The 72,089-nt window shown below is 37.8% G+C and overlaps 2 protein-coding genes across 18 annotated transcripts; both read left to right on the top strand.

Moving 5' to 3' along the window:
- Nucleotides 1-3,866: 3,866 nt before the first annotated feature.
- LOC147637545 (phenylcoumaran benzylic ether reductase IRL1-like) lies at nucleotides 3,867-7,144 on the top strand. Of its 9 annotated transcripts, none has more exons than XM_086799326.1 (5): nucleotides 3,867-4,240; nucleotides 4,389-4,544; nucleotides 5,084-5,342; nucleotides 6,185-6,376; nucleotides 6,678-7,144. In XM_086799326.1, exons 1-5 carry the CDS (start codon nucleotides 4,004-4,006, stop codon nucleotides 6,875-6,877), a joined length of 1,044 nt encoding a protein of 347 aa, XP_086655452.1. In that variant the 5' UTR covers nucleotides 3,867-4,003; the 3' UTR covers nucleotides 6,878-7,144. The 9 variants fall into 9 exon arrangements, with proteins under 9 accessions (XP_086655452.1, XP_086655457.1, XP_086655453.1 ...); XM_086799327.1 differs by having other exon boundaries at nucleotides 3,868-4,240; nucleotides 4,389-4,529; nucleotides 5,099-5,342; nucleotides 6,170-6,376; XM_086799325.1 differs by having other exon boundaries at nucleotides 3,868-4,240; nucleotides 4,389-4,529; nucleotides 6,170-6,376.
- A 27,138-nt stretch (nucleotides 7,145-34,282) lies between these two features.
- On the top strand, nucleotides 34,283-37,604 carry LOC147637544 (phenylcoumaran benzylic ether reductase IRL1-like). 9 transcript variants are annotated; one of them, XM_086799336.1, is made up of 5 exons: nucleotides 34,283-34,656; nucleotides 34,805-34,960; nucleotides 35,544-35,802; nucleotides 36,645-36,836; nucleotides 37,138-37,604. In XM_086799336.1, the coding sequence occupies exons 1-5, from the start codon at nucleotides 34,420-34,422 to the stop codon at nucleotides 37,335-37,337; spliced, it is 1,044 nt and encodes a 347-aa protein (XP_086655462.1). In that variant the 5' UTR covers nucleotides 34,283-34,419; the 3' UTR covers nucleotides 37,338-37,604. The 9 variants fall into 9 exon arrangements, with proteins under 9 accessions (XP_086655462.1, XP_086655466.1, XP_086655463.1 ...); XM_086799337.1 differs by having other exon boundaries at nucleotides 34,284-34,656; nucleotides 34,805-34,945; nucleotides 35,559-35,802; nucleotides 36,630-36,836; XM_086799335.1 differs by having other exon boundaries at nucleotides 34,284-34,656; nucleotides 34,805-34,945; nucleotides 36,630-36,836.
- The last annotated feature ends 34,485 nt before the right edge of the window (nucleotides 37,605-72,089 follow it).

The following is a 72,089-nucleotide window of genomic DNA, read 5'->3' as shown; positions in this document are numbered from 1 at the left end:
CCATGTGTGATCCTTGGATGCCTGACCCTAACCTTAACCCTTAAGGTTAGTCCTAACCCATGCTCCACTAGAGCTTGTTTCCATGCTCCCATGCTCACAAGCCTAATGTGGGTTAGCCAACTAGTATATGCACACATAATGTGCATATAACATAATGTACATATAACACCCCTTTATGAGGAGAAGCCACTTTGTGTTTAAGCATACCCAAATGCTTCAATAGTGCTTTAAAGGCCCCCTTTATGAGGAGAAGCCATTTTGTGCTTAAGCATGCCCTCATGCTTGATAGTGCCTAGTTTAGACACTCGGGTTTGGAAAATGGGTGGGCTTATGGCAATTCAATTTGTAACAATAACTCATTATTATTCTCTATCTATGTTGCTTTAAGTTTCATCTTGTTGAAGATCATGTGATTTGTGTGAATGCACAAGTTGTATTTTCTTACATGCCTTTCATTGTGGTTATCCAATATATAATAGGTGAATGTAGACCCTATAAGTCACTTTTTGTTTTAGAAAATACAAAGTATCACTTGGACCTAGCTTTTCTAGAAGACATGCATCTACATTGTATGTTTTTCTCTCAAACCCTATTGGATATAAAACATAGGGATAATTTGACTTAGAACTAGTTGTGAAGTATGTAGGCATTCCCATATAGAAACTATACAGATGTATGTATGTATGTGCATACATACGTATCTATATATGTATATGTGAGTATGTTCTTATGTGTCCATATATGTGTGTGTATATTCACACACATATATTCTAATTGTAAGATGGTGATGAGATGGTGACTCATATGAAAATTTTGTACCATATAATCACTTTTTTGTTCATAGATTAAGGCTCTTCGGTAAAACAATCAATCAATGGTTTGACTTGCACACACATTGTATGGGTCTTATTATATAAATTGCTCATACATAGATATATATATGAATGTGTGTATCTATGTGCACATAGATTTCCATTGGTGCATTGTAAGTACCCAAAAAATACTTCCACTATGTGGAAGACTTATAGTCACAATGACAATTACTCTAGTTGTTTCAATAGTTTATCCATGGAAGGTTGATGCAAGCATCGTAAGCAATCTTTCTCTTTCTCTCCATTCCGTATATCCTTAACATGGCACATACAATTTCTCTTCATAGCCTATCCAGGTTTCAAACAGATGTCTAAACAACCTTGGATGGGCCTAGAAGCTGCACTTAGTCCAATGATCTAGGTTTCAAACAGGTGCCCAAACAACCTTGGATGGGCCTAGAAGCTACGCTTAGACCAATTATTATTATTATTATTTTTTAAAAGTCTAATATTATCCTAGTTAGGTAATGTGGTCAATTTGATCAATCTCTACCAACAATAGGTGGCCTATGACATGAACAACTTTGAGTACCATATACATATACATATATATGTATATGTATATGTATATATATACATATATATGTATATGTATATGTATACATATACATATACATATATATACATATATATATATATGTATATATATACATATGTATATATATACATATACATATACATATATATACATATATATGTATATATATACATATATATGTATATGTATATGTATGTGTATATATATATACATATATATACATACATATATATATGTATGTATGTACGTATATATATATATATATATGTGAAAATAAAAAGTATCCAATAGATATGCCTTTTGAAAAGGCAAGCATCTACCTACTTCATTCTAGTTGTATATATATGTATGTATGTACGTATATATATATATATATATATGTGAAAATAAAAAGTATCCAATAGATATGCCTTTTGAAAAGGCAAGCATCTACCTACTTCATTCTAGTTGTAAGATGGTGACTCATATGCTAATAGAAAATTATATACCCTATAAACCGCCTTTAAAAAAAAAATTAAGGCTCTTTGGTAAAACTATTAATGAATGGTTTAACTTGGAAACACATTGTAAACACACAAAGATAATTCCTATTAAATAAATAGATATATGTATGGATGTGTGCATGTGTGTGTGTGTGTGTGTGTGTGGGAATTCCTATCTCAAGGTTAGTGTTTACAATGTCTCCAAGAGCATAGATTCAATGTCCCATCTCAAGGTTGGAGCTTACAATGTCTCCAAGTACAAAGTCAATGATGCGTGTGCCCACCATTCATAATTAAGGAAATACATTTGAAGGGCAATAGTCCACCTTTGTTTCTTTGCCGAAATTTGCTGAAAAGACATCTAAAGTGCAATAGGCCACCTTTGTTTCTTTGCCGAAATTTGCTACCCTACTTTGTCTAGATTTTGCCTCAAATTTGTTAGACCATGCACTGGTTGGCCACTAGTAAATGGCAAGTTGACTTGGCATATCTTTTTGATCCATAAGATGTCTCCTTTTTAGCATACAACCCTATAGAAAAGGTGAAAAGATAGGATTTCCATTGATCCATGATAAGTACCAAACTACTTCCACCATGTGGAAGAGTTGTTAATCACTACAATGAGACATAGTTACTCTAGTTGTTTCGACACCTTGTCCACTAGCACCCCATTGATGAAAGGGTTAATGCCAAGCATCATAAACAATCTTTTTCTTTCTTTACATTCCATAGATCCTCAACATGTCATGCACCCTTAGTATTTATCTTCATTCTATAGAGCCAATGCAAGTTGAAACATGTGTGACCACCATAGTGGGTACACAAGTAAGGAGGAGGGTAAATATTAAGAGGTGAAAGATAGTTACCTCGAGGATTTTGTTAATCATTGTAATTTTCCCAACAAGTGTCCGATAGGCAAAGTTTTTTTGTAATTTACTTAAAGAACCAATCAAACCACCAATGGGAAATCCTAGTAACATCATCACCTATCCCCCATTAATCCATTTGAGAATATATTTCTTACTCCATTCATCTAAGTTTTCCCTTATATAAGATTAGGGCCTCAACTTTGTGTAGACTATTTGTAGCCATAGGAGAGTGGGCGACACTCTCTGTGTGTTCCAATGTACTTATATTAGCATCCATGAAGAATTAAGTGCATAGTGGCTCTTATGCAAAACATAGCCTCAGCCCTTTCAACATGCCCTTTTCGTGAAGTTACCTCACATTAACAATCAATGGTTTTGTAATCGCAAATATAGAATAGCCATGCTAATTGGCATCCTTGCCTGATAGGTCCAAAAGCAACTAACGAAGGTAAAGGCAGCACAAGGAGAGAGCTCACGCAGGCAGCACAAGGCGACATCAAGTAGACTTCAATCAGATAGAGGAAGAAAATGGGATTTGACAAACACAGGAAGCAGAGAGAGCAAGCAAAGCTCCAAAGAGAGCGAGCGATGTTGTTCGTTGCGTCAAGAGACTCGAAGAGAGAGATGGAGGAATCCTACACACAAGGGAGAGAGGGAGTCTAGGAGAGAGAGAGCAAAAGTGCAGAGCACTCCAGGTGCTCTTTGCGGTCTCTCCCTCTGTGAAATGTCATGCTCTTCACGCTGAATCCTTTTCTCTGCGCACGTTCTAGATATTTCAGACCCTGCAATGCCACACGTCAACACCCAAAAAAGCTACCTATTCTTCTGTTCTCCCTCTTGCCAAACCAAGGATCCAAACTTTTATTCTCCCTCTGGTAATGTGAAGAAAATTTGGGACCCATATTAAAATGACAAAGTAATAATCATAAACCAATTTGGGACCCATATTAAAATGACAAAGTAATAATCATAAACCTATATGGTTGTATGCAGTCTGGACAGTTTCTAAGTTAATATATATATAATTATTATTGATCCAAAAAAAAGAAGAAATCTAATGCTGTATCTTTTAGGGTAGGCCCTGGCGCCCTCTCTTCACTCTCTCTCTCTCTCTCTCTCTCTCTCTCTCGATCATTAATCACCGATCGGACGCTTTACCACGCTTCTTATTCAGACAGCAACACGGGTAGTTCTTCACCTCCTCCTTTCAACGTATAGCCTGTTGAGGTTTGGATCAGAATAATGGAGGTGAGCAAGATCTTAATTATTGGGGCAACGGGTCACGTTGGCCAGCACCTTGCCAAGGCCAGCCTTGCGCTTGGGCACCCCACTTTTTTGCTTGTGAGGCCGCAGCAGCAGCAGCAGCAGCCCACTTCATACCCTGATCAGCGCTTGGAGCTCATCCAGTCGTTCAAGGCTTTGGGCGCTGTCATTTTGGAAGTAAAGCTCACTGCTGACAGCGTTTTCCATATCTTCACAGTAAAAAATTGCATATAATTGTTCATATTTGTAGCTTTAAATACATCGCTGTGAGTTAGGATTAATTTAAACCAACTGAGCTGCGCAAGATTTAAGTGCAGTCCGAGGCTGCTGAGATTGGGATCATCATGATCATATATTTTTGCAGGGCTGTCTCGAGGATTACAGAAGCCTGGTAGTAGCTATGAGACACGTTGATGTGGTCATCTCAGCGGTTGGCCACAACGGGTACAGCCATTCAGGGACACAATTGGCAGATCAAGCTCGGATTATAGAAGCGATCCAAGAGGTTGGCACTATAAAGGTGAAATGGAATCATTACTTTACTTTTGTGCAAGAAGGTAGAGGGTTGAGTTTAATTAATAATAGGTTTCTAGAAAAACATTATATGTAAGTACTTTGATTATTCCATATACTCTCTTCCCTGTGATTCTTACCCTTTCTTCTCTCTGCAAACCAAAGGGAACACCTTAGATTCAAGTAATTATCACTTTCTCTCTCACCTTAGAACTTAGAAAGTATCTCTCTCTCTCTCTCTCTCTCTCTAAGTGAGTCGACGTTAAGCCTTTCTCCCTAAGGTGGGTGTGGGTGTAAAAGAGGACAATTCCACTACCTTTATGCCATCCATCGTGGGGCAAAAGTGGTTAGTGGAATTGTCCTTGGGTTGACATGGATCCACTAGGGTTCAAGTCTTCTTCGTCTCAATTGGTCTCTCTATTTCATTAAGTCGAAGTTAAGCCCCTCTCTCTCTCTCACCCCCCCATGTGTGTGTGTGTGTGTGCAAAGACAAACTTTCAAGTCTCTTTAGGAGAATTTATCTCTTCTATAATTAACCGCCCGTAGATTCCAATATTGCAGAGATTTGTGCCATCAGAATTTGGTGTGGACGTGGACAGGCCAAACCTCCATCCTTTGATGAAGGCTACTCTCATGGACAAGGTATACATTAGGCGTGCCATAGAGAAAGCCGGAATACCCTACACATATGTGTCTGCCAACAATCTCTTCGTGCCCTTCTTGGACCATAATCTTCCCAAAACATTCCAAAGTGATCCTAACTTACGAACTGCATTTACAATTTATGGCCATGGAAATACCAAAGGTATGACTTACAAACCAAATTTTACGATTTACGAACATGGGAATACAAAAGTTAGGCCTCTTCAAATTTGATAGTGCTATGATTTCATCGATACACTTGCTTTGGGAGCAGAAATCACATATGTGAAAAGTTGTGGATCTTCTAATCAATGCATTGGGTGGGGTCTTTGTGTGTGTGTGTGTGTGTGAAGGGGGGACATTGATGGGGTTGTGTGTTGTGGGAAGGGGGATGTTGATGGGGCTGAATAAAAAAATACCATTGATGAACTTGTTCCATCACCGAAGGTGTCCACACCTTTATACAAAAGTTGCACCACCCACCATAAGGGGAAACAAACAAAAAAACATTACCTAAAACTTAAGTCACACCAATTAGACATGAGTCTTTAGATATTTTATGGAATATGTAACCTTATATGGTTTCTTCCACTAATATTTGATTTTTGTATCCACATGCATACGTTTTGTTTTTCACATGTGTTCATGGTTTGAAAGAGTCAAGTAATGATGTGGCGTACTCTTGCATTGCTACTTACAAACAATTGAAATTTCAAGGGTAGCTTAAAACTCGATATATCATTTTAACCTTATCCTTGTGAATATATGTATTTTTGGAAGTAAATAATACAACTTTTAGAAATTTGGCCCTTGTTTTAATCTTACATAAAATTTTAATTCACCCATTTTGTGAAGGCTTCAAATGCTACACTAACCTTCAAACTTGAGAGCATCATCTATGTAGTTTGTTATAACAAGAATCATAACCTTTTTTGTAACTTGAGTGGACATAAAATGATGTCTCTAATTGGGTATCCATAAAATGCAAAGCTATATATGTGTCAGAGGTCGATGTTGGCACTTACACAATCAAGGCAGTAGATGATCCTCGCACTCTAAATAAAATAATGTACATCAGACCATCAGCCAACATATTGACACAGAAGGAGCTTCTAGCGCTATGGGAGCAAAATATTGGTCAAAGCGTGGATGTCAATTACATAACACAAGAAGAACTACAAACACAATTAGAAGCTGGTAATCATTGATCTTGTACTAATGAGGTTCAAGTCTTTAGTTTTACTCATGGTTTTGTGTAGCCCTTGTTCATTGATATTTGATAGTAAGATCTATGCTAGAATGATTCTTGTGGATTAAAACTACACCTTAACTTTTTATAATGCTAAGACATTATAAAAAGTATCCCAAGACTTAACTTTTTATAATGCTAAGATATTATTAAAACTACACCTTAACTTTTTATAATGCTAAGACATTAGATAGAAAGTATCCCAAGCCATATTTTATGGGCTTATTATTGAATACTTTTTTTTTGCAGCATGCTCTTATATGAAAAAAATAATTTTAGCATTTCGTGACTCTATATATATCCAAGAGGTGGAGGTTTTTGGTATTGGTACACATGGCATTGAAGCAACTCAGCTATATGGAGATCAGTTTCCTTATATAAGTGTGGAGAACTACCTCGCCAACCTAAAGATACGCTTGATGGACAAAACAAACGTTGGAGTAGTGTAGAATTAGGAAGGTAAAGGCTTCACCCACTTGTTCTATTGATGAGAGATGTAATCATAGTGTTGTGTATATGTAGGAAAGCACCCTAGAGGTGCAAGATATTGTAATAAGATAAGAATGCCACATGTATGGTGTGTGAGTGTTGACCAAAAGAGTGAAAAAGGGAGTGCCACTTGGATGATGACATCTAAAGTGGGATAAGGCTAGAAAGCCTATATCATTGTATTGTTCACTTGAGATATGCAATAGAATTGAGTGTTGAGTGTGCAATCTCTCTCTCTCTCTCTTATCGAGTTGTTAGTGTGGTATGATCCACCTTAATTATGTTGCTTAATCTATGCCTATCACCATGATCAATCCCATTTTAGGATTGTTTAACATGGTATCAGAGCTTGGGTGGGCTCTTGGTCATGGTGAATATCTATGTATACTTTTTCTTGGTTATGAGTTCATTAATTAAGCATTATTTTTAGTTTATTATTATGAAAAAATTAAGCACACTCATATTATTATTTGGATTCGCATTTGTGAGGATTTGAGAGAGATTTGGAGCTGCCATTCTCAAGTTTCAGAGGAGATTTGCAACAAGGAGGTTGCATAAAAGTTGCCCCAAAGAGAGTTGCAAATGAGAGTTTTGCAACATGAAAAGCATGCTCATCATCATGGAAGCTGAAAATGGAGATTTCAGCAAGTATGAAGGCTATAGAGTCTTTGATGTCAACAAGGAAGCTGCCAAGGAGACAATGGTGTCTCAAGATATGGTACGGTTGTTGCAAGTTCCATTTCAATTTATTGGTTGTTGCAAATGTTATTTTGGTGCTCAGGCACATGGAGAGTGTTTCAATGGGAGGTGCTATTTCTCTGCAAGATATTTAATGGAATATGCTCAAGGTAGTTGAGCATAAATTTGGGTGCTTTCATGTGGAAGAGAGCACATTTCGGTGCACAAATGGGTTTGCATTGGAAGCTTGTATAACAAGCATGGAAAAGAGAGTGGAGACTCTCTAATCAGCATTGGTGAAGGCCATAGTGGGCCTTAAGAGCCTTGGATTAGGCCAAGAATAAACTGTGAAGGTACAGTTTGGAAATTGCAGTAGAGAGAAAGTTTTTGAAAGCTCAATGATGGAGCTTTATCAAGAGGGTGCAACCAGGAATCTTGATATTAAAGCCTTATAGGAGGCTGTTGGAACCTCAATTGGAGGTGTGTGAGGGCAACATATGCAGCATAAGTAATGCTTCTAAGGAGCAGCCAGTAAGGGTACCAATAATAGAAGCTCGTAAAAGGAGGCAGAAGAGCTAGAGCAGTCATAGAAGATGGTGCAGAAGAGAAAAAAACTGGTCTACATCGAGCTCGTGTGCAAAGCACAGTATAGTTTTTTTTTTGTGAACTCAGAGAAGCTCTGCGACCATCTAAGTGGAGGTGTGATAGGCAGGAAGAAGATCGAGCAAATCCTACACAGTCATATAGACAATGTGCATGCAATATTGCAGTTGAGAGGAGGCAGCACAGTAGAGGCGACAGGCCATTGCTTAGAACAGCATCAAGGCAACGATTGAAAGCAATAGAGAGAGGCGAACATTGTCACGGTTGCAAAAGAAGCATCCAATGTTCACACAGCAGAAGAGCCGGCAGCACCTAGTAGAGAGAGACGCAGTGAGGAGGCGCAGCAATCACCAGAAGCGACTGGCAGACCTTGGTTTAGAGAAAATCAAGTGTAGAGAGAGAGATTACAGAGTGCTCTGAGATCATCGTAGGTGAGCTGCTGAGAAAGATCACCTGTGACTCCATATAATGAGGCCAAAGCCATTACTAGTAGCAGGCAAGTCTAGATTGCTACGGCAAGCATAGCCGGAGAGAGCCAAGTTTCGTGTGGGAAGTAGCTAGCACTGCTAGAGCACAGATGCGGATTGTAGAGGAGTAGCGGTCGCAGATCTCTTCACAACCACACCTTCGTGATCATAGAGATAAAGTGATAGATAGCATTCGTGTTTTCGTGGGATATGATAGGGTGCTTTTAATTTTATTTTTTAAAAAAAACCTTAATTTTGTCACCCTCATTATCTTCTAACCTCCCATTCAACTCCATATTATTGTTGTGTTAAATAATCTCCAAATTTATACCGAGATTTATCCCCCCACTACAATTAATTCACTACGGCGAACATTGCAAGTTTCACTTTGTATGCATGGCCAAGATGTGGTTTTCACGTGAAATTCACATGGGTCCTCTGCCTGGCTACGGCCAAAATGAGTTGTATATTTTTCTCTCTCCAGTGCCCTCAATTAGCGGGAAAATATCGACTTTGGTGGCAAAAGCCGTGGATGTTGATCATTATTTTTTGAGACGGGTGCCCTCCCCTTGCATAGTGCAGAACAAGGTTTGTAAAATCATCTCACCCAAATTTATGAGGGAAACCGTGCACCCGAGCCTACGTGCTCAAAACGAAAACAATTTGTAATCACCCATTGGTATGAGGGTTGCCTTGCCCGAGCTCACTGAGAAGCTCAAAATGATTGCCATGATGTGTGCATGAGCACATTAGGGGACATTTGAACATAAAAAGGGCCCTGTAAGGATCCCTAATCTTAAGAAATTTAGACTAATTTTTTTGAGGCGTAAGGAGACAAAGCTAAAAAAGAAGCCTACTTTTGAGCCTAAAAGTAGGGGATCTCTCTACTTTTCGAACTAGGATTCTCTTTCTAGCTATTCTACTTTTGAGCCTAAAAGTAGAGGATCTCTCTACTTTTTGAACTAGGATTCTCTTTCTAGCTATTCAAGCCCCTATTAGCATCATCATTCTCATTGTACGTAGGGAGTCCCAAAAATTAGCAAAAATATTTTTTTCTTTATTTCAAGGATATTTTATATTAGTTTGGTCATAATTGAAGCACGTTTGGATTGGTAATTAGCGCCCAATGCGGATTTTTCAAGTCTCTTGGTGCTTAAGAGGCAATGGAAAATCCGGGCCTTCCCCATACCATCGTATACCCAAACATGCTCTGATGGGGACCAAACTTTGCAAGCATGTGGGGGTGGGCCCCTCCCACATTCTTGCAAAGTTTGGTCATGATCGGAGCATGTTCGGGTTAGTAATTAGTGGCCAATGTGGATTTTTCAAGTCTCTTGGTGCTTAAGAGGCCATGGAAAATCCGGGACTTCCCCATACCATCGTACCCAAAAATGCTCCGATAGGAACCAAACTTTGCAAGCATGTGGGAGGGGCCCACCCCCACATGCTTGCAAAGTTTGGTCACAATCGGAGCATGTTTGAATTGGTAATTAACGCCCAGTGTGGATTTTTCAAGTCTCTTGGTGCTTAAGAGGCCATGGAAAATCCAGGTCTTCCCCATACCATCGTACCCAAACATACTCTGATGGTTGGGGACCAAAATTTGCAAGGATGTGGGGGGAACCCACCCCCACATGCTTGCAAAGTTTGGTCACAATCGGAGCATGTTTGGATTAGTAATTAGCACCCAGTGTGGATTTTTCAAGTCTCTTGAGGCTTAAGAGGCCATGGAAAATATGGGCCTTTCCTATACCATCGTACATAAACATGCTTCCATGGGGACCAAACTTTGCAAGCATGTGGGGGGGACCCACCCCCACATGCTTGCAAAGTTTAGTCACAATTGGAGCATGTTTGGATTAGTAATTAGTACCGAGTGCGGATTTTTTAAGTCTCTTGGTGCTTACGAGGCCATGGAAAATCTGGGCCTTCCCCATACCATCGTAACCAAACATGCTCCGATGGGGACCAAGATTTGCAAGCATGTGGGGGTAGACCCCTCCCACATGCTTGCAAACTTTGGTCATGATCGGAGCATGTTCGGGTTAGTAACTAGCGCCTAGTGCGGATTTTTCAAGTGTCTTGGTGCTTTAGAGGCCATGGAAAATCCGGGCCTTCCCCATACCATCGTACCCAAACATGCTCCAATGGGGACCAAACTTTTCAAGCATGTGGGGGGGCCCCACCCCCACATGCTTGCAAAGTTTGGTCATGATCGACGCCCAGTGCTGCTTGCAAAGTTTGGTGATTTTCAACAAACAATATGGTGATGGTGATTTTCAACAAACGATATGATAGCCAAAGTGTTAAAAAATCAGAAAACCATGAACATCAACTAAAATGCAATGATCCTCATCAATAATGAGAAAACTCATAATGATATAAACATCAACTAAATATATCAGAGCTAACACAGCCACTCTGGGTTTAGCCACTAACTCAAAAGATCAAGGTATTTTAAAAATGAGCTACCCCAGCTATTCTGAGATTAGTCACTCCCAAAAAATCTAAGTACAATGTAAGTGAGCTAATCTAGCTAGTCTGAGTTTAGTCACTATCAAGATAGAGATCTAGTCAGCAACAGCACTCTCTCTAGCTCTTAACTGCTCTAGAAGAATGCTCTCATGGTCATCCACTCGAAGCCGAAAATGAGGATGAGAACTGTGTTTTCGGCTCTGTACACTCGATCAAGAGTGAGCCTGGTAGCAACCACTAGATGAGAGAACTGAAATGCCTCTAACTCCCACTTCCACTACTGGAACTCAAGACTCCCGATGAAGTCGAATCTGCTGGTAGAATCGGCCTGCCACAATCATGCTATGGGCGTAAAAAGAAAACCCATGATCATCCACACTGTATCCTGGTCAAGGATGCACTTTGGCCTAGTGCAACTCATCAGATAGTAGTCTACTCCCTCGCTACTTCCCTCACCGGCAATAACAGCAAATACATCACCCTCCTATAGCAAATTTGTCAGGTCATCATAACTGACCATGAATGTAGGACCTATGTTCTCATCAGACAACACTGGATGTGAAGGATGCTCGGGGGAGAGGATTGTCTATATCCATGCATCTGCCCATCCTCTCGAGGCACAATGTGACCAATCGCCATCCATACATGCTCCACAGAAGCATGCAAACTGTCGTGTGTAAATCATGGGGGCCGCCATGCACGTGCTCCTGATGGAATGTAAGCCCAAGGTGCCAGGTATTGTGTCACAATCATGGGAGGCTCTACGGTTAATCATGCCACCATCCACATGCCAAAAAAATCTCCTGACAATCCGAGCATCACGTTTGGGATACGATGATGCTGCACTCCCACACAAATGTTGGGAGCACCACTCGACTACGTGGCCCGCATCTCTGAACCGCTCAGAATCCAGTTGCTTGCAGCTGATGATGCCTCAGGGCACGTTTCACACATGCGCCCACACGATCATTCTCTCCCTTCCCGTGTGACCAGTCTCAAAGAATGACCAAATCACTCGGATACTAGACTGCACATGCCACCTATAAATCCATTAAACAAAGTCTTAGTTATTGTTTTCTTTAAGATGTTCTAGTGAATTTAGTTTAATTGCGAATATAAGAGAACCATAAGTACTACCTGTAGAGCCAATAGAATTGTTCGTTGATGACTTGAACTGTGTGCCACAACCATCCGACCAAACCCATCGCTGGCCACATATGATCCCACAATCTCATAATAAAAAATCATCATGGAGACGAAAACAGTGTTGCACAAAATGTGCATCATGTGAACGATCATCACTGATATAGAAATGATGCTCTCGAATAATGACACGGGTCTCAGGGGTACTCGCTATCCCATCTACATGAGACTTTGAATGTCGAATAGCTAATGTGGACCATAATAGCAACCTGGTGAGGTAAGGAATACAGATGATTAGGACACAAAAAATCAAATAAGTAATATAGCTCAAACACGAAACAAATATTATGAAATATAACCATTACTTGCTCTGAGAAGTAATACTCAGATTGTATCTCCTGAAAAGGTGTGGTGTAGTTCTCTACAAAATAAATCATAGAGACGACCACACCAATAGGAAACTCTACCAGGCATGCTCGGAACTGACGATCCTGCCACTTGGCACAATGACTGTGTCGTATATAGGGGTAGATCTGCTCCCTAAATGTGGCTGTGAAGTGACAACATGGTGTATGTTTGTCCACGAGCTGCAACTTCCTGGACTGTCCACCTGGTGTGTCACATACTCATAACGTTGCCATGGCACTATCTCTTGGTCACTTGCATCAAGATCTACCATCTGTAGATGTGCAAGTGAACCACATGATGTGCAATTGCTCTCCACACAAGGCATCCTATGGAACTGGGCATCCTCCGTGTGTGCACACAAAAGAGAGTGGATGAAATCACGAGGACTACGAGGCAACTCTCTATGCCCACTAAGAGAATGGAACACATCATAAAAAAGTTTGAACTCAACGTGGTAGTGACGACAACATGTGTCACGCTGATGTGAGTACCTCACAAACCAAGGCTTACACCCCTCAAATGACCTTTGCCCAATTCTAAGCTCTGGATACGAAGCCACAAACTGAGAATACAACTCTGTTTGGGTCATTTCAAGAAAGCAAGCACCGTGCTCAATGAACACTCCTCTTGTCACTCTCTTACGCAAAGCTTTCTTGAAAACTGGCGAGCCACGACAATTCTCCTCCCAAAAACTTTCTATCAAGGCTCTAGTGGTTTCATCTAGTAGGCGATCATGCCTGGCTACACGACCACTACTCGCCCACAAAGCACCAACCTCATTGGCATCTAAACTTTGTTGTCTAATAGACCCAACTCTAAGTGCGTGTGATGCTATGGAAAGGATGCGAGATGTGGCACTCACCTTACCCTTCATTTGGGAGCTACTTATGGCTGCCACAATAGCCCGTCGAGTAGCCAAAGCGTCCGCAGAGTTCATCTTCTTGTTAACTATATAGGAATGACGAACACTTTATAGCACCGCCATGCCAGCTCTCCTCTCTCTTTAACCTCCAATGTCGAAAAGCGCCTTGCAGTTGGCCATGTTGGGCAAATCGATCAAAGCATCAACAAGCACACATGCGTGTGATGAAGGCGTGAGGTCTTTGAAATAGGAATGGAAGATTGTATGGGCACGATGATGTGCTCCTGACTTTGATAGTTCTTTCCTATCCACACGATGGGCTCCCAAAGGAGGGGGGGTGGGTTCTTGTAGAAAGAGAAGGGGACTCAGGAAGGGTAGGTTCATGTGGATTATCTAAACTAAGGGGTAGTGGGGGGGAAGAGGGCGGAGGGAGAGGAAGTGGAAGAGGAGGAGCAAGGCTTGGATCATCGCCAACAGAAGTTGTTGCTCGTCGACGTGCTCTCCACTCTCTCTTTCTCTCATGAGCTACCCTTTTCCTCTCCTCTTCTTGAACTTGGTGGACGGGGGGAAGTCTAGCCCTATCACGTTTCCGCCTCCTACGACTTTGAGAACCCATTCTCAAGGAAGCTAAGAGAGAAAACATTATGAAGGCTCAATGATGGGATAGTACTAGAGATAAGTGTGGGATAGTACTAGAGATGTGTGATTATATAGGAAAAATAGGTTATCCACTTCAAATCTCATTAGATTTCCTATCTAAGATTGATTGGATAATTAAGATAAACATAAAGATAATTAAAGATAAACTATTATCCACTTAAAAATTAATATTATTAATAATATTTATTAACAAGTCTAAATATTTATCATTACTAGATATATAAATATATCTTTATTTATCTTTTATTTTATATTTATATAACAATATTTTTTTATAATATATTTTTGTAAATTTTTTTTCAAAGGTTTATTCTACATAAAATATTTTTAAGAAATATTAAACTTAAAAATTTATTTTCTTTAAATTGAATAACATGAACTTTAAAAATAATATTATTGATGTAATTCTAAAATATAATCCTTTAAAATTAGTGAGTTTAAATTCTTTTATTTAATAAGTTATATATATTTTATTATTTAAAATTCTATATTCTATTTCTCTAAATTACTAAATTAACTTTTTCAAAAATATATTTTTGAAAAAAAGGGAAGGTGGGAAGGAGGTGCCATGTGTCACATGCGTGCATGACACGTGGCATTCTCTTGATATGTTGCACTATTATGGTGGTTGATGTGTCACCAAGTGCGAGGTGGCATGCAAAGGTGGCAAGAAGATGTGGTATTAATGATGACTAGGATGATGAGGTGGGGAGTCAACTAGGTTGACCATGTTTACATGGAGGGTGGAGGTGGCAAGCTGCTTATGTGGATCCTCTCGAAGCTGATGTGGGCATAAAGTGGCATGCATATATAAGATTTGTGCCTACCCAAGCCTCACACATGGAATGATATCTAAGGTTTGAAGTTTACCAAGCCTAGATTTCCAAACCTAACTAGGATTGGTTTTAGACTTGAAAAGGGGAGAGTGGACACAATATGGGAATTTTCACTTGGGAGGATTGAAAATGGACCTTCCCAAACTCAAATTAAGCTAAATTTTTTTAATAAATTCATGGCAACAAGCATATTGATCCCTAGAGTTTTTAGATTGAAAGATTCAATACTTGATTTTCTAGAACTAAATTACAATTGATTTAACGGGCCTCTGAGATAGTCATAACAAATTTTCCAAAGTAAATCTACAAAAATCCAACCGTTAGATTTGTAATTTTACCTTATACCCACATTATACTAATCTTTCCCAATCTAATCATCACTAGATCCATACAATTTGAGCATTTTAAATGGTAGATGTGATGGGAGGACAAAATAGTATGTTTTTTTTAATAATTTTAATACATTTTATATAATATAAAAAATAGTAGAACACATCAAAAATTACTCGATAAATCAAGTTAAGCTCTATGTTATTTTTATTTGTGATATGCAAAGTGGGAACATCATATGAGCAATAATGTAAAAGTTATAGGCAATTTACTCACATTCACTGTACCTATCTAAACCTCCGACAAGGCCTATATACAATTTTGGTTCCCAAAGAAAAGGGGATTTGCAATTATTGGATATTCGATCAGATTATAGTTTTAGGTGCCCAACTTTGCATATGATGTTTTATTAGAAGACCTTGAAGTGAAACTCCTTGGCTAACTAGGAGAGATTGGTGGCTATTCTTCTTGAAAAAATGCCTGTTTTCTGGCTAAAGCCAAGGAACACCATATTAGTGAATTTGGGAATTTCCCAATTCCCATTTTTGAAAACTTAAAAAGGGGATATGGATAACATGTTTGTAAGTTTCTCAAAACCCTATCATATGACCTATCGTTGGAAAGCACTTGAAAAATGGAATCTAAAGAGCTATAAAGCGCTCATTTTGGATTAGTGGTGTTCAAGTTATGGTTAATCCAAGCTTTTGACCACGTGTCCCAAACTTGTGGAAAATTCTCATATTCCCCAATATGGTGTTAAGGGCGCCCACTACATGAAACTAGATAACCTCATCTTGCAACCACCCACATAAGTCACTTAGTTTGCTAGCTCATAGCCAGTATGATGTATTAGCGGCGGCAAATTTTTTTAAAATTTATATACATTGAAATAACCTTTGTGGGTATTCTTTCTTGATATCATAAAACGTTAGAGATGTAAAAAATGGTAGTTTTGTAGTGTGCATTTTGCATTAATGCTGGATGATGATCTTAGCTCTATTTGAGCCGAGCCATAAGCATTACCTCGTTGTCACTTTAATTGGTTCACCATTAAAATGGATGATTGAACTGAAGAATCCTTGGCTAATCTCAGTGCTTGGTTCACCATCAATATGGATGATTGAACTGAAGAATCCATGGCTAATCTCACTGCTTGCCTGAGGGTTTATAAGCCCTGCTTCAAAAGAGGCACACCCACCCTTCTCGATGTTGCACTTGAAGCTCTAAATGCCACCAAATTCTTAGATAATTTGGTTCTAAAGAGTATCCCAGACATCTCTAGCTTGGATGGACTTCCTCACTAAGCTCACTAATGATCAGTTGATCCCCTTGTGGTGATATCTATTCTCTCTTTATATGTGTCAAACTATGGCCACCTTACAAGCTTCCATGGCTAGGTCTGTAGTCCTTTGTTCTCTTTAATATTGAAAGGATTCACAGACTATTAGGCATTGTGCATCCTCTGTACATTTGATGTAAGGAAGTAGCAAGTATCATGCCTCTATAAGGCACTGTGGCAACAACATCATGGGTCACATAGAAGACCTGAGGGGAAGCGATACCATCTCAACTACAACTCCACCTCTCCTGCACTGAAGGTATGTAATCTAAACTTAGAAAACTATATTGTAACAAATTTTTTTGATTACTTTTAATCAAACTCTAAGCTTAGAAAACTATACAGTAACAATTTTATTTTTGATTACTTTTAATAATCGGTGGTTATTTGAACAAATCAGTGTGATAAGATGAGGAAACACATTAGCATGAATAGAAGTGTTGTTAAAAAAGAGGAAAAAATAAAAGTAATATTTATGATTTCATAGGTTATATCTATATTTGTTAGATGTTGTTGGTAGGTTATTTTGGGCACAAAATAGATGGGATGCTCTTCCCAAGAGAGAGAATGATTGGGGGACTACTTAGTAGGTTGTTTTAAGTGATTGTTTCTAGGTTGTGTTGTAAATTCTCATGCTAGAAGGCAAATGTAGTTGACTCCCACACTAATGTAGATAAAGTTGCTCTCTCGCTCTGTCTCTCTCCCACACACACACACACACACACACACACACACACACACACACACACACATCTATGCACTACAATGCGATGACTCTCTCTCTACACACTTAGAGCTAGAAGGCATAAAGAAGGATATGATTGTGCAAGAGAGGAGAGAGCTTTACATTGCATAAAACCTAATCCTAACAAGAAGAAACAATAATCTTACAATAATTACTCCTCCTCCTCAAATAGATTGCTTGCTTTTATCTAGCCCTAAGAGAATCTCATACCATCTCAAGAATATTGTGTATAGGGAGACCCAAAGAAAATATTAGAATCCATTACAAGTTATTGACCTAATTAACAAGTATAGTTAGGAAAATGAAGCAAGGTAATCAAGTATTAAACATAAGTTATGATTACATTGAAAATTACTCTTGCTCAAGTATTAAGCAAAAGTTTTGATTGCATTGAAAATTACTCTTGCACAGAGCTTGAGATACATCTAAATTTATAGTTGCAATGAACAACTAACTACCACATGAAGTGTGTGGCTTCTATTCATGCCAATCGTGTGGCCTACAATGCTTCCACATCTCCTGATCTCCTTTACTTAACTTTTATTAGAATCCTTTGATTTTATTTAGTCATGATTTGTACCAAATTATTTTTGGGGTCAAAGTAATGGTGGTGACTCACATATTTTGATTTAGATATATTGATGATGTGGTAATTCAAACTACACCTCTCATCTCATCTTTATGCTAGAAACTTTTGTTGTGAGTATTTAATCACCTAAACAAACTAGAGATTCTGGAAGCATTATCATACATCAACTTCATACTAATATCATCTCATGTGTTCTTGAACATGTTAAACAATCCTAAAATGGGATTGATCATGGTGATAGATATAGATTAGGCAACATAATTAAGGTGGATCATACCACACTAAGAACTCCATAAGAGAGAGAGAGAGAGAGAAGAGAGAGAGAGAGAGAGAGATTTCACACTCAACACTCGATTCTATTGCATATCTCAAGTGAACCATACAATGATATAGGCTTTCTAGCCTTATTCCACTTTAGATTTCATCATCCAAGTGGCACTCCCTTTTCCACTCTTTTGGTCAACACTCACACACCATACATGTGGCATTCTTATCTTACCACAATATCTTGCACCTCTAGGGTGCTTTCCGACATACACACAACACCATGATTACATCTCTCAACACCCCCTCTTAATTGAGGTATTTCACAACTTACCTATCACCTATATCAATGTAGCATTGCACAACCATAATTGCTATCTCTCAACACTCCCCCTCAATGATACATTGGAGTCTCCATCAAATGAACATGTGTGCACGTCTCTACCATCTTAGACACCAAGTCCATTTCGAGCCAACTTGCTCACAGCGAAACCACTGATGAGTCCGATTTGAACATACAAGTTCAGGTGGGAACCAACCCATGTGCATGCACTTCACACGTGCATCCATTAGGGGGCATTTGAACATATTTTGGGCCTTTTGCTAATGAAAGTAATTAGAAACAACGGACTAATAGGAATAGAGGATTGTGCACATTTGGTCTCCTTTGAATATAGGGAGGGAGACTAGGGTGTAGGGAGGGAGACTAGGCTTTCAGTACTAGTAATTACACTTTTTCGTTTAAAAAAGTAGGGGGTTTAGGGTAGGTATGGTCCCACCATTTTTGTGACTCAAAAAATCCTTAAAATCTTTAAAAGTTTTGAGATCCCCCCAAACTCACTTTCCCCCCCAAAAACCCATCTCAAATTTCATTGTAGTGATTCTCATGAAAATTTGATTTTTATGTTTATGCATAAATAGTTAATTACAAAAAAGAGAAATTTCTAGTAATCCATTTTTTATGCTAAAAGAGTAATCCCCCATGACAATGGAAATCCATGTACTCCAATGAAGTAAGAGAAAAATTGTAATGCTAAAATAATGCATATTTTATTTAAAAATTAAAGAAGGATTTTAGTTAAATTTATCTTTTTGCATAGATAAATTTTAAATGATGAAAGAGGAATTATTGGAATCCAAATATTTAAATGAGGAAAGTGTAATTCCTAGTGTAAAGAAATTAATGATTTTATTTAAATTTTTAAGAGAAAATTTAGTTAAATTTATCTTTTTGTATAAATAAGATTAAATGATGAAAGAGGAATTCCCACCATATTGGAATTCAAATGTTTAAATGAGAAAAGTGGAATTTTTAGCTTAATGGAATTAATGGATATTTCTATGTAATTTTTAAGAAGAATTTTAAGTAGATTTAATTTATGGTAAAAGAGGAATTCCCATGATAATTGGATTGCACTCATTGAAATGAGAAAAAGAAGGATTTCAAGTTTATTCAAAAAAATAGGTATTGATATTTTAGTTAAAAGAAGAATTTTTATGATATTTAAGAAAAGATAGATTTGAATTAAATTTTAGTGTCAAAAGATGAATTTCCACCATAATTCTACCTAATGAATTAAGGCTGAGAAATTATGTGGCATAAAGAATATCTTTGGATATTTTAATTAGTAAAATCACTAAATTGATATTTACCCAAAATCTAGATGTTTAGTTGAAGGGAATCCTTGTAGAACTAAATTGAATGAATTTGGTTAGACTACATGAGGGACGGACAGTAAACCTAATTGTCCTTCTCTCGATTTGAATCAGACAAAAACTTTGTGACCAATTCCAGTTACTAAATCCAAAGCATAGACTACCGAAACTAATCTAGTTTTTCCTTGACCAAACTCACTAAGAATCTAGTTGGACAAATGGACAAAATGATGGGTAGATTACCCTCATGAGAGATCAAGGATCCTCATTATGAAACTGGGAATTATGGAAAAAGGGTTGTCGAAACCGATCTCAAACTGGAATTTCACTTGTATTGGAACCTTTGTTTTGACTGTTTTACACCAGAATGCCGGAGAAAGCATTTGGCTTATGTTTTTCTAAGAGGAGGTTCGTTGGAACAGCTGGCAGAGAGTCGTCAAGGGACGTTGCTCGTGGCAAAGCCTGCCGAGGTCTTGACCAGCCTCGGTACGGTTAAAATGGAGTGATTCCGATACGATGGGTGAGGACCGACGAAGCGGTCCTTGAGTGAAGCACTAGGACACCTAAGAAGGATCCTAGAGGGTTCTGACCAGGCATGCACAGGCTCGCGGTTGCTAGGACACCCATGCGTACATCGAGGAAGATTTCGGATGGACAAAAAAGAAAGATTTTTGAGAACCAAATTTTGATATTGGATCTTGTTGGTTGGCCAGCTGGTGTTCAACGGAAAGTTCAAAGGGAGGATACATTTTTGTAATATAATGGACTCGAAATTTTGGAAAATGATGATCAGAGATATTATGATTTCTATTGAAGGATTGTTTTTAAAGCCAGTCGAATGTGTTATAAATGGCAATTTCATATTGGGTGTGTACGTGGTGTGTACGTGGTATGCCTACCTTGATTTTTGCATGAATCACCAGCTAGGGGGCTTGGGAACTCTTTTCCTTGGTACTCGGGCAAAAACCCAACCAAATCTTTATAAAGGAATCCCACCAATTCAGTGGTCGACAGGTGGTTGGCTAACCCATGGGCCGGATGGGGTTAGGCTGGATCGGAGGATTCTTGAGAAATAACTAGGTTGGATCGGAGGATTCTTGAGAAATAACTAGGTTGGATCGGAGGATTCCTGAGAAACAACTAGAGACGATTAGTTACGTTATTTAGTTTTAAATCTTGAGAAGACCTTGTTCTGTGGGAGGGGATCATCGGCTGTGCCTCGTAAATGAGGAAAAAAGCGGTGATTCCATGGACCAAGTGCAAGTCCCTTCTTGATCTGACCATGTGACGTTAGGTTTGGTCAGATCAGTTTATCTAGTTCAGGCTTGCAAGTGCAAGTCCCTTCTTGATCTGACCAAGTGCAAGTCCCTTCTTGTTCTGACCATGTTACTTTAGGTTTGGTCAGATCAGTTTATCTAGTTAAGACTTGACTCGTTAGAGTAATTTCCCTGTTAGAAGATTTTTCCCAACTGGCAAAATCGCCTGTGCCTTTCGGGCCCGTCGGAGGGGCCGCCCGGGCTAGCCTCTTGTCCCGAACATCCGCGGGCGAGGCCCCGAGTGTGTGGACCACACCCCGCACGGGAGGCCGATGCCGCTTTCGCCGCCAACAGGAGCCCCGGAGCGGGCGGGGACCTCACAGCTGGTATCATAGCTTTGTTGAAAGCTAATAAGGATAAATGAATTCTTATCAGAAGTTGATAACAAAAACTCAGAAAAGGCATTTTTCATGATCTATTTTCATTCCGTAAGCTTCTTTAATGAATAATTTTTAATCAAAGAAATTATTTTTATAGATGGAAGTTCCGTACTTATCTGGTATTCCCGACCTCACCCAGTCGCAAGACATGACTGCGTTCGCCTTTGAGTATCTCATCTCTTCCACTGCAACTCGAACAAGCCAAGTCAGACTCGCTCCCCATTTCGAGGATTTATATTTTCCCGACCCAGCGACGAAGAGACGACAACATAAGTGGTTTGCAGGAGGGCAGTATGTCCACACCTCTTGCGACCGGCGTCGTGCAACGCTGAGGCAAAACCTCTCATTGGCCATGATTTTGATAAAGTTGAAAGTGGTACATGGTGTCATTCTATATCATTCAACGCCTCAGAATTTCAGACTCTCATGCCAAATCTACAGACTCCCTAGTCACTTTATTCTTAAGGAGAAGATAATAGCTCCCTTGGCAGTAAGTGAACGTTTGTATTAGGGCATGGCTATGGCCCAGTATCGTCGTCTTATGCGTCTCCCGAGGAGATTTTGATTTTTGGAACCGAGCTGCTCTATGTACATATTGAAACTTTTATATAAATAAAGAAATATTTTTTGGAGAAAATATTCCTGCCTGCTGTATAAGTGCTTGTTTATGGACGAACTGATAAAGAAAAATCTGCTATTGGACATATGTCATAGATCTGCAATAAGATCATTTGTCTTGTTTAAGAAATTATTTTTCGAACCTCTTAGGTCTTAGGATCTCGTGGACGATATCAAAAATAAGAATTTAATAATATATCATTTTTGGTAGAATCATGAGACGAGGAAACCATGGCCGTATAGCCAGACCCTCTCTCTGAAGATGATGAGCTTGACCCTGACGTTCGCAAGGCTCTTCATAGAACTCAGCCAGGACCCTTCAAAGGAGAAGGGGAGAACCTGGGCGCGAGGCTGTGGAGAAATGGGTGGAAGCCATGGAAGAATATTTTGACGTCACCGGCTACAATGAGCGAAGCAAAATGACTCTTGCCAGGCTAAAGATAGTGGAAACAGCCAGGGTGGCATGGAGGAACCATTGTGACACCAACCGTCTGGACAGAAATACTCAGTCCTGGAATGACCTTAAAACCTATTTAAGGAAGATATTTTGTCCCCTTGGAATTTTGGAAACCAAAATGAACGAATTCTTAGAGCTGAAACAGGGAAGCAAAACCATCGAGGAATATTATCAGGCCTTCTCTCTCTCTCTCTCTCTCTCTCTCTCTCTCTCTCTCAAGTGAACACATAATATGTATAATATTTGATGTGTGTGTATGTATGTATGTACATATATACATACATATGTGTGTGTGTATGTATATATGTATATATGTATGTATGTATGTATACACATACACACACACATACACATCTGTGCGTATGTATATGTATGTATGTATGTATGTATATATGTATATATGTATGTATGTATGTATACACATACATACATACATACACATACGCACACACACACATCTGTGCGTATGTATATGTATGTATGTATGTATATACATACATACATACATACATATGTACATATGTATGTATGTAAATACATACAAACACACACATATGTATGTAGATATATACATACATATATATGTGTTTGTGTGTGTGTGTGTGTGTGTGTGTGTGTGTGTGTGAGAGAGAGAGAGAGAGAGAGAGAGAGAGAGAGAGAGAGGACTATTTTTTGTGTACACGTGAGACTATTTGTGTGCTTGTTTATGTGTATGCATATATGAGATATTTAATAGTGAAGGAATTGTGCATGTGTATATTTAGCATGTGGATGTCATGCATGTGTGTGCATGAAACATTATGGTGTATGATAATTAACACTAAGAAAATGACTTGAAAGAAGGAAACAATCAAACAACCTTTTGTACATGGAGAAACTTTTGTAATATAAAAGTATCTAAGGGTACAAATTATGAGATCCCTTTAGTGATATCACATGTTCTATATTATTGATTCAAACTCAAGCTTATTTGTGAAGCACACAATGGTTACCTCAAGGACAAAGAGGCTTCATTCTAAGAATACAAAAACGATGTTGATTGTTTTTATTTGCTTTTACACGACATTCATCATCTTGCTTGATTTTTTGGTAGTCCTGACTCATACATACTTACATATATGTTTATACCCACATTCGTGAGACTTCCTACATACATACACTATTTTGTTTGCACAAGACATTCATCATCTTGCTTGATTTTTGGTAGTCATTGATGACTCATGCATACTTACATATATGTTTATACTCGCCTTCCTCACTTCCTATACATACATACACTATTGTTATTAAAAAAGTGTCACTAATGCTTAATAATTAGGAGTTTAGAGGTGTGTGTATGTGTGTGTGCACATGCACATGCGTGCATGTGCACACATACACATACATGTATGAGAGAGAGAGAGAGAGAGAGAGAGAGCATGTAATTATATCTAGATAGCAATATTCAGGAAAATAACCTAACATTTACAAAATACAAACAACTACACCTTTGTGTGTGTTGTGTGTGGGTGTGTGTGTGTGTGTGTGTGTGAGAGAGAGAGAGAGAGAGAGAGAGAGAGAGAGAGAGATCTAGAGAGTCTGTGTGTGCACACATGCTCTCTCTCTCTCTCTCTCATGCATGCATGAGTATATGCGTGCGTGTGTGTGTGTACACATGCATTAATGTGTGTGTGTGTGTGTGCATGCACATGCACACACACGTATATGCATACATGCATGAGAGAGAGAGAGAGAGAGAGAGAGAGAGAGAGAGAGAGAGAGAGAGAGAGAGAGAGAGAGAAATAAAAAGTATCCAAAAGGGAAATATCTTTCTATTTCATTCTAATTCTAAGATGGTGACAAGATGGTGTCTCAGATGAAAATTGTGGACCCTATAATCACTTTTTGTTCATAGATGAAGACTCTTTGATAAAACAATCAATCAATGGCTTGACTTGAAAACACATTGTATGGATCCTATTATATAAATAACTCATAAATAGATATATATATGCATGTGTGTATGTATGTGCACATGGATTTCTATTGGTCCATTGGAAGTACCAACAAACTACCTCCACTATATGGAAGAGTTGGTAGTTACAATGACAGTCAGGCGCTCTAGCTGTTTCAATAGTTTATCCATGGAATGTTGATGCAAGCATCGTAAAGCAATCTTTCTCTTTCTCTCCATTCCATATATCCTTAACATGTCACACACATTTTCTCTCCTATCCAGGTTTCAAACAGATGCCTAAACAACCTTGGGTGGGCCTAGGAGCTACAGTTAGTCCAATTATCTAGGTTTCAAAATAGGTGCCCAAAGCTTGGATGGGCCTAGAAGCTACACTTAGACCAATGATCCTTTTTTTGAAAGTCAAATTAATTTTATCCTAGTCAGGTGATGTGGTCAGTTTGATCAATCTCTTTCAATAATAGGTGGTCTATGACATGACCAACTTTGAGTACTATATATGCATGGGTTTAGAAGCCTCCTATGTCATATTAAGATATGACCCAACTTTGAGTAATATATATAGATGGGTGCAGTAGCCTCCTCTGACACATTGAGGTAATTAGTTTAAAATCTATCTGTAGTAAATTATTTTCCCTTGCTAGTGAATGGCATCCTCTATCTTAGAGTCTATCTAAAATGTAATCAAAATTTCCCTATCAGATTGCACATCAGATTTTGTAATTGGTTATTTTATTTTTGTAAGGCCCCCTTGTTAAAACCCTAAGATCTCTCTAGATAATTGTTTATGCATAAACATGCATAAACTTAACCACCCAACCACCCCTGAGCCCAAGGGATGCACACATAAATTATACATGAAATATATCATACCTCTACCTTGATGTCCCATACCATCAAGAGGTATAACTCCAATCCAATAGCATGTAGCTATAGTGTGAAATGGTAGATGAGTAGATATGAACCTCTACACAAGAGAGCATAACATAGCCTTGGCCTCATAAGCCTAAGCCTCCAAGCCCCTTTGAGTGTGCCCCATGCCCCTATTATATAGGAGGGCCCTCAAGTGACTCTTGACTCTCCATTTCCCATGTGTGACCCTTGGATGCCTGACCCTAACCTTAACCCTTAAGGTTAGTCCTAACCCATGCTCCACTAGAGCTTGTTCCCATGCTCCCATGCTCACAAGCCTAATGTGGGTTAGCCTCCTAGTATATGCACACATAATGTGTATATAACATAGCACACATAATGTACATATAACATACTTCCACTCTCTCAAAACATTGCACTCTTGCAATGAAAAGAAGGAGAACTGCACTGAACAATCTCAACCGATTCCCAAGTCGAATCCTCAATTTCCCTATCTTTCCACCTAATTTTAACCTCAGGGATAAGTCAACTACAAAGTTTCCTTTCCCTGAATTCATGTACCATATCAGGTTCATGTGAAACATAGGATAATTCTTCGACTTCAACGAGTTCTTGAGGAGTAACTGTGTTATCCTCACCTCCCAGTTTCCCTTTCAATCTATCGATATGAAAGACTGAATGAACTCTAACAATTGGAGGTAGTTTTAGTTCATACACAACCGTACCAATCCGATGTATAACTCAAAATGGACCACAATATCTAGGAGATAAATTCGAGCATTTTTCTATTGACAAAGTCTGATAATCTTTAGGAACATTAAAATAAACCAACGCTCCTGGTTCAAAAGACCGAGATGAGTGTCCCCTATCAGCACGTGCCCTATCTTGAGCACTCCTGATAGAATCCTGAGCTTCGGTCAGCATTTCCTGCATATCTTGCAATCCCTCGATGCATCAAGCTCGATGTCCTTAAGACCGACATCAATAATTGCCCTGGGTTGATACCCATACATAAGTTTGCACGGACTAAAAAATAATAGCCGTAAATTTAGAACTGTTATAGGCAAGTTCCATCATTGGAAGATATTTTTTCCAATATGATGATTTTCTAGAGACATATGCACGAAGCATATACACTATAATCTGATTCATACACTCTGTTTGCCCATCAGACTACTGCGGATGATCAGAGCAATTCACATTCAAAGTAACTTCCTCATTGTAAACCATTCAGAATAAAGTAGGAAAACATGGCATTATAACAACAGAAACCAGCGATTCATCAGTGCCCCGACATATCCACATCTGAATATGGAATAATCGACGTCTCGAGTTACCCATATCAACATAGAGAATCATCAACGTCTTGATGAGTTACATATGTCCATCCGTAAACCTATTAGGTTGATTGTATAAATCACCTAAAGTACGGAACTAGAGAAAGAAATGCCAACAAAGGAAGAATTCAAATTTCCTTATCCGAACACAACAAGATAAACTTGTTTGAACTCTAAAGAAAGAGATTTCAACAAGTGAAAATGCCGATGAGATTACCCTCATCAAAACATGTAGGCTATAGATAAAAGATGTTTATCTAGAGAATGCCCACACTATAACTTCTAGTGAATTTAGAAAATAAGATTGTCTTTGAATGTTGAGGTCAACATGCTAAGTGATGTAAGCAAAGCAACAATCTTGAGCCCAAATTATCCCATAAGATAATATATGTGAGGGATCACTAGCGTCCCATACCACCATGATACCACCCATACATACCTTAACAATTTGAAACTCCCTAGTATGCCGTCTAGGAAAATATGAATAAAATCCTGTATAAAAGGATTAAGATGGCCTTATCCAGACTTTCACATACTAAAACCTCTCTATATACCTGAGACTACATCAAGGAATAACTCCTTCTAAGTAGATCATTAGAAAAGAAATTGAATTATTGGTGCCTTTCTAATGATAACTACCCAAAACACAATAAAGTTAGGGTAGAAAAATAACTCGCCTAGATATATAAGCAACTAGATATCCGAGTTGGAATATATACAAGAGTACAAGAAATATACTCCAAAATTACGTGCAAAAAACAAAGGCAAATGCTACCTTCAAAGCACATGTAATTATTCAAAAGATCAAAAGATCCTTATAAAACCATGGATAAAAGCATAAAAGCTCCTTGAATCCATGAAAACCATAGTTGATCATAAAAATCAATGCATACCATCTAATGGACATAAATCATGCCAAAAGAAGCATTTAAAATTGGTGGCCAACTCATCAATCCGGAGTATATGAACGTTATGTTGTTCAAATAAAACTCCAAAGTAAGAAAGTGAAAAACATGTGTGTAGCACTCAATAAGAAAACCCTAGACATAAGTGATCTAGGCAGAACCTGATGAGTCCATATAAAACTTGGAAAACATCCAACAAAAATTCACCAAAACAAACCGATCAACTAACCCATGGTAGAGGCTTAAAAAATTAAGCACAAACCACACTTTAATAAGTGCCAAAATAAATTGTCATAGAAAAGTGTCAAAGGTGAAACACACTTTGAACGTAAATTATAGCCATCAAAAGAAATTAAGGAACATGTCCAAAAAGAATGGCTAAACAATGGTAAAAAAATCATGAATACATCGTTTAGAATTAATCCAAACATAAATATCCATTAATACAAGGTATAATCGTATTAATAATATGCGAATAGCTCGCATCTATCTAATGTCAGCATGAGAAAACGTACTTCAACATTAAATAACCCTCGAAAATATTAAATTCTCGAGAAAAAAAATTATCATAAATTTTTTCTAATTTTTCCTAATTTATAGGGCCTCAAAATATGATAATTTTGAATTCCACCAAACCTATCTTATGGCATTCCAAACCTATATTTTTTCAAAAAAAATTTAGTAATTTAATTTGCCAAAATACCATTGATATTTTAAAAATACCAATTTTTAGGATTTCTAAAAAAATATCTAGAATATTCCTAATTTTACCCGAGAATCCCATCGTTCACGAAATTTCCATTTCCGCCCGACAATTCTCAAATCCAATGAAAAATTTTAATTTTAATGGATTTTTAAAATTTTTGGGTCAAAAAATATATTTTTAAAAGAATTTGAATGGTCACGGGTGCCCGAATGGACACACCACATGCCAAACACCAACCCCACATTTTTCCAAAATTGAAAATAACCTTTGTCTAATTTTCCACTAATTTTCAAGAATTTTTAAAAATTTTTAAATTACCTCGAACGCATTTAGAATACGAACGGTCAAAAAATTTTGGAATTCCAATGGTTTTCCCAGAATACGGAAAGCCAAAAGTTTTGGAAAAATGAAAAGACAAAAAAAATCGGAATGTGAAAGGTCAAAGGTTTCCAGAATACAGAAGGTCAAAAGTTTTTCCGGAATTCGGAAAGCCAAAAGGTTTCGCAAAAACGGAAAGCCAAAGGTTTTCCGAAAGACGAAAAGCCAAGAAATTTCAAGAAGAAATTTTCAGAGATTTTTTTTCTCAAATCCCCTATTTTTCAATATTTTCTAGGCTTTTTTCAAGCTTTTTTCTGAAATATTATCAAATTCTTTTTTGAAAAAAACACTCATTTCTAAAAAAAATAAAAAAAAAATGAAAATAAGCTTTATAGCTTATTACTGTATATTGATTTTTTTAGGGGGGGCGTTTTTTTCCGCCGACTGCTGTGCGCAGCCCCCCCTCCCGTCGCCTGCGCGTAGAGATGTGAGAGAGAGAGAGAGGGACTCTCCTCCCCTCTCTCCTCCCTTTCCTCTCCATTTCCATCTTTCTCCTCCAATCTCTTCTCTCTCTCTCTCTTAATCAGAGAGATTAACTTAATCCATGATTAAGTTTTTAATTAAACTTTTTTCTAATCATAATTATCATTAATTATGATTAATGTTAAAAAAAATCATTTTAAAGAGATTTTCTCACGGAAAAAAGAAGGAAAAATCAGATTTGAGAGGCGGAGAGAGTCCCACGCACACGGGAGAGCATTTCATGCATCAACACGCTGTCCCCTACTGAATTTCAGTAGAAAATTGACAAAAATTTGATCGCATTCTCGCGGAAAAAACCCGCAAAAATGTATAAAAATATATTTCAAATCAAAAAAATGCTAAAAAAATTCCTAAAAATTTAGAAAAATTTTCTAAAATTTCTAAAAATTTAGGGAATCCATTCTAACAAAAATATCCACCATAAAATATATGTTATTTTTGTAAAAAAATCCATTAATGCTTGATTTTAACCATAAAAAATAGAGAAAAATAGCATTAACTCACGGAATTCCCCCGCAACGTCGATTCATCCATTGAATTGTAGTAACACACGTTTCAATCACCATATCAATGATCCACGTGTAATTTATAAACACAAATCAATAAAATAATATTTTATTAGTAAATATTAAAATTTACTAAAAAAAATCAACAACAATTAACTAGAGATTGCTGTGATACCATTGTTAAAACCCTAAGATCTCTCTAGATAATTGTTTATGCATAAACATGCATAAATCAGGCATAAACTCAACCACCCAACCACCCCCGAGCCCAAGGGATGCACAAATGAATTATAAATAAAATACATCATACCTCTATCTTGATGTCCCATACCATCAAGAGGTATAACTCCAATCCAATAGCATGTAGCTATAGTGTGAAATGGTAGATGAGTAGATATGAACCTCTACACAAGAGAGCATAACATAGCCTTGGCCTCATAAGCCTAAGCCTCCAAGCCCCTTTGAGTGTGCCCCATGCCCCTATTATATAGGAGGGCCCTCAAGTGACTCTTGACTCTCCATTTCCCATGTGTGATCCTTGGATGCCTGACCCTAACCTTAACCCTTAAGGTTAGTCCTAACCCATGCTCCACTAGAGCTTGTTTCCATGCTCCCATGCTCACAAGCCTAATGTGGGTTAGCCAACTAGTATATGCACACATAATGTGCATATAACATAATGTACATATAACACCCCTTTATGAGGAGAAGCCACTTTGTGTTTAAGCATACCCAAATGCTTCAATAGTGCTTTAAAGGCCCCCTTTATGAGGAGAAGCCATTTTGTGCTTAAGCATGCCCTCATGCTTGATAGTGCCTAGTTTAGACACTCGGGTTTGGAAAATGGGTGGGCTTATGGCAATTCAATTTGTAACAATAACTCATTATTATTCTCTATCTATGTTGCTTTAAGTTTCATCTTGTTGAAGATCATGTGATTTGTGTGAATGCACAAGTTGTATTTTCTTACATGCCTTTCATTGTGGTTATCCAATATATAATAGGTGAATGTAGACCCTATAAGTCACTTTTTGTTTTAGAAAATACAAAGTATCACTTGGACCTAGCTTTTCTAGAAGACATGCATCTACATTGTATGTTTTTCTCTCAAACCCTATTGGATATAAAACATAGGGATAATTTGACTTAGAACTAGTTGTGAAGTATGTAGGCATTCCCATATAGAAACTATACAGATGTATGTATGTATGTGCATACATACGTATCTATATATGTATATGTGAGTATGTTCTTATGTGTCCATATATGTGTGTGTATATTCACACACATATATTCTAATTGTAAGATGGTGATGAGATGGTGACTCATATGAAAATTTTGTACCCTATAATCACTTTTTTGTTCATAGATTAAGGCTCTTCGGTAAAACAATCAATCAATGGTTTGACTTGCACACACATTGTATGGGTCTTATTATATAAATTGCTCATACATAGATATATATATGAATGTGTGTATCTATGTGCACATAGATTTCCATTGGTGCATTGTAAGTACCCAAAAAATACTTCCACTATGTGGAAGACTTATAGTCACAATGACAATTACTCTAGTTGTTTCAATAGTTTATCCATGGAAGGTTGATGCAAGCATCGTAAGCAATCTTTCTCTTTCTCTCCATTCCGTATATCCTTAACATGGCACATACAATTTCTCTTCATAGCCTATCCAGGTTTCAAACAGATGTCTAAACAACCTTGGATGGGCCTAGAAGCTGCACTTAGTCCAATGATCTAGGTTTCAAACAGGTGCCCAAACAACCTTGGATGGGCCTAGAAGCTACGCTTAGACCAATTATTATTATTATTATTTTTTAAAAGTCTAATATTATCCTAGTTAGGTAATGTGGTCAATTTGATCAATCTCTACCAACAATAGGTGGCCTATGACATGAACAACTTTGAGTACCATATACATATACATATATATGTATATGTATATGTATATATATACATATATATGTATATGTATATGTATACATATACATATACATATATATACATATATATATATATGTATATATATACATATGTATATATATACATATACATATACATATATATACATATATATGTATATGTATATATATACATATATATGTATATGTATATGTATGTGTATATATATATACATATATATACATACATATATATATGTATGTATGTACGTATATATATATATATATATGTGAAAATAAAAAGTATCCAATAGATATGCCTTTTGAAAAGGCAAGCATCTACCTACTTCATTCTAGTTGTATATATATGTATGTATGTACGTATATATATATATATATATATGTGAAAATAAAAAGTATCCAATAGATATGCCTTTTGAAAAGGCAAGCATCTACCTACTTCATTCTAGTTGTAAGATGGTGACTCATATGCTAATAGAAAATTATATACCCTATAAACCGCCTTTAAAAAAAAAATTAAGGCTCTTTGGTAAAACTATTAATGAATGGTTTAACTTGGAAACACATTGTAAACACACAAAGATAATTCCTATTAAATAAATAGATATATGTATGGATGTGTGCATGTGTGTGTGTGTGTGTGTGTGTGGGAATTCCTATCTCAAGGTTAGTGTTTACAATGTCTCCAAGAGCATAGATTCAATGTCCCATCTCAAGGTTGGAGCTTACAATGTCTCCAAGTACAAAGTCAATGATGCGTGTGCCCACCATTCATAATTAAGGAAATACATTTGAAGGGCAATAGTCCACCTTTGTTTCTTTGCCGAAATTTGCTGAAAAGACATCTAAAGTGCAATAGGCCACCTTTGTTTCTTTGCCGAAATTTGCTACCCTACTTTGTCTAGATTTTGCCTCAAATTTGTTAGACCATGCACTGGTTGGCCACTAGTAAATGGCAAGTTGACTTGGCATATCTTTTTGATCCATAAGATGTCTCCTTTTTAGCATACAACCCTATAGAAAAGGTGAAAAGATAGGATTTCCATTGATCCATGATAAGTACCAAACTACTTCCACCATGTGGAAGAGTTGTTAATCACTACAATGAGACATAGTTACTCTAGTTGTTTCGACACCTTGTCCACTAGCACCCCATTGATGAAAGGGTTAATGCCAAGCATCATAAACAATCTTTTTCTTTCTTTACATTCCATAGATCCTCAACATGTCATGCACCCTTAGTATTTATCTTCATTCTATAGAGCCAATGCAAGTTGAAACATGTGTGACCACCATAGTGGGTACACAAGTAAGGAGGAGGGTAAATATTAAGAGGTGAAAGATAGTTACCTCGAGGATTTTGTTAATCATTGTAATTTTCCCAACAAGTGTCCGATAGGCAAAGTTTTTTTGTAATTTACTTAAAGAACCAATCAAACCACCAATGGGAAATCCTAGTAACATCATCACCTATCCCCCATTAATCCATTTGAGAATATATTTCTTACTCCATTCATCTAAGTTTTCCCTTATATAAGATTAGGGCCTCAACTTTGTGTAGACTATTTGTAGCCATAGGAGAGTGGGCGACACTCTCTGTGTGTTCCAATGTACTTATATTAGCATCCATGAAGAATTAAGTGCATAGTGGCTCTTATGCAAAACATAGCCTCAGCCCTTTCAACATGCCCTTTTCGTGAAGTTACCTCACATTAACAATCAATGGTTTTGTAATCGCAAATATAGAATAGCCATGCTAATTGGCATCCTTGCCTGATAGGTCCAAAAGCAACTAACGAAGGTAAAGGCAGCACAAGGAGAGAGCTCACGCAGGCAGCACAAGGCGACATCAAGTAGACTTCAATCAGATAGAGGAAGAAAATGGGATTTGACAAACACAGGAAGCAGAGAGAGCAAGCAAAGCTCCAAAGAGAGCGAGCGATGTTGTTCGTTGCGTCAAGAGACTCGAAGAGAGAGATGGAGGAATCCTACACACAAGGGAGAGAGGGAGTCTAGGAGAGAGAGAGCAAAAGTGCAGAGCACTCCAGGTGCTCTTTGCGGTCTCTCCCTCTGTGAAATGTCATGCTCTTCACGCTGAATCCTTTTCTCTGCGCACGTTCTAGATATTTCAGACCCTGCAATGCCACACGTCAACACCCAAAAAAGCTACCTATTCTTCTGTTCTCCCTCTTGCCAAACCAAGGATCCAAACTTTTATTCTCCCTCTGGTAATGTGAAGAAAATTTGGGACCCATATTAAAATGACAAAGTAATAATCATAAACCAATTTGGGACCCATATTAAAATGACAAAGTAATAATCATAAACCTATATGGTTGTATGCAGTCTGGACAGTTTCTAAGTTAATATATATATAATTATTATTGATCCAAAAAAAAGAAGAAATCTAATGCTGTATCTTTTAGGGTAGGCCCTGGCGCCCTCTCTTCACTCTCTCTCTCTCTCTCTCTCTCTCTCTCTCGATCATTAATCACCGATCGGACGCTTTACCACGCTTCTTATTCAGACAGCAACACGGGTAGTTCTTCACCTCCTCCTTTCAACGTATAGCCTGTTGAGGTTTGGATCAGAATAATGGAGGTGAGCAAGATCTTAATTATTGGGGCAACGGGTCACGTTGGCCAGCACCTTGCCAAGGCCAGCCTTGCGCTTGGGCACCCCACTTTTTTGCTTGTGAGGCCGCAGCAGCAGCAGCAGCAGCCCACTTCATACCCTGATCAGCGCTTGGAGCTCATCCAGTCGTTCAAGGCTTTGGGCGCTGTCATTTTGGAAGTAAAGCTCACTGCTGACAGCGTTTTCCATATCTTCACAGTAAAAAATTGCATATAATTGTTCATATTTGTAGCTTTAAATACATCGCTGTGAGTTAGGATTAATTTAAACCAACTGAGCTGCGCAAGATTTAAGTGCAGTCCGAGGCTGCTGAGATTGGGATCATCATGATCATATATTTTTGCAGGGCTGTCTCGAGGATTACAGAAGCCTGGTAGTAGCTATGAGACACGTTGATGTGGTCATCTCAGCGGTTGGCCACAACGGGTACAGCCATTCAGGGACACAATTGGCAGATCAAGCTCGGATTATAGAAGCGATCCAAGAGGTTGGCACTATAAAGGTGAAATGGAATCATTACTTTACTTTTGTGCAAGAAGGTAGAGGGTTGAGTTTAATTAATAATAGGTTTCTAGAAAAACATTATATGTAAGTACTTTGATTATTCCATATACTCTCTTCCCTGTGATTCTTACCCTTTCTTCTCTCTGCAAACCAAAGGGAACACCTTAGATTCAAGTAATTATCACTTTCTCTCTCACCTTAGAACTTAGAAAGTATCTCTCTCTCTCTCTCTCTCTCTCTAAGTGAGTCGACGTTAAGCCTTTCTCCCTAAGGTGGGTGTGGGTGTAAAAGAGGACAATTCCACTACCTTTATGCCATCCATCGTGGGGCAAAAGTGGTTAGTGGAATTGTCCTTATGCCATCCATCGTGGGGCAAAAGTGGTTAGTGGAATTGTCCTTGGGTTGACATGGATCCACTAGGGTTCAAGTCTTCTTCGTCTCAATTGGTCTCTCTATTTCATTAAGTCGAAGTTAAGCCCCTCTCTCTCTCTCACCCCCCCATGTGTGTGTGTGTGTGTGCAAAGACAAACTTTCAAGTCTCTTTAGGAGAATTTATCTCTTCTATAATTAACCGCCCGTAGATTCCAATATTGCAGAGATTTGTGCCATCAGAATTTGGTGTGGACGTGGACAGGCCAAACCTCCATCCTTTGATGAAGGCTACTCTCATGGACAAGGTATACATTAGGCGTGCCATAGAGAAAGCCGGAATACCCTACACATATGTGTCTGCCAACAATCTCTTCGTGCCCTTCTTGGACCATAATCTTCCCAAAACATTCCAAAGTGATCCTAACTTACGAACTGCATTTACAATTTATGGCCATGGAAATACCAAAGGTATGACTTACAAACCAAATTTTACGATTTACGAACATGGGAATACAAAAGTTAGGCCTCTTCAAATTTGATAGTGCTATGATTTCATCGATACACTTGCTTTGGGAGCAGAAATCACATATGTGAAAAGTTGTGGATCTTCTAATCAATGCATTGGGTGGGGTCTTTGTGTGTGTGTGTGTGTGTGAAGGGGGGACATTGATGGGGTTGTGTGTTGTGGGAAGGGGGATGTTGATGGGGCTGAATAAAAAAATACCATTGATGAACTTGTTCCATCACCGAAGGTGTCCACACCTTTATACAAAAGTTGCACCACCCACCATAAGGGGAAACAAACAAAAAAACATTACCTAAAACTTAAGTCACACCAATTAGACATGAGTCTTTAGATATTTTATGGAATATGTAACCTTATATGGTTTCTTCCACTAATATTTGATTTTTGTATCCACATGCATACGTTTTGTTTTTCACATGTGTTCATGGTTTGAAAGAGTCAAGTAATGATGTGGCGTACTCTTGCATTGCTACTTACAAACAATTGAAATTTCAAGGGTAGCTTAAAACTCGATATATCATTTTAACCTTATCCTTGTGAATATATGTATTTTTGGAAGTAAATAATACAACTTTTAGAAATTTGGCCCTTGTTTTAATCTTACATAAAATTTTAATTCACCCATTTTGTGAAGGCTTCAAATGCTACACTAACCTTCAAACTTGAGAGCATCATCTATGTAGTTTGTTATAACAAGAATCATAACCTTTTTTGTAACTTGAGTGGACATAAAATGATGTCTCTAATTGGGTATCCATAAAATGCAAAGCTATATATGTGTCAGAGGTCGATGTTGGCACTTACACAATCAAGGCAGTAGATGATCCTCGCACTCTAAATAAAATAATGTACATCAGACCATCAGCCAACATATTGACACAGAAGGAGCTTCTAGCGCTATGGGAGCAAAATATTGGTCAAAGCGTGGATGTCAATTACATAACACAAGAAGAACTACAAACACAATTAGAAGCTGGTAATCATTGATCTTGTACTAATGAGGTTCAAGTCTTTAGTTTTACTCATGGTTTTGTGTAGCCCTTGTTCATTGATATTTGATAGTAAGATCTATGCTAGAATGATTCTTGTGGATTAAAACTACACCTTAACTTTTTATAATGCTAAGACATTATAAAAAGTATCCCAAGACTTAACTTTTTATAATGCTAAGATATTATTAAAACTACACCTTAACTTTTTATAATGCTAAGACATTAGATAGAAAGTATCCCAAGCCATATTTTATGGGCTTATTATTGAATACTTTTTTTTTGCAGCATGCTCTTATATGAAAAAAATAATTTTAGCATTTCGTGACTCTATATATATCCAAGAGGTGGAGGTTTTTGGTATTGGTACACATGGCATTGAAGCAACTCAGCTATATGGAGATCAGTTTCCTTATATAAGTGTGGAGAACTACCTCGCCAACCTAAAGATACGCTTGATGGACAAAACAAACGTTGGAGTAGTGTAGAATTAGGAAGGTAAAGGCTTCACCCACTTGTTCTATTGATGAGAGATGTAATCATAGTGTTGTGTATATGTAGGAAAGCACCCTAGAGGTGCAAGATATTGTAATAAGATAAGAATGCCACATGTATGGTGTGTGAGTGTTGACCAAAAGAGTGAAAAAGGGAGTGCCACTTGGATGATGACATCTAAAGTGGGATAAGGCTAGAAAGCCTATATCATTGTATTGTTCACTTGAGATATGCAATAGAATTGAGTGTTGAGTGTGCAATCTCTCTCTCTCTCTCTTATCGAGTTGTTAGTGTGGTATGATCCACCTTAATTATGTTGCTTAATCTATGCCTATCACCATGATCAATCCCATTTTAGGATTGTTTAACATGGTATCAGAGCTTGGGTGGGCTCTTGGTCATGGTGAATATCTATGTATACTTTTTCTTGGTTATGAGTTCATTAATTAAGCATTATTTTTAGTTTATTATTATGAAAAAATTAAGCACACTCATATTATTATTTGGATTCGCATTTGTGAGGATTTGAGAGAGATTTGGAGCTGCCATTCTCAAGTTTCAGAGGAGATTTGCAACAAGGAGGTTGCATAAAAGTTGCCCCAAAGAGAGTTGCAAATGAGAGTTTTGCAACATGAAAAGCATGCTCATCATCATGGAAGCTGAAAATGGAGATTTCAGCAAGTATGAAGGCTATAGAGTCTTTGATGTCAACAAGGAAGCTGCCAAGGAGACAATGGTGTCTCAAGATATGGTACGGTTGTTGCAAGTTCCATTTCAATTTATTGGTTGTTGCAAATGTTATTTTGGTGCTCAGGCACATGGAGAGTGTTTCAATGGGAGGTGCTATTTCTCTGCAAGATATTTAATGGAATATGCTCAAGGTAGTTGAGCATAAATTTGGGTGCTTTCATGTGGAAGAGAGCACATTTCGGTGCACAAATGGGTTTGCATTGGAAGCTTGTATAACAAGCATGGAAAAGAGAGTGGAGACTCTCTAATCAGCATTGGTGAAGGCCATAGTGGGCCTTAAGAGCCTTGGATTAGGCCAAGAATAAACTGTGAAGGTACAGTTTGGAAATTGCAGTAGAGAGAAAGTTTTTGAAAGCTCAATGATGGAGCTTTATCAAGAGGGTGCAACCAGGAATCTTGATATTAAAGCCTTATAGGAGGCTGTTGGAACCTCAATTGGAGGTGTGTGAGGGCAACATATGCAGCATAAGTAATGCTTCTAAGGAGCAGCCAGTAAGGGTACCAATAATAGAAGCTCGTAAAAGGAGGCAGAAGAGCTAGAGCAGTCATAGAAGATGGTGCAGAAGAGAAAAAAACTGGTCTACATCGAGCTCGTGTGCAAAGCACAGTATAGTTTTTTTTTTGTGAACTCAGAGAAGCTCTGCGACCATCTAAGTGGAGGTGTGATAGGCAGGAAGAAGATCGAGCAAATCCTACACAGTCATATAGACAATGTGCATGCAATATTGCAGTTGAGAGGAGGCAGCACAGTAGAGGCGACAGGCCATTGCTTAGAACAGCATCAAGGCAACGATTGAAAGCAATAGAGAGAGGCGAACATTGTCACGGTTGCAAAAGAAGCATCCAATGTTCACACAGCAGAAGAGCCGGCAGCACCTAGTAGAGAGAGACGCAGTGAGGAGGCGCAGCAATCACCAGAAGCGACTGGCAGACCTTGGTTTAGAGAAAATCAAGTGTAGAGAGAGAGATTACAGAGTGCTCTGAGATCATCGTAGGTGAGCTGCTGAGAAAGATCACCTGTGACTCCATATAATGAGGCCAAAGCCATTACTAGTAGCAGGCAAGTCTAGATTGCTACGGCAAGCATAGCCGGAGAGAGCCAAGTTTCGTGTGGGAAGTAGCTAGCACTGCTAGAGCACAGATGCGGATTGTAGAGGAGTAGCGGTCGCAGATCTCTTCACAACCACACCTTCGTGATCATAGAGATAAAGTGATAGATAGCATTCGTGTTTTCGTGGGATATGATAGGGTGCTTTTAATTTTATTTTTTAAAAAAAACCTTAATTTTGTCACCCTCATTATCTTCTAACCTCCCATTCAACTCCATATTATTGTTGTGTTAAATAATCTCCAAATTTATACCGAGATTTATCCCCCCACTACAATTAATTCACTACGGCGAACATTGCAAGTTTCACTTTGTATGCATGGCCAAGATGTGGTTTTCACGTGAAATTCACATGGGTCCTCTGCCTGGCTACGGCCAAAATGAGTTGTATATTTTTCTCTCTCCAGTGCCCTCAATTAGCGGGAAAATATCGACTTTGGTGGCAAAAGCCGTGGATGTTGATCATTATTTTTTGAGACGGGTGCCCTCCCCTTGCATAGTGCAGAACAAGGTTTGTAAAATCATCTCACCCAAATTTATGAGGGAAACCGTGCACCCGAGCCTACGTGCTCAAAACGAAAACAATTTGTAATCACCCATTGGTATGAGGGTTGCCTTGCCCGAGCTCACTGAGAAGCTCAAAATGATTGCCATGATGTGTGCATGAGCACATTAGGGGACATTTGAACATAAAAAGGGCCCTGTAAGGATCCCTAATCTTAAGAAATTTAGACTAATTTTTTTGAGGCGTAAGGAGACAAAGCTAAAAAAGAAGCCTACTTTTGAGCCTAAAAGTAGGGGATCTCTCTACTTTTCGAACTAGGATTCTCTTTCTAGCTATTCTACTTTTGAGCCTAAAAGTAGAGGATCTCTCTACTTTTTGAACTAGGATTCTCTTTCTAGCTATTCAAGCCCCTATTAGCATCATCATTCTCATTGTACGTAGGGAGTCCCAAAAATTAGCAAAAATATTTTTTTCTTTATTTCAAGGATATTTTATATTAAAACTTACCTCTGATATCTAACATACGAAAAAGTTACTTTTCAATCTTATTTACTTCACTTTAATAGCTATATTTGAAATTCCTCCCACATCAAAACCGTTTCTTTCACTCATTACCACCACGTCTCCTCTTTGTCCTACCTACCAACTAACCTCTACAATGAGACTCTCTCTCTCTCTCTCTCTCTCTCTCTCGTCCAAGCTCCTCTCTCCCATTGCGAATACAGTAGCAGGATAGCCTTGAGTAATGCATTTATTTCCATTTTCCATTGCAAATACAGCAGGATATAGCCTTGAGTCATTGTTTTATCTCTGCTCCTAAACTGCTAAAACAGTCTTTTTCATTTTTTGAATGGCACTTAGAGAGACAATAAACATTTCAGAGGCAACAAGAGTGCGGAAGGTGGACTTACATGTTCACATACTGAGGGTTGATGGATATTTATATCCTTATGATCCTTCTTCACGTTTTCCTCCAACTTTTACTCATCTTCCTTCATTTATTTAGTTTGTTTGAGAGGGTGAGAATGGACTGCTTGGGTATTGCAAAAGGTTATGCATGAGTGATGCATTGAGAGTCCAATTTCTCCAATCACAAATACAAAGCTTACAAAGTACTTTGATTAGTCTGCACAACAAGCATGTTTAAGGCTGAAAATTAGATGCTACTTTTGTCTACTTTTTTATCTTTCAATTTGTCATAATCAGATGTAGTGTGAAGTGTCTTTTGAAATCTAGATGGAAGTTAGAAGTCGTGGGAGTCTTTATATATGGAGTAGTTCTTGGTGGTTAGAAGGAGAAGACGAAGATGAAGATGTTTAATGGCAGATTTTCTGTGTAGTTATGGGCGGATTTCTGAATGTAAAATGTAGTTTGTCAATCCATTAGTCAATCTACTTATCAATTTAGTTGTCAATCTGTTTGTCACCAGTGCTGTCATTTAGTTTATCAGTTTGTTTGTCAGAAAGTCTGAATTTCCCTTGAAGTTTGTGAAGGATGTGATAAGCACTAAACACTGGCGATCACGGTGGTTTCAACCACAATGGTTGATTAGGATGGAGCCTACAATAGGAGCATGCAAAGCAAGTGCTATAGATTCAGGCACTGCTCTGCAGATTCAGGAGGCGAAATCAGATTCAGGTGCTGTTTCGAAATCAGATCCAGGAGGCGAAATCTGATTCAGGTGCTGTTTCGAAATCAGATTTAGGAGGCGAAATCAGATTCAGGAGGCAAAATTTGATTCAGACATAATCAAGCTGTGCAGAAGATTGAAGAAGAATCAATTTGTCTATTTTTAAGAAAGGGTGTAATTCGAATGACAATGCTTATGAAGGGAACATGTTCATGGTCGAGTTTGCTTTCTTCTGTAAGGGGGATGAGTGCCAAGAAGATGCCGAGCAACAGTTATGGTGGCGGTTACAATGGTAGTTATGGTTCTTGGAAGTCAAATACTGAATGGTAATACATTCTGGAGAATTCACAATAACCTTCATATTCTTATTTTGTAAGATCAGTAGTAAGGCAGCAAGGTTCATAGCAAGGAGGATCATGGCGGATTTTGGCAGTATGGCAGATTTTGACAGTGCAGTTTGACAACATAGTTGACAGTTTTTCTCATTTGCAGACTGAATTTGCTTTGCAGCCAGAAGGTAACTTTTTATGGTAATTTTTTCAAGGAGAAATCATAATATTATCAATTTAAAATATTTCAATCAATTTTAAGCAGCCAATTAAATGAACTTTGCGGATCCCGGTATAGCATCCGTGGCTCTCCGTTTAGCAAATTTAATGGGTCTCGGATTGGTGTGGTGCATCTTTCTTGAGGGCTGAATATGATTGTTGTATTTTAATTATGTGAGTGTGTCATGGGGGGTAAGAAGAAGAAGAAAAAATGTGAGGTTTGCATGAGTAGGAAGCATGAGGTGGATGATTGTCCATGTGCAATTGATGAGTGCTCAAATAAAGATGCATGTAAGAAATGGTGTATGGTTAAACTATGCACAAAGTTTCATAAAATCATCCATAAAGTGCATAAAGCATCATCTTGGGAGGAAATGGAGACTGCATTTGAAAGGTTGGCGGATTTTGAGGATGATTTAGAGAATGCATATGAATGGTTAGCTGATCACAAAGGAGACAGGCGAAGGTCATGTTCAAGTAGGAAAAGCATTGGGAAGTTACAAAGAGCATGTGAGAAGTTGAGAGATGCATATGCGGATGAGTTTGAAGGGGAGTCAAGTGATGATGATGACATTTGGGTTGGCATGGAGATTGAAATCCATCAAGTGGGGATACCAAAGATGGAGGAGAAGGAGGTGCAAAAGGAGGTTGGCCAAGAGAGCCTAGAAGAGCCCCTAGATACAAAATCAGATTATGGAGTTGCAAAAACAAGAAAAAAAAAGAAAGAGGTCAAAGTTATGAAGTTACAAGACACAATCTCTTGCATAAAGAATACCCCAGTGGGAGCAAGAGAGCGAAAGAGGACAATCAATAATATACAAACACTAGCAATTGGTGGTGGTGCTCTCAAACAAAGAATCCATGCAGCAAGGTTTGTTTTCTATCCTTTATCTATTATTGTTGTAAGAAAATTTAATTTCCTAGGTGTGGTTATAAGATTCTCTAATTAAGATATTTTTGGATATTATAAGTAATCTTCATTGGTTTGTGATAGGAACTATTTGAAAGAAGTATGTGGTGATAATGGTCCTCAAGATTTTGGAGTAATATTATGTAGCTGTGTGAGGAAGTATGACATTCTTTCGAGACCCTCGCTACCAAAAAGATACGTCAAGTACTAGCAAATGAAATAATGGATGATATTACCAATCTTTTAAGCATTGAGGAGGTTCAGAATACATGCGATGAAGTGGGCATTAGCACAAAAGGATATCAGGCCCTCCATCAATTACTAAAAGATATCAGGCCCTCCAACAAGGTATCACACGGAATATTTTTTCAGTCCCCAAAAAGATAAGATTAGCAAAGAGGACATGCAATGATGATGTACAAAGCAAAATTGGAGAATACTATTGCATCAATGATACATTAACCATTGGAGATTGGGAAAAAAAGTGAGGCACAGATGGTAAGATTATGTATTACATAGTAAACATGTAGAGTTTCTGTATATTACTAAACATTCTAAAATGATAATTACATGGGGTGATACGAACATTATGCATTACATAGTAAACATGTAGAGTTTCTTTATATTACTAAACATTCTAAAATGATTATCAATAGTAGTTGCTAACTTCATCTAACATCTTTCATAGTAAACATATAGAGCTTCTTTATACTTATCATTCTAAAATGATAATCAATAGTAGTAGCTGCTAACTTCATCTTGTTTTCTTTCACATCATATATTGTATGCTCATGGTGCATACTTCATGAATGAGTATGGTTCCCTTGACATGTGGAGCACCCAAGGAATGAAAAATTTTCACTATCGAGCTAGAGGAGTATACTTTAAAAACACTAGACATGAAGGAGGAAAGACTTGTATAAATTATCTCAAAGAGATGTTTAATTGGTTTTATAGGTATACTTTTAGGCAAAAACTATCTATGGAAAGAATCATACAAATTACCTCAAAGAAATTTTTTCAAAGAGATGTTTTATTGGTTTTATAGGTATAATTTTGGATGAAAACTATCTATGGAAAGGGATCGTACAAGTGATTTAGCAAAGGCAGCAAAAAAACAAGCAAAGATTAGAGGATCACAAAAGTGGAGAGCTAGCACATGACCAGCATGCCATGTGGCATGGAGATCTTCACGAAGACGAGAAGGAAAAATTTGGAAATAGTATCATGAAATTTTGTTTACCAAAAATAAAATAGAATATGCCAACATTTTGAAGAAAATTGTAAGCATTTTTACTTAATGCCGACTCATAATTAAAACTTAATCGCATCATTTCATTACATAAATGAGATTTCATTACATAAACAAGATATATAATAAGATGTTTACAATGAGAAATCTAACTGCTCTCGAGTATACCTTCAGCCTCACAACCATCTGCTATAATTGCAAGGCAATAATCCTCCCTAAAATTACAAAGTTTTTGTATATGTAAGAGAAGGATATAATTCATGCCATTTATAAAAAATGAGGGCAACCCTTGTAGGGATGATAAAATTTGATTTCAGGTGATCTCCATACACAAATGAGGATCCCTCATCAATAATAGTGGTTGCCTTCTTGAACTCTGCCACATTAAACCCCATGCTTAAAATCTTTTCCTCTTCATGTTGGACCATGTCCATAACTTCCTCATCTTCAGATCCATTACCTGTGACAAATGCTAGTTTGGAAATCTTTTGACCTTCTCCTTTGGGCTCCTCATGATCCTTTGTGAGGTCCCTCGCCCGCCTCGGGGCTCCTGCCGCGGCGGCGGCGGAAGCAACGTCGGCCTCCCGCATGTGGGGTGGGTCCACACACTCGAGGCCTCGCCCACGGATGTCCGGGAGACGAGAGGCTAGCCCGGGCGGGGCCCCTCCGAGACTGGACCCGGAGACCGGACCCGGAAGACTCCCCTCACTCGGAAGGCACGGGCGATTCCGCCAATTGGAAAAAATCTTCTAACGGGGAAATTACTCTAACGAGTCAAGTCTTAACTAGATAAACTTATCTCACCAAACCTGAAGTCACATGGTCAGATCAAGAAGAAGGGACTTGCACTTGGTCCATGGAATCACCGCTTTTTTCCTCATTTACAAGGCACAGCCGATGATCCTCTCCCACCATAGAACAAGGTCTTTTCAGGATTTAAAACTAAATAACGTAACTAATCGTATCTAGTTGTTTCTCAGGGATCCTCCGATCCAACCGATGGGTTAGCCAACCACCCGACCACTGAATTGGTGGGACTCCTTTATAAAGATTTGGTTGGGTTTTTGCCCGGGTACCGAGGAAAAGAGTTCCCAAGCCCCCTAGTCCGGCGATTCATGCAAAAATCAAGGTAGGCATACCACGTACACACCCAATATGAAATTGCCATTTATAACAAATTCGATTGGCTTTAAAAACAATCCTTCAATAGAAATCATAATATTTCTGATCATCATTTTCCAAAATTCTGAGTCCATTGTATTACAAAAATGTATCCTTTGAACTCTTTGTTGAAGATCAACTGACCAACCAACGAGATCCAGTATCAAAATTTGGTTCTCAAAAATCTTTCTTTTTTGTCCATCCGAAATCTTTCTCGATGTACGCATGGGTGTCCTAGCAATCGCGAGCCCGTGCATTGCCTGGTCATAACCCTCTAGGATCCTCCTTAGGTGTCCTAGCACTTCACTCAGGGACCGCTTCGTCGGTCCTCACCCATCGTACCGGAAGTGCACTATTTTAACCGTACCAAGGTTGGTCAAGACCTCGGCAGGCTTTGCCGCGAGCAACGTCCCTTGATGACTCCCCGCCAGCTGTTCCAACAACGAACCTCCTCTTAGAAAAACATAAGCCAAATGCTTCCTCTAGCATTCTGGTGTAAAACAGTCCTTGAATGAAAAAACAGAGGTTCCAATGCAAGTAAAATTCCAGTTTGAGATCGGTTCCGACAACCCTTTTCCATAATTCCGAGTTTCATAATGAGGATCCTTGATCTCTCATGAGGGTAATCTACCCATCAATTTGTCCATTTGTCCAACTAGATTCTTAGTGAGTTTGGTCAAGGAAAAACTAGATTAGTTTTGATAGTCTATTCTTTGGATTTAGTAACTGGAATTGGTCACGAAGTTTTTGTCTGATTCAGATCGAGAGAAGGACAATTAGGTTTACTGTCCGTCCCTCACGTAGTCTAACCAAATTCATTCGGTTTAGTTCTACAAGGATTCCCTTCAACTAAACATCTAGATTTTGGGTAAATATCAATTTAGTGATTTTACCAATTAAAATATCCAAAGATATTCTTTATGCCACATAATTTCTCAGCCTTAATTCATTAGGTAGAATTATGGTGGAAATTCATCTTTTGACACTAAAATTTAATTCAAATCCATCTTTTCTTAAATATCATAAAAATTCTTCTTTTAACTAAAATATAAATACTTATTTTTTTGAATAAACTTGAAATCCTTCTTTTTCTCATTTCAATGAGTGTAATCCAATTATCATGGGAATTCCTCTTTTACCATAAATTAAATCTACTTAAAATTCTTCTTAAAAATTACATAAAAATATCCATTAATTCCATAAAGCTAAAAATTACACTTTTCTCATTTAAATGAATTCCAATATGGTGGAAAGTTCTCTTTCATCATTTAATCTTATTTATACAAAAAGATAAATTTAACTAATTTTTCTCTTAAAAATTTAAATAAAAATCTTCATTGATTCCTTTAGACTAGAAATTACACTTCCCTCATTTAAATATTTGGATTCCAATATAGTGGAAATTCCTCTTTCATCATTTAAAATTTATCTATGCAAAAAGATAAATTTAACTAAAATCCTTCTTTAATTTTTAAATAAAATATGCATTATTTTAGCATCACAATTTTTCTCTTACTTCATTGGAGTTCATGGATTTCCATTGTCATGGGGATTACTCTTTTAACATAAAAAATGGATTACTAGAAATTTCTCTTTTTCGTAATTAACTATTTATGCATAAACATAAAAATTAATTTTTCATGATTATAATAAGAATCATTCAATTAATCTAGGATGATTAATCCTAGAATATGGTAGGAAGTCCTCTTTTCATATTATGAATGAAAATGATTTGTGTTAATTTTACAGAAATTTCGCCATCGCTTTGCTGCTATTACTGGCAATTCTCAATAAATTTGAAAGAATAAAGTTTAGTATTATTCATGTGATTAGAATAACCACTAATTGGATCATTACCCAATTATGGATTGATTCTTAATTTTACCATAAATTTAATAGCATAAAAGTATTAAAAAGCTAATATTTTGGCCTCCAATTAGACAAGCATAGAAATTACTTTTAGATTAGAGAAATGCTTCATGAGAAGCTTCATTTAAATTGAGAATAGGTCATAGGAATGACCATTCTTTGGCGGAGAGAGAGAAATGCTTAAAAACCATTATAAATTAATCATATATGGAAATTTATGTATTTCTTCATTACAATACATTAAAGAACTTCAATAGTATTCAAAAGCCATTCAAATTAATGCTTCTCAAGCTTGAGAGGGGCTGAGAAGAGAAACATTTGGAGATTTAAGAAAAAGAAGACAATAACCCACACTTTTGTTGAGAAAAACGTGGTTGAACAAGATATGTGGAGGAGATAAACTCACAAAATACAAGAAAATATCTTGCTTATTAAGTTGCTCAAAATATAACTAGGCTTCTTGCTCCATACAATGCCTTCTAGCTCCACCTTTAAATAGGTGAGCTACTGGACCATAAGTCCATTCACACACACACCCTTCTCCTCCCCTTTTACTAGACCTTAGTCTCTTAATACCCCCCCTCAATACCAACTATGAAAGAAAATTGGAATAGGTGGTATTGGACATAGGTTGCCTTTATAACATTAGGCGTACAAGGTTAGGAATATAGGTGTGGTTACATTGAGATTTAAAACAATTTCTCAGTGGAGTTAGAGGCTGATACAAAGTTAGCCTCTGACTCTTTGTTGGGACATTTAGAAGTGATATGTCCCGTTTGTTTACACTTGTTACATTTCATTTTGTTGGGATATTTGATCCAATAATTATTTGCCAAATGACCCACAACAACCAGCCATTTGAAAATACAACCGATCGTGAGTTGTAGTTTTGAGAGACCTAAAAAATCCTTTAAAAACAATCCAAATCTAGCACCAAAAGAATCTTTGACGTGCCCATTAAAGTAGAACTTTAAAAAGAGACTTTTTTGCTTAACTTAAAACATACTTGCAAGTGATTCATTCGCTAAATTAAAAATTTACCAAATTTTTCATTATTTGATATCAGTACAAGCCTATCAACTACAAAATCTTAGAATATTTCAAACAAAAAAACATGACACAAAAGTTGCATTAGAGACTCACAACAAAGAGCTTCACTTTGAATACAAAATTATTGCTATCATTACTAGAAAGCAAAATATAACTACTTTTATCGCACAACTTCAATGTCATGATTAAATTAATCTTCATTGATTAAAAAAACAAGTCTAATTATGAGACAATTCCTATAAATGCTTCAATAGAGACAACATTTGACCAATTTTTGAACCAATCTCAAAATGCAAGCTCCTCAAAAAGATTTGTAATGCTAGTTTTGAATACAAACAAACGTTGTTCAAAACACTCTCAAAACCTAGAAATCCTTGAACACCCCCAATGAGGATTTAAATACCAAAAATTGTTTGAAACTACAAGTGTCTAAATCTATTCTAGCACAGGAAATTCCTCCTCTTCATGACTAACTTCTTCATCAGCTTGCTCGCGTCCTACAATGAGTGGTGTTGACTCCGTGTAAGAGGAATATCAATATCCATAGTATGTGGATCTTCATAAGGCTTAAGATTTAGCAAAGTGCATTTCATCTCATCAGGTCCAAAGGGAGGCTGAGGTTCTCCAGACGCATCCACCACTCTTGGGTTTACTGCCATGTTTTTCATTCCAACCTCTTGAAACTCGTCCAGCAATTCTTTCATTGCAGTGACTCGTTGTTGAATAAAACGAACTTGAACTGGATCTAGCTCAACAGCAACAACATTCCTTCCTTTTTTAAGAGCACTAATAGTGGTTGTTCCTAAGAAAAAAAGAATCAACATGGTAAAGCTCACTTAAATGAGCAATATAAAATATGTAATAAGTTAAGGTTGCATGATTACCTGTCCCCGCAAAAAGATCCATGATCCACTCTCCTTTTAAAGATAGAAGCTCAATTAAATCGATCATCAAAAGTTGTGGTTTTTGATAAGGATTCATGATCTCATTTGAATCACCAGAAAGATCCCTAAGCTTTCGACACACGCCTGGTCTATCAAAAATATTTGTTCGGTTAGATTTCGAAGCAGAATTAAAATTTTCTTTACTGTTCAGACCCGCAGGAGACCAGAAACCAATGGTAGCAAACTCGGCAGCAAAAGAAAGTCTGTCAAGCTTATAGCCTTTGATGTTAGGCTTTGTCCTACAAAAGAAAAAGTTAGCCTTTGATGTTAGGCTTTGTCCTACAAAAGAAAAAGTTAGGCTTTAACTTAAGCTTTTATAACTTGCAAAAGAATCCTTGAAATTTAACATACCATATGCATAGCTGATGGACCATTTGATTGTCAACGAATGCTTTCTCTGCAGCAGCAGAGATTTGATCACATCATGAGCATGAAAAATTACCAGTGTCCATGATTCAGCCGTTGTGACCTTTTTAAAAGCGTTGATGACTCTTTTATATGCACTTACACCATACTTTACTTCATCGTGTATTGAGTGTGGTGCCTTAAATCCATATGGAGCATTAGCAATGGCTAAAGTAAAATGTTGTGCAGTCACAAACCATTCCATGTTCTCTACTTTGCCTTCATGAACAAAATATTAAACTGGTTCTACAGACACATCATCAGAAATGAAAATATTTGCCTCTTGAATGGTCTCCAAAGTTTGTGCCTCTTCTAATCTCTTCCGCTCTGCCCTTGCGCGACTCAAATGTTGCTCAAACTCTTGAGGAATGCTCTTTATGGGAGCACGAGGTGCTCGAGACTTGTTAAAATGAAAATAAGTAAACATTAAATGTATTCTAGAATACACATTGATTGGATTACAAAAATCAAAATCAAAATTTTAAAATATTTGATCTAAATTTTTATAAAACCTTCAAAAACACTCAAATAAAAAAAAATCTATTCAAATATGTAGTTTACTTACTACATTTTTGAAAAGATAAATGAAATGCTCTAAGGAGCTTGGCTGACTAGTGATGGGATGAAACATTTGAACCTCGTTCCAATCCTTGCAATTAAGTTTTTCAATCATGATTCTTTGTATGTACAAGAAAGTCTTTTGCCTATTTCAAAAAAACACAAAATGAAAAAACAACTTTACATGAAATAAAATAAGTAGATTTAAAAAGAAGAAATAGCAACGTACTGTTCTAATTCCTTTTTGCCATTTCATCGAGTGTCAAAGAACCTCCTTTCACTAGTGCCAAGATAGGTATGATAATATTTTTCTCGCGTATTCCTTGCATTGCTTGCACATTCGTGATACGCATTTCTTCAGGAATTGGCTTCAAAGTGTCCTCATTCCCTATTCCTTTTCCCTTTTGACTTCCAGGTGGGAGCTTAACTTTTTGCCCTTTGATTTTATCTTCCTCCCAAAGCTTGAAAATGTCTTCTTGTAGATCCCATATCTCTCCATTACGAAAGGCCAACTGAAAGAAATTGTCATGACCTCGAACATTTATTTTTCCAGAGTGTCCAGCTTTGCTTAACTTCTTTGTGACAAGGCCAACTTGCTCACAAAGCTTGATTTTGAAAGCTTCATCAACTTTATGCCCTTGCTGAATATGATTGATCCACTCGTTTGTGAAAAAATCTTATTTTTTGTAAGAAAGACATGGATAGTCGCATCTCGGAATCAATGTTGTGATCAAGGGTAAGTAGCTTTGCATCATCATCACCTAACCCAGCATAGACCCATGCTAGGACTGTTTTGTATCTCTCTACATGAGGATACTCAGCACATAACTCTTTTTTAGCAATGAGAGAGTGAGTTCCCCCCAAGACAAAGTATTTGTATTGTTTGATTTTTGATCTCTCAAAACTCTCTTTGTTAACACAAGAAGACTTATCCACAAGAACAAGAAGGGGTAAAACATTTGTTGTTGGTTTCTCCTTCATCATTACTTTAAGATTACTCACATGTCCAGGGACAATGGTTCGAACTTCTAGTGGTCTCTTTTTTGAAACAGGATCTAATGGAGGACGTTCTATGTTAGACACTAGTAAAATTAAGGGTCTCTCATCAACCATATGAAACTTTTTGGCTTTATTTCTTATGGTATTAAGACCAGAAGATTCTGAAGGATCAGACTTTGGAGCTCCAGGTCCAGAAAGCAAAGTATCACTCACATCTTGAGACTTTGACCTAGAAGTCTCTTCAAGAACTTCAACATCTTCTTCTGAGTCATCTATATCTGTACCTTCATTCTCTTCATAATCAGAATCATCAGTGGAGTGGTTGGAATTGTACAAATTGTCATGATGCTCTTGAAATGCTTCAGAAAAAGACTACAAAAAAGAAAAAGAAAAAGTCATTCTAAGTAGAAGAGGATTTGAAGACTTGCTAGAGTGAACTTAAAAGTAAGAACCAAAGAGTAACTTATGCAAAAGTAAGAACACTATAACCATCTCTTTGTATACTAGAATACATGGTAAACTCATTAAACTAGACATAAAAAGTAAGCCAAACTTCCTTCTTGCTAAAATTCATTCAAACTAAACAAAACAAACTTCTTGTATACTAGGATGCATTCTAGCATATGCTAGAGCAGACAAACTTCTTGTATACTAGAATACATGCAAACTAGACTTGACGAGACCTCTAAGTGTTTCAAGATATGAGCTAGAAAGACAAGAATTAAATAGACTAAAAAACAAAGAATAGTTCTCAATGTATTCTAGAATACACAAAGATAAGAAGTTTTTTGAACTACGCGTACACTAGAATACATACAAACTAGACTAGAAAAACTTCATGTTTATTAGAATACATGCAAACTAGAGTTGACTTGACCTCAACGTATTCAAATATATGAGCTGGAAAGACATGACTCAAACAAACTTGAAAAAGAATAACAGTTCTCTACATATTCCACAATACACAAAGATAAGAAATTTTTTTAACACTAATGAAAAAAAGGTTAAGAGAAAGACATCCATACCCGTTTGTGAGTAATCATTGCATCTTTAAACTCTTGCTGGGTAGAAACAGGATTCATCTCTTCAAGCCGAAAATTAGCAAAGAAAACTCTAACTGCAAGAAACTTCCCTTTGTTGTTGTCTACCAGATGATGAATGATCCCACGAGATATACTTTCTTTGACTTCAACAATGCGACCATAAGTTAAATACTTTGTATTTTCAGAGTCTCCTTTTTCTTCCACAATAGAAAGGAAAGGTGTGTTTGGCTCAACGATTGTCTTGTGCTTACCTACCATGCCAAATTGAACTGTCCAAGCAAATCCTTCTCGTGCTTTACCTCTTGCACTACTCCAAAGAGTTGTAGCTTCCATGCTTGAAGACTTTTTCTGCTGATGTTGAGTTAAAGGTGTGCTTCCTTGAGATGATGGAGGAAGTCCATGAGTAGCTAAAACCATTGTGCTTGATGGTGGTTGATCTTGTAACTCTGGAAACTGGTGAGCTACTAAAAGTTGTCTTCTTGGCTCACTTGGACGTCTATCAGGGTTTGGAAGAGTCACAGTCACTCGAGGTGCCTGAAAGTGAGGACTAACTGGAGCAAGTTGAGATCGGGAAGGTGTCAAGACTCCTGAACGTCCTGAGCCACCCATAGGGACAGATGCAGTTGCTTGATTACTTTTCTTTTTCTTCTTAGAAGTTCGAGCATCACGTATTGGTGAGGCCATCTTAATCCTAAACAAGACAATAAAAAATCATTATCTCATTTGCTAAGATAAACAAATAGAGACAAAATCATATTTCTCATGAAAAAATATGATTTGTTAAATGAAACAACATTTAAGATTAGCAAACATGTATGTAGGACAAACAAATGAGAAAGACAAAAAGTGAAAGAGAACAAATAGACATAGAGAGAAAGAGAGAGAGAGAGAGAGTGTTAACCTCCATGCAAGGACGGACCTAGATGTGTAAGCAAACATGAGATAGGAATGTAAGAGAGAGAGCTCCTCAGCACGCTAGAGAAAAAGAGGGAGAGAGAGATGTATTCTAGAATATAACACGTTGTTTTCCTCCAAAGATGTGTTTATAATTGAATTTCAACAAATGACTTTCTAGATCCGTGTATTCCAGAATACAACTCACAAGAAGCTTCTAAACACAATACACAGATACAAAAGAGAGGAGAAAGCACTAAGAGATGAATAGATCAAACCCAAAACAATTAGGACCCTTTTTATCATCAAAGTACTTACAGAACCTCTTTCTTGAACACAATTTGAGAAAAATTTACCCCCAAAATCTATCTTCTGCTACGTTGCTCTGATGGAGATTCTGACCGATCCGTTGGCTTCAAAAGGGGAGTAAAACATCAGGACACCTGGCTGAAATACTCACGGGTCGCTCCTCCTCCGTTTTTTATGTTAAAACTACAGTTTGCTGTTTTTTGGTTGCGCGTGTGCGCGATGCGAACTCGAGAGCTTTTGCTTTATCCCAAAATCTATCTTCTGCTACGTTGCTCTGATGGAGATTTCGACCGTTTCGTTGGCTTCAAAAGGGGGGTAAAATTCAGGACGCCTGGCTGAAATACTCCCGAGCTGCTCCTCCTCTGTTTTTTATGTTAAAACTACAGTTTACTGTTTTTTAGTCGCGCGCGCGCGACGCGAACTCGAGAGCTTTTGCTTTCTTTGCATGTCTTCTAAAATTAGATAAAAAGCAAATCTTTTTTGCATGAAGGTCTATTCTAATGGTTTACATTGAGTTTGGGTTACAGTAGAACACAGCTTGCCGAAGCCGTGTATTCTGGAATACAACTCAAGTGAAGAGAGAATTTGTATTCCAGAATACAACTTGATGAAGCTGTGTATTCTGGAATACAACTCAAGTGTAAAAAAAGTTGTATTCTAGAATACAACTTATTGAAGCTCTGTATTCTAGAATACAACTCAAGTGTAGAGAGAAGTTGTATTCCAGTATATAGCTTGCTGAAGCTGTGTATTCTGGAAGACAAGTCAAGTGCAGAAAGAAGTTGTATTCTAGAATATAGCTTGTTGAAACTGTGTATTCTGGAATACAATCTCAAGTATAGAGAAGTTTTATTCTAGAATATAGCTTGTTGAAACTGTGTTTTCTGGAATACAATCTCAAGTATAGAGAAGTTGTATTCTAGAATATAACTTGTTGAAATTGTGTATTCTGGAATACAATCTCAAGTATAGAGAAAAAATATATTTTTGAATACAGCTTGTAAAAGCTTTATATTCTGGAATACAACTCAAGTGTTGAGAGAAGTTGTATTCCAAAATACAACTTGTACAAGCAATGGATTCTGGAATACAACCTCAAAGTGCATAAGTGTTAAATTTTTAAAAATGTGACTTCAAGCTTTGTATTCTAGAATACAAACTACTTAATACACAAGAAACATGGCAACTAATCGATTTTTGTGTTGTATTCCAGAATACAACACAAGAATTAGCTTTTTAAAAAATGAAGTCATTATAATTTTTAAAAATTATTGATTAAATCTTTATCTTATAAAATATTATTTTTTCAATCTCTTTTTTTCTTAATTTACGTATGAAATCTTATTTTTGCTATTTTTGTGTATTTAAAAGACAAACAATTCTTTCAAAAAAATATCTTTTTAAAAAAAGTCTATTTTTGAAATCACTTACCTCCTTAGATAATGTTTTTGTTTTTCTTCCTAGCCATAATTTCCTCGTAGCAAACTTTGAACCAAATGACAATGAAAGAAAAATTCAAAATTGTAACAAATAACAAAGTAATCAAGAAAATGCATACCTTACAGAATTAAACTCAAGAAAAATGCTCCAAATTGAAAAAAAACGCTCTTGTGGCTCTCTTAGTAGCGGCAGACCCTTGGAATGTGTCTCTAAAAAGGACTTCCTCTCATCTTTTAAGTCCCATTTTTTATAATAATTAATAATTTTTAATATTTAAATTAATATTATTATTTTTGAATTTAAGCATTAAAAGTAAGTTATTTGGATTTGAGATTACACTCCACTTTGTAGCTTAGACCATTGTTTTTTAGAGAAACTTAGAGGTTTGAAGTTCCTAGTCATGGCAGGGCAACAAAATTCTCTCTCAAGCTCGTTTTGCTCTTTTCAAGTGCATGTATCCGTACTCACTCCTAAAATTCTGAGCCAATCTATCAGTGATGATGATGTTACAAGCCCACTATTTGCTAATTTATCAAATTCTAATACCGATGTTCCAGTTTCTCCATCATTAGTTCAGCCTATTCGTGTGGAGACAACCACTCCCTTGAGAAGAAAAGATAAGTTTTTGCATCACAATGCATTGAGAGAGGCATGTAGGGTGTATTGTTGTAAAAAAAACTACTTGAGGACACTTGGATTCAGAAAAGTTAAGCAGGAACGTGAAAACTTCTTTGCTAAACGTGCTCAACAGAATACAGCATTACATGGTTTTTTATTAAGGTCTGGAGAGAAGATAAAATATACAGTTTTCGGCATGATTGTGTGTAGTGTTTTCTTCAAGTGTTTTGTTTAAGCAATCAACGGATGCAAAAGATCTTAAAGCGGTTGCAACGGGTGGAAGAAGATTCACAGTACTCATTTAGTACACGTGAGACTCCTCAGCTGTGTTTTCTCAAGAGCTGGATGGAACGATTTGTCACTTACAATGGTGAGCACATGCCAAATTCAAAATTCACCCATTTGCCTGATAATTTTACAAAAGGAGAAGTTTACAACCTCTACGTGGAAACTTTGAAAGGAAGGAACATGTCATCTCTTTCATTAACTTCATTTCTTAGAGTTTGGAGACAATATTTTGCTGATGTGAAAATTCCCAAGAAAACTAGAATGGGGGTTTGTCAAATTTGTGCAGAGCTCAAAGCCAAAAGAGATGTTGCAAAGACATTTGAAGAAAAAGGTATGTTTGACTTGTGTTTTTTGTACGTTTTAATTTATGAATGAGAATTCCAAGTGGTATAATTTAAACTAGCTTTACATTGTTTTGAGTTTTCAGGTCCTATTCTACAAGCACTTAAAGCTCATCGAGAACAACAAAGTACAGAGCGTCAAAAGCTAGCAAAGCATCGAAAGAAGTGCCTTCTTGAGCAGAAAGAAATGTATTTGGGATTAGTCATAGATGGAATGGATCAAAAGAAGACATTGATACCCCATTTTATGCGTGCTCCAAAGAATTTGAAGGAAGAGAATTTCATACAACTACACGTTGTTGGAGCCCTCATCTTTAACGGCATCATGACGTCGAAAGTTTTTATAAACTTTCCAGATTTACACAACGACCCTAACTTGACCATCACCATAATTCAAAAAATAGTAAGTGAATGGCAAGGAGAATTACCTAGCACACTTTATGTGCAGCTAGATAATACGGCAAGGGAAAACAAAAATCAAATAGTGCTTGCTTATTTGAGTATGTTGGTGCAGCAGAGAGTTTTCAAAAAGGTCAAACTTGGATTTTTGTTGGTGGGTCACACTCATGATCAAATTGATCAGATGTTTAGTAGGTTTTCAGTCAAACTTGCTACAAACTTGCTAAGAAAAGTGCATTTGACCTTCTAGAGGTGTGCACAATTCTTAAAGAAGCTTATGATCCTGCACCAGACATTCATGTTTTGAAAGGCACCTATGATTTTAGAGAGTTTGCAACATCAACAGGTGGAGATTTAGCAAGCCCTGCATTCGCTCTCAGCTTAATGACCATAGTTTCCAACATCAATTCAAAATAAAAGAAAAAGAAGCTGAAACACGTTTGTGGTGTAAGAAGTACTCTAACTCATAGGCATGGCATCCTCAGGATGGTTTGAAGTTTTTACTCAGTGTCCCAGAACGACAAATTCTTCAGGCAGCAAAAATGCTTTTGGCATCAAGCATTGAAGCAGCAAAAGCTCAAAAAGAAAAACGAGCCATCAATTATCAGCAATGTTTGATAGAAATTAAAGAGACCATACAATCAGCACATGTGTATTTTCCAGCTTGCTCACTTGGATGGTGGAATATATTTTTTCATGAGCAAGAAATCTTGATTGAGGAAGTTCAAAGCAATTCAAGATCACTGATAAATCTGGAGCCCTTTCTTTGGAGAGTACAAGAACTTGAAGACCGTGATGATAATATTCAAATGCCAAATCAACAAACAAAATTGCCTGAAGAATTGCAAACATTGGTGCATGGGGAGACTCGCGAAGCGTATGTTGGTGCTAGAAGGACTAGTCAACGACGGCTGCTGCAAGAGAAGGAAATGTGGGAAGGAAATATTGAGGAGCTCACTGTAGGTGCAATGATTGCAGTGTTAGCAATAGATGATGAAAGCGGATGTCCTTTTTGGTTGGCAAAGGTACTTAAAGTCCTTGAGGAAAATGGAAAAGTAAGCTCAATTGAGGTCCACTGGTACAAGGTCAATGGAGATGATGCATTATTAGGAAAATATTATCCAGAGATGATTCGAGTAAATAAAAAGGGAAAGAAAGCAAATCTTAGTCAACGTCGCGTGGATACCCTAAGCATGGAGGATGTGGAAGTTCTTGTTTATGGTTTTACCTTGAAAAAGTCGGGTCATCTACGAGAACAAACCAAAAAAATTCTTCTGGAGAAAGTCAAAGATTTAACACGAGAGGCATAAGACCTCTCATTGTAACCAATTTTGTGGACATTATTATTTTATTACAAATTGAGTATTTTTTTCTCAAAAAATGTGTGATTTTATGAGCAACTCTATCATCTTTCAAAGTATTGAAGTGTAAAACTTACACTTTTTAACAGTTTTTTTGAGCTTTTTAGGAGCTCGTTGTCGTGCCATGGCACGTCTATGGTGTGAAACCATGCATGTGAGGCCATTAAATGCAAATCCAGATATGCATGGGATTAAGTGCCATAGTGTACATGATATTCCGAGGGCTAGCAGAAGTCCCTGTGCCTGTGTACATATGGAATGCGTGGCGTGTGGAGAGTTTTACCCGGGGATGCCTTGGCAGATATACAGGGTGGACGGTTTTGCTGTGAGCATGTACAGGCTTGTCTGGAATGTGGGTTACTGAGGTGGTATCAGCTGTTTGGCAGCTCTGAGTGTGTGCGCGTCCCAAGAAATGAGTGGGATTTCGCAGGTTGTACTTGAAGGTGTGGAAGCATGAAGGGCAATTGAATATTGATGTGACTAAGGTTGCCTTTAAATTGGTGTGAAAAGGAAGGAATAAGGGTGGCCATCTCTTAGGCTTTTTAAATAAAAAAATAATGATTAATGTGCCAATAAAACAATAGCCACATGGCTACTTGTTTGGATGCCAACGCTGCTTCGCCAGCACGTGAAGAGAAGGTTGGCGAAGAAGTCCAGTCGGCAGGCCGGGTGAAAAGAGGTTCGTGTGTGAAGTTAGGAGCTGGGGGGGTCTGGTCATTCGGGGGGGAGCCGCCTAGCAGAGTGAGCTCTAGGCGTGTGCAGGAAAAGAAAAGCCAGCCGCCTTGTGTGTGGACCGCCTTGTGGAGACGCTGCAGCTGCTGCTGCAAACGTAAAGAATGTGTTGCCGCCTCGTGTATAAAGGGCTGGCGGGTATTGTTGTTGCAGAGGCTGGCGAAGAGAAAGGACCAGCTGAAGGCGGCTCAGGTGCGTGGATATAGCGGGAGCAGACGGAAGGCAAGGGATGCCTGGTGAGAAGCGCAGGCGCTAAGGGTGAGCGTGGAGCGTAGCCGTGTGTGGGAGAAAGGGTCGCCTGCAGTCGTTGATGCAAGCAAAGAGGGAGCGGTCTCTGGTGTGCAAGGTGGTGAGTGAGGTGCCGGCTGTAGAGAAGGAGCTACGGTGGGGCGAGAAGAGACAGTAGAGAGGTGTTGTGGGTTTTGCCGCTTCGAAGGTGGTGGTGATGACTGAGGTGCCGGCTGTAGAGAAGGAGCTGCGGGGGGGAGAGGAGAGCGAACGAGGAGCTTCTGCGTGAGTGCAAGCCGCCTAGAAGATGTTACAGTGGCTGGGTTGGGGAGTATTTTAGCAGAGAGTCGAGGAGCTTCACCAAGCGAAGGGAGAGAGTGCAGCTGGGTGCTAGCGAAGGAGGAGAGGCTGCCACCTAGCAGTTGGTGTAGACAGCTCTGCTGACGACAGACAGAGGCTGGCGAGACGGGCTGAGGAAGTTGCCTTGGTGAAGAGCTTGGTGAACTGGGGAGGTTGAAGAGAAGGTGGATGGTAATAGCTGAGGCAAGAACAAGCGGGTGGCGCAACGCAGAGAAGAGCTTCGCCAGGATACAGTGCAGGAGGAGGCGTTGCCTTGCTTTGGGCCTTGGTCGTCTACAATTGCTGGTGGTTGCTGGCGACAGAGAGAACACGAGTTTGTGAGCTGCTGCTGCAGAGAAACGCTTGCAGAGGTCTTAATGTCATAATGTTATTTGTTTTCTTGGGTTTTGGAAATCATGTGATGATGTATATATGCCATATGCCATCTTTTGCTTTGTGAGTTGTTGGAATCTGAAAGCAGGTTTTCATGAGATCAAGAGCCATCTTGAAATGGTGATGTTGGCAATATATGAAATATGTGATGTGAATGGTCACATGTATGTGGAAATCTTTTGAAGATTGTGTTGTGCCTACATGTGTTATGTATGAGGCACTTGGATAAAGGGTCAGGAGATCTATGCTTGGAGCTGGTCATGCTCTTGACACATAACTTATGTGCAATCATCAAGTTGAATTTGGGAATGTTTTGAAGTGAATTGGAACATGTACATGTCAACCAAAATGGAGATGTCATATGCCCCTTGAAGAGATATATATTCTGTTTCCTTGCTGGGATTTGAAACGACTCTCACAGCCAGAAGTCTCGCACTTGCCCAGCGATACCGCCCACATCACGAAGACAGCTTTGGTGAACCCGACGTGAAACTGCTGGGGTGAGAGTTAGTGGTGAAATACACAGTGCAAGCTATGGCTGAGAATCCTGAGGGACAAGGGGTTCGTTTTGACCCTGGGGTTATGCAAATGTTTCAGATGTTTACTATGTATATGCAACAGCAGCAAGCAGCTGAGAGGGGGCAAATTTCCACGACTAAAGCACTGCGGTCAATCGTGAAAAAGGTGGATCAATTTGATGGTAAAGACATCACAAAGTACCTGCGTAATTACACAAAGGAAATGGAGCTAAACAGGGTGACTGAGGAGGATATGGTTCGAAGCTTTGAGCTGGTATGTGTTCCCGAAATAAGAGAGCGCATAAGAGGAATACAGGCAGCACATGGTGGCAGAAATTGGGAGGAGTTCAAGCTTGCTTTGAAGGATGATTATTTCATGGAGGATTCCGAGCGGGTGACCAAGCGAACCTTCTTGGAGTGGGTTACAAAACCCAAAATTGGAATTTCTACCCACAGAGTTGCTAAGAGAGTTTGAGAAGCGCTATGCCCAGCTGTCAAGGATAGAGCGCACAACCTTAGACAGGGAAAAAACAGAGCTCTTCTTACAAGCAGCTGGGAAGGATCTCCAAGAAAAACTAGAAATTCTCCTTGAGGATAAGGATACAGAGCAGGGGCTAAAGAATGATTGGAATGATGTCGAGGATGCGGTCACCATGCTAGCAAAGCGGCAGCAAAGGAGGGATAAAATGGTGATGAGCTCGGCAACTCCTATAACTGTTTCCCAGAGAATCTACCAAAACCTGCTGCTGCAATCCCAAAGGTAGAAGGGCCGACGGATGAGCTTATTAAGGGCATACAAGACCTAAAATTGAAGATGTCCAGGATTGAGGAAAAAGGGCTACCATTAGGACAGGCTTCTATGCAAAGGCCTCAAAGCAAGGAAGGGTTTACATTCAGATGTATATGGTGTGATGACCCAGAACATGCGAAGAAAGACTGTGCCAATTATAAGGAAGCTCTCAGAAACCAACTTGTATTTTTCAAAGATGGAAAAATCCACCTTACAGAGACTGGTCTTCCGTTAAGCACAAACTTTGGGAAAGGAGGGATGAAAAAGCTGGTTGAGGATATGACTGCCAGCCATGCCATCTCTATGGTGGTTGAGGCAGCAACCTATGGGTTAAAGGCCAGCCAATCAAAGTAGGAATCTGAGAAGGATGAAGACTATAAGAATGAAGATTTTTGGCCATCAACAATGGAGCTAATTGCGTCAGAGAAGGTGTCTAAGCAGGCTTTGCATGAGGCAGGAGACTGTATACATCTTGAGACTGGCTAGGAAGAACCTGTGGATTCTCAATCTGTTCATGCCTACATTGCAAAATGCCAGAATAATGAAGCACAGGTAGACAAAAAGCGTAAGAGGGAAAATGACGAAGGAGATGCCATGGATGATGGTTATGATGCTTCTATGAATGCTTTGCCATGTTTGTTTGATAGTGTTCAAGGTGTTGATGATATGCATGTTGCTAATGATGTTATGGAGGATAGTGCATATGTGACCGGAAGTCATACGAATGTTGTTTCAGAGGATGTTTGCTTTGCAGATGGTGGTTTTTGTTTGGAGTTTCTCTTTCAAGACAAGGAGGTTTTGTTAGAGGATCAGTTTAGTGAAGTTAATGTTTATGTGGATGAGTCTATTGCTCAAGATAGTGAGGATCTTGGGATGGCTCAGCTGTTTGATGATGATGAGTTTCTATTTGCAAACATTGGTAACCAACAATCTATGAATGAGGCTTCTTGCACTCTTGATGATGTTAGAGATGTGTTTTGTTTACATGACAAAGATGATGCTTTTGATGTTTATGCTATTGATGGACCGGGACATTTTGATGTAGCATCACACCTTGATTTTCTTGCACCAGTTTGCATAGATGCATGTGAAGCATGTAAAGGCTTTGACAGCATATTGGTGGTGAAGATAGATGAGGGGGTAATATGCAAAAGAGCACAATGTGATGAATGGCTTGCTATGATGCCATTATGTGTATTTGAACCAAGTATATGTTATAAGTCAATGGAGCAGGCTCATGTGGAATGCAAATGGGTATTTGATCGTGGTATATGGATTGTTGGCAACCATGACAAATGTATTTGGGGATTGAATGCAGAACAATGGTGGATAATCAGGAAGGCTTTGTTTTTTTTACTTGTTTGATATTTATGGATACCAAAGCTTGGTTTGAAACACTTTAAAGTGTTCCAAACATGAGGGTTGGCCAGATAACAGGTTCTTTTTGTTGATTAATGTATGAAGATGACATTCAGATATATGTGGATCTTGATGATGACTTGGCACATACCGGAGGATGTGCAGGTTTAGAGGGGGTGGATGTCGTGCCATGGCACGTCTATGGTGTGAAACCATGCATGTGAGGCCATTAAATGCAAATCTAGATGCATGGGATTAAGTGCCAGAGTGTACATGATATTCTGAGGGCTAGCAGAAGTCCCTGTGCTGCCTGTGTACATATGGAATACGTGGCGTGTGGAGAGTTTTGCCCGGGGATGCCTTGGCAGATGTACAGAGTGGACGGTTTTGCTGTGAGCATGTACAGGCTTGTCTGGAATGTGGGTTACTGAGGTGGTATTAGCTGTTTGGCAGCTCTGAATGTGTGCGCGTCCCAAGAAATGAGTGGGATTTTGCAGGTTGTACTTGAAGGTGTGGAAGCATGAAGGGCAATTGAATATTGATGTGACTAAGGTTGCCTTTAAATTGGTGTGAAAAGGAAGGAATAAGGGTGGCCATCTCTTAGGCTTTTTAAATAAAAAAATAATGATGAATGTGCCAATAAAACAATAGCCACATGGCTACTTGTTTGGATGCCAGCGCTGCTTTGCCAGCACGTGAAGAGAAGGTTGGCGAAGAAGTCCAGTCGGCGGGCCGGGTGAAAAGAGGTTTGTGTGTGAAGTTAGGAGCTGGGGGGTCTGGTCATTCGGGGGGGAGCCGCCTAGCAGAGGGAGCTCTAGGCATGTGCAGGAAAAGAAAAGCCAGCCGCCTTGTGTCTGGACCGCCTTGTGGAGGCGCTGCAGCTGCTGCAAACGTAAAGGTGTTGCCGCCTCGTGTATAAAGGGCTGGCGGGTATTGTTGCTGCAGAGGCTGGCAAAGAGAAAGGACCAGCTTTCAGTCGCTGGGTTGGGGAGTATTTTAGCAGAGAGTCGAGGAGCTTCACCAAGCGAAGGGAGAGAGTGCAGCTGGGTGCTAGCGAAGGAGGAGAGGCTGTCGCCAGCAGGTTGGTGTAGACAGCTGCTGACGACAGACAGAGGCTGGCGACGACGGGCTGAGGAAGTTGCCTTGGTGAAGAGCTTGGTGAACTGGGGAGGTCGAAGAGAAGGTGGATGGTAATAGCTGAGGCAAGAACAAGCGGGTGGCGCAACACAGAGAAGAGCTTCACCAAGATACAGTGCAAGAGGAGGCGTTGCCTTGCTTTGGGCCTTGGTCGTCTACAATTGCTGGTGGCTGCTGGCGAGGACAGAGAGAACACGAGTTTGTGGGCTGCTGCAGAGAAACGCTTGCAGAGGTCTTAATGTCATAATGTTATTTGTTTTCTTGGGTTTTGGAAATCATGTGATGATGTATATATGCCATATGCCATCTTTTGCTTTGTGAGTTGTTGGAATCTGAAAGCAGGTTTTCATGAGATCAAGAGTCATCTTGAAATGGTGATGTTGGCAATATATGAAATATGTGATGTGAATGGTCACATGTATGTGGAAATCTTTTGAAGATTGTGTTGTGCCTACATGTGTTATGTATGAGGCACTTGGATAAAGGGTCAGGAGATCTATGCTTGGAGCTGGTCATGCTCTTGACACATAACTTATGTGCAATCATCAAGTTGAATTTGGGAATGTTTTGAAGTGAATTGGAACATGTACATGTCAACCAAAATGGAGATGTCATATGCCCCTTGAAGAGATATATATTCTGTTTCCTTGCTGGGATTTGAAATGACTCTCACAGCCAGAAGTCTCGCACTTGCCCAGTGATACCGCCCACGTCACGACATCGTGCTCTTTTTAGTTAAAAAAATAGTGTTTTTTGAGATATTTTAGCATTTTCAAAAATGGGTTGTATTTTTGATGGTTTAGTTGTACTTTTAAATGGCTGGATGTTCCACCTTTTTGCAATGTACACATCTTACTTTGATCACTTGATGTGACAAAGCTTGTTCGATATTCGATGAAGTTGTTGCATTTGAAGATTCAGCTCCTCCCTTTGGCCTCTTTTCTTCATCAAGACAAGATTGAATGACTCCTTCAAGGGTGGGATTAGGTATGTTCTTCAGGGTGGTGACTAAGGTTGGGTACACCTTCTTGACTGCTTTTAGCAAAACAGCCACTGCATCATCTTCATCCATTCTCGCATTCACTGATGCAAGTTGAGCCATAAGGCCCTTCAAGTGAGAGATAAAGGCTCCAATGCCATCTCCCTCTTTGAGTTCCAAGCTGAAAAATTCAATTTTAAGTGAGATCTTGGAATTCTTACCACGAGCTCCATAGAGCTTATCAAGCTCATCCCATTTCTCCTTTACAGTTTCTCCTTTACAGTCGGAAGCTGGTCCACATGGTGAATGAGAGCCTCATCAAGATGGAGCATGATTATGGCTTGTGCCCTCTCATTAGCTTCAATATCTTCAGCTTTAGTTTGATCAATAACCTTAGTGCCGGAGATGAATGGACATCATCTTGTACTTGACAAGGACTTGCCAAGTGTGGAAGCCCTCTCCTGAGAACTTCTTAATTTGGGTGTTGTCCTTTGACATTGGGTATTGAAGGAGATTACTAGAGAGTAATGGGCTGATGTATGAAGAAGAAAAAAACCAGAAATTTGTGATGTTTTGGCTTAAGTAGAAAGAGAAAGGCTTATGAGAGTGCAACAACCCTTCATCAAGCCAAGGATGTTGCATAAAAAAGGAGATTAAGATGGTGAAGCTTATGGTTTAGCACTTAGGGTTTGTGCCCAACCACTAATTATGATAGAGAGAGCTTCATTAGTGTCAAGGAACACTTTTTTTGGTGATTAAGATCACCATTAGTATTTAGCAACACTATTAGTGCTTAAGAGCATATTTTTAGCATCTAATGATACTTGTGTTGGTGATTAGATTCACCATTAGTGTTCAAGAACACACTTCCTGTTTAGAAACACTCTTAAGTAGCTCCCCTTTGCTAGATTAGTAGCATTATTAGTGTTAATCAACACTATTAGTGTTTATGAACACTAGTATCACAAGCTTGAGCAAGCTTCCATGGAGAAAAAAACTGCAACCCTGGTCTTTTGCCTCCCACGAGCGTTTTATGCGTCCATTGCAGCTAAGATTCTGGCTGTAAAGTCGTGAGGCCTATGGCTTCAAAAGCCCTAAGCTAATGTAGCTTACACTCTGCAGCACAGACGGCGTATGTGTGTACGACATCCAGACTTGATGAAAAATGCGCCTGCCTGCTAATAGCGCAATGTCGGGTTGTACAACGCGAATGTCGTGCCTTGGGCTAGGGATGATATCTCTAGAAGAAATCAGAGGCTGAAACGCCTTCTATAGTCCTCCCCCATCCTCCACCCACTGGCGACTGGTGCAGAATAGCTATGGAGGTTGAGAAGATAAAGCTTCAAAATGGAGAACTTCCACCACACAACCATGCTCAAGATATCATATTGAGAAAAACGTGGTTGAACAAGATATGTGGAGGAGATAAACTAACAAAACGTGGTTGAATAAGATATCATATTGAGAAAAACATGGTTGAACAAGATATGTGGAGGAGATAAACTCACAAAATACAAGAAAATATCTTGCTTATTAAGTTGCTCAAAATACAACTAGGCTTCTTGCTCCATATAATGCCTTCTAGCTCCACCTTTAAATAGGTGAGCTAGTGGACCATAAGTCCATTCACACACACACCCTTCTCCTCCCCTTTTACTAGACCTTAGTCTCTTAATAACTTTACCTCCTAAATTACTTGATTCTTTGATCACAGTAGAGGCCCCCAACCAATCAATTGGTTTGGTATGTTATTGGAGTCTCCAAGGAAGATTAAAGAGAGAGAGAAGTTCCAATCTCTTCAATTTGTAGAGGGTTTTTAGAGGATAATAGAAAATAAGCTTAACTTAGAGTAATACCAGCATAGTTTAGTTCATAGATGAGAATACAAAGGAATGAGGGTCTATTTATAGGTGAGGGAGGCCACTAACTGAGTCCAACTAAGTTCTAGAATTTTCCAGCTTCAGTTTGGCTGAATTTGGACAAGTTTTAGACCAGTTTGGCTCCCTTTTTGATTTGGTTTGATTTAGGAGAGAGGAGATATAAAAATATCCTATTATTTTTTAGTTTAAAACTCATCCACACATATGAAATAGGCACCTCCTTGAAGGGCCCCCTTTTCCTTACCCATGTGTCAAAAATGAATGATTACTCCAAAATATCTCATTTTTTGATTAATACTTCATAATTTTAACTAATAAACCTAGTACTTAGTCAACTCTTCATCTTATGTGGGCATTTACCCATTTTTGGGTATTTTCTTTTATTCTTTGGATTTATCTTTTCCCAATACTTGGATTAATCTTATTGGTCCATAGGAACCTTAACTGGACCATAATAAAAAAAATTTCGAAAATCTTGACCCTTAGGCTAAGGTCTTCTAAATCAATTTTTATTAATTCCAATTGCACCTTGGAAAATCTATTTTGATATCTTGCTTATTAAGTTGCTCAAAATACAACTAGGCTTCTTGCTCCATATAATGCCTTCTAGCTCCACCTTTAAATAGGTGAGCTAGTGGACCATAAGTCCATTCACACACACACCCTTCTCCTCCCCTTTTACTAGACCTTAGTCTCTTAATAACTTTACCTCCTAAATTACTTGATTCTTTGATCACAGTAGAGGCCCCCAACCAATCAATTGGTTTGGTATGTTATTGGAGTCTCCAAGGAAGATTAAAGAGAGAGAGAAGTTCCAATCTCTTCAATTTGTAGAGGGTTTTTAAAGGATAATAGAAAATAAGCTTAACTTAGAGTAATACCAGCATAGTTTAGTTCATAGATGAGAATACAAAGGAATGAGGGTCTATTTATAGGTGAGGGAGGCCACTAACTGAGTCCAACTAAGTTCTAGAATTTTCCAGTTTCAGTTTGGCTGAATTTGGACAAGTTTTAGACCAGTTTGGCTCCCTTTTTGATTTGGTTTGATTTAGGAGAGAGGAGATATAAAAATATCCTATTATTTTTTAGTTTAAAACTCATCCACACATATGAAATAGGCACCTCCTTGAAGGGCCCCCTTTTCCTTACCCATGTGTCAAAAATGAATGATTACTCCAAAATATCTCATTTTTTGATTAATACTTCATAATTTTTAACTAATAAACCTAGTACTTAGTCAACTCTTCATCTTATGTGGGCATTTATCCATTTTTGGGTATTTTCTTTTATTCTTTGGATTTATCTTTTCCCAATACTTGGATTAATCTTATTGGTCCATAGGAACCTTAACTGGACCATAATAAATTTTTTTTTGAAAATCTTGACCCTTAGGCTAAGGTCTTCTAAATCAATTTTTATTAATTCCAATTGCACTTGGAAAATCTATTTTGATATCTTGCTTATTAAGTTGCTCAAAATACAACTAGGCTTCTTGCTCCATATAATGCCTTCTAGCTCCACCTTTAAATAGGTGAGCTAGTGGACCATAAGTCCATTCACACACACACCCTTCTCCTCCCCTTTTACTAGACCTTAGTCTCTTAATAACTTTACCTCCTAAATTACTTGATTCTTTGATCACAGTAGAGGCCCCCAACCAATCAATTGGTTTGGTATGTTATTGGAGTCTCCAAGGAAGATTAAAGAGAGAGAGAAGTTCCAATCTCTTCAATTTGTAGAGGGTTTTTAAAGGATAATAGAAAATAAGCTTAACTTAGAGTAATACCAGCATAGTTTAGTTCATAGATGAGAATACAAAGGAATGAGGGTCTATTTATAGGTGAGGGAGGCCACTAACTGAGTCCAACTAAGTTCTAGAATTTTCCAGCTTCAGTTTGGCTGAATTTGGACAAGTTTTAGACCAGTTTGGCTCCCTTTTTGATTTGGTTTGATTTAGGAGAGAGGAGATATAAAAATATCCTATTATTTTTTAGTTTAAAACTCATCCACACATATGAAATAGGCACCTCCTTGAAGGGCCCCCTTTTCCTTACCCATGTGTCAAAAATGAATGATTACTCCAAAATATCTCATTTTTTAATTAATACTTCATAATTTTTAACTAATAAACCTAGTACTTAGTCAACTCTTCATCTTATGTGGGCATTTACCCATTTTTGGGTATTTTCTTTTATTCTTTGGATTTATCTTTTCCCAATACTTGGATTAATCTTATTGGTCCATAGGAACCTTAACTGGACCATAATAAAAAAATTTCGAAAATCTTGACCCTTAGGCTAAGGTCTTCTAAATCAATTTTTATTAATTCCAATTGCACCTTGGAAAATCTATTTTGATTTTCTGTTTCAGGGAAACATTTTTTTGATATTTGTAGAATTTATTTATCCAAAAATATCCCAATATTGATTTACCACTCTCTAGAAATTTTTATTTCACTAGGCCAAAACAAGGAAAAATAATATTTTCTTGGATTAATGATAGTAAAGAATTACATAAATTTTCATTTATGCTTAATTCTAATGGTTTTTATGTAATTTCTCTCTCTCACTCAAGAAATGGTCATACTCATGACCCATTCTCAATCCAAATGAAGCTTTTCATAAAGCTTTTTCTTAATCCAAGATTAATCTATGCTTGAGGTCAAATTAATGGCTTTTTCTATGCTTTTAGTTTATGTATTTCATGAATATTGATGATTCAACCCATTATTGGGTTAATGATCTAATTAGGAATCATTCTAATCAATTTCTTAATGATAAGCTTTATCCTTCAAAATAAATTGAGATTTATCAGTCATAGTAGCGGAGCTATGGCAAAATTTTTATAAAAATTACACATAAAATAATTTTATTCAAAGCATGAAAAGAGAACTTCCTACCATATTCTAGGAATTATCATCCTAGATTAATTGAAAGAATTTTATTGTAATCATGGAGAAATTGATTTTTTATGTTATGCATAATTGATGATTATTTTATTATAAAAGTGTTACTTTTATCATATTTGGATTTCATGCATAGAGGTATGCATAAAAGAATTATTATTTTAATATAAAAGTATTTCTTTTATCATATTTGTATTTCATGCATAGAGGTATGCATAAAAGTTGATTATTTTAATATAAAAGTATTTCTTTTATCATATTTGTATTTCATGCATAGAGATATGCATAAAAGTTGATTATTTTAATATTAAAGTGTTTCTTTTATCATATTTGGATTTCATGCATAGAGGTATGCATAAAAATTGATTATTTTATTATAAAAGTGTTACTTTTATCATATTTGGATTTCATGCATAGAGGTATGCATAAAAATTGATTATTTTATTATAAAAGTGTGACTTTTATCATATTTGGATTTCATGCATAGAGGTATGCATAAACGTTGATTATTTTATTATAAAAGTGTGACTTTTATCATAATTGAATTTCATGCATAGAGGTATGCATAAAAGTTGATTATTTTATTATAAAAGTGTGACTTTTATCATATTTGGATTTCATGCATAGAGGTATGCATAAAAGTTGATTATTTTATTATAAAAGTGTGACTTTTATCATATTTGGATTTCATGCATAGAGGTATGCATAAAAGAATTATTATTTTAATATAAAAGTGTTTCTTTTATCATATTTGTATTTCATGCATAGAGATATGCATAAAAGTTGATTATTTTAATATAAAAGTGTTTCTTTTATCATATTTGTATTTGATGCATAGAGGTATGCATAAAAGTTGATTATTTTAATATAAAAGTGTTTCTTTTATCATATTTGGATTTTATGCATAGAGGTATGCATAAAAATTGATTATTTTATTATAAAAGTGTTACTTTTATCATATTTGGATTTCATGCATAGAGGTATGCATAAAAATTAATTATTTTATTATAAAAGTGTGACTTTTATCATATTTGGATTTCATGCATAGAGGTATGCATAAAAGTTGATTATTTTATTATAAAAGTGTGACTTTTATCATATTTGGATTTCATGCATAGAGGTATGCATAAAAGTTGATTATTTTATTATAAAAGTGTGACTTTTATCATATTTGGATTGCATGCATAGAGGTATGCATAAAAGTTGATTATTTTATTATAAAAGTGTGACTTTTATCATATTTGGATTGCATGCATAGAGGTATGCATAAAAGTTGATTATTTTATTATAAAAGTGTGACTTTTATCATATTTGGATTGCATGCATAGAGGTATGCATAAAAGTTGATTATTTTATTATAAAAGTGTAACTTTTATCATATTTGGATTTCATGCATAGAGGTATGCATAAAAGTTGATTATTTTATTATAAAAGTGTGACTTTTATCATATTGGATTTCATGTATAGAGATATGCATAAAAGATATTCTTTCTATACTAAAAGTGTGATTTTCATCATAAATGGATTTTATGCATAACTTAGATGGATAAGATCAAAGAGCATCCTTTTAAATTCACCATGCCAGCATAAAGGCTCTTGAAAGAACAAGGACTGATCAATACACTGCCACCACTTGAAAAGATAAGCACCCTCAACATCTGCATGCAAACCATGTCCAAAACGCATAGACCACCATCCAACTTTAACATCCAAGAGTACCTGTTTTTGACCATATATCCATCTTTTTCATTGAAAACTTCTCCTTTATCACCACACCATTCTCACCCATAGCAGCTAAAAACCCCTTTGTAACATCCTCATCACATATCCTGTCCTCTTTGTCCAAAACTTTGGTCGATTCCTACTTCAAAGCATCACATAAGTGATAACCCACAATGCATAGACTCATCTGTCTAACCTGTTGTATGGCAGCACTCATCATCAAATTCAAGACCACTTGTGAACACCATCCTCTAACCAAAGCATACAAGGGAGCATCATCTTTCCTGTCCAAAGTCACATCAAAGCAATCATCTATAACATTCTTGTCTATGCCCATCCAGGTTTCATCTTCATGCATAAGATCCATATCACTTGGCTCATCAGACAAGGAAACATCCACAACATCAATCACATTCTCACAATCATAAACATGCTCATCCAAGAAGTCCGCAATGACATGTTCCTCTTCATTCTTCAAAGCAATCAGCTCATGGTCCACATCTTGTCCACACATATAAGCACTCACATCATCATCCTCAAGTGAAAAGCTCTCTACCCTGTCCTCCTTGGTAATGGTTTATATAGAAGAATCATCAAAACAAATATCATTATAAAAAGCATCTTTTTCGTTGGCCAAAAGGACTTGCTTATCCTCCCACATGGGTGTGCCATCACACATATGTTCAACATCCACAGCCACAATCAAGTCATCACCAAGAGAGCATTCCAAATCACTTTCCACAACAGCATCGACATACGATTGTAAGGACATCTCTTCCTCTACACAAATTGGCATCGACATACGATTGCAAGGACATCTCTTCCTCTACACAAATTGGCACCTCCATCTCTTTATTCGGCATAATAACGTCTTCGTCGACAACCCCGCTTTCCAAAAACAATGGCTTCTCTTCAAGTCCTGTCAAGCACTCCTTTTGATTTGGCTTTTTAACCTGTATGGAATCCTCATTCGGACACCCTTTCAACCACGAAAAGAACCTTGATGACGGCTTATCAAGCATACATCTATTCACCTGCTTTGGCCTTAAAGGCATTCCTTCCAGCAAAAAACATTTGGCATCCTTTCCAGCATTAAAGAGATCCTCATGCACACCCTCTGAATGCATACCAAGCTCTGCCATCTTCTTCATCTTCCACTCCTTGTCCCTTGCAATCTGCATAGCATCCTCAAACGTTTTGGGTTTCTTCCCTTCGACCTCATTAGGACCTCAATGGAAGGCTTCTTGGGCCCTTTTATTTGGCAGTTTAAGGGAGTCAAACCTTTTCTCTTAAGAAGAAACGTTTTCTAATTAGAAGCTTCAAAACGGATACTTTATTCGAATTTGAATTTTGGGGGGAAAATGGAATTTAAAATCTAGCG

The sequence above is a fragment of the Cibotium barometz genome, chromosome 6, assembly GCF_041138505.1.
Source record: "Cibotium barometz isolate CiBa-2024 chromosome 6, ASM4113850v1, whole genome shotgun sequence".
Lineage (NCBI taxonomy): Eukaryota > Viridiplantae > Streptophyta > Polypodiopsida > Cyatheales > Cibotiaceae > Cibotium > Cibotium barometz.
Note: the sequence above shows the minus strand (reverse complement) of the source record. Positions and strands in the feature narration are given on the sequence as shown.

Bases quoted from the DNA above. Each gene is read 5' to 3' on its own strand.
- LOC147637544 (XM_086799333.1), top strand. From the start codon at position 34,420: ATGGAGGTGAGCAAGATCTTAATTATTGGGGCAACGGGTCACGTTGGC. The intron at 34,657-34,804 runs GTAAAAAATTGC...ATATTTTTGCAG, and splicing joins GCGTTTTCCATATCTTCACA to GGCTGTCTCGAGGATTACAG. The intron at 34,961-35,543 runs GTGAAATGGAAT...AACCGCCCGTAG, and splicing joins AAGAGGTTGGCACTATAAAG to ATTCCAATATTGCAGAGATT.
- LOC147637545 (XM_086799323.1), top strand. From the start codon at position 4,004: ATGGAGGTGAGCAAGATCTTAATTATTGGGGCAACGGGTCACGTTGGC. The intron at 4,241-4,388 runs GTAAAAAATTGC...ATATTTTTGCAG, and splicing joins GCGTTTTCCATATCTTCACA to GGCTGTCTCGAGGATTACAG. The intron at 4,545-5,083 runs GTGAAATGGAAT...AACCGCCCGTAG, and splicing joins AAGAGGTTGGCACTATAAAG to ATTCCAATATTGCAGAGATT.